This window comes from Scardinius erythrophthalmus (genome assembly GCF_964197995.2).
Source record: "Scardinius erythrophthalmus genome assembly, chromosome: 15".
Taxonomy (NCBI): domain Eukaryota; kingdom Metazoa; phylum Chordata; class Actinopteri; order Cypriniformes; family Leuciscidae; genus Scardinius; species Scardinius erythrophthalmus.
Genome location: NC_138235.1, coordinates 13,857,797 through 13,929,885, shown reverse-complemented (window position 1 = coordinate 13,929,885; position 72,089 = coordinate 13,857,797). Strand labels below are relative to the sequence as shown.

The 72,089-nt window shown below is 39.0% G+C and overlaps 2 protein-coding genes across 2 annotated transcripts in view; one reads left to right on the top strand and one right to left on the bottom strand.

Annotated features, from left to right (window-relative positions):
* LOC308703183 (ankyrin repeat and SAM domain-containing protein 1A) overlaps nt 1-4,844 on the top strand; it is a 109,458-nt gene extending 104,614 nt beyond the window's left edge. The window contains exon 26 of the mRNA XM_081386504.1: nt 4,592-4,844. Within this exon, the coding sequence (XP_081242630.1) occupies nt 4,592-4,702 (111 nt within the window). The 3' untranslated portion in view covers nt 4,703-4,844. The remainder of the gene's footprint in view (nt 1-4,591) is intronic.
* A 7,951-nt stretch (nt 4,845-12,795) lies between these two features.
* LOC308703286 (PDZ domain-containing protein 4) lies at nt 12,796-53,201 on the bottom strand (the record flags this gene model as incomplete). The annotated part of the gene is made up of 8 exons (XM_081386627.1): nt 12,796-14,640; nt 17,852-17,953; nt 19,347-19,409; nt 24,658-24,756; nt 24,879-24,969; nt 25,865-26,130; nt 27,578-27,631; nt 53,142-53,201. The coding sequence occupies 8 exons, from the start codon at nt 53,199-53,201 to the stop codon at nt 12,796-12,798; spliced, it is 2,580 nt and encodes an 859-aa protein (XP_081242753.1).
* Between the last annotated feature and the right edge of the window lie 18,888 nt (nt 53,202-72,089).

Here is a 72,089-nt window from a genome sequence, read left to right as displayed (position 1 = left end):
AGACAAATTATTTCAAATAAATGCTGTTATTTTAAAGTTTCTATGGAAGCTTGTTTCCACCACAGAATAAAAATAAAAAAGGTAATTGCGACTTTTTATCTCACAATTCTGACTTTTTTCTCACAATTGCGAGTTTAAATTTCAGAATTGCGAGATAAAAAGTCAGAATTGCGAGATATAAAGTGAAATTTCGAGATATAAACTCAGAATTGAGTAATTGAGAGATATAAAGTCAGAATTGAGAGATATAAAGTCAGAATTGAGTAATTGAGAGATATAAAGTCAGAATTGTGAGATATAAAGTCAGAATTGCGAGATATAAAGTCAGAATTGCGAGATATAAAGTCAGAATTGAGTAATTGAGAGATATAAAGTCAGAATTGTGAGATATAAACTCAGAATTGCGAGATATAAAGTCAGAATTGCGAGATATAAAGTCAGAATTGAGTAATTGAGAGATATAAAGTCAGAATTGTGAGATATAAACTCAGAATTGCGAGATATAAAGTCAGAATTGCGAGATATAAAGTCAGAATTGCGAGATATAAAGTCAGAATTGAGTAATTGAGAGATATAAAGTCAGAATTGTGAGATATATAGTCAGAATTGCGAGATATAAAGTCAGAATTGAGAGATATAAAGTTAGAATTGCGTGAAATAATTCTGACTTTATATCTCGCAATTCTGACTATTTCACGCAATTCTAACTTTATATCTCTCAATTCTGACTTTATATCTCGCAATTCTGACTGAGTAATTGAGATATAAAGTCAGAATTGTGAGATATATATAGTCAGAATTGAGTAATTGAGAGATATAAAGTCAGAATTGTGAGATATATAGTCAGAATTGAGAGATATAAAGTCAGAATTGCGAGATATAAAGTCAGAATTGATAGATATAAAGTCAGAATTGAGTAATTGAGAGATATAAAGTCAGAATTGCGAGATAAAAAGTCAGAATTGCGAGATATAAAGTCAGAATTGAGTAATTCAGAGATATAAAGTCATAATTGCGAGATATAAAGTCATAATTGCGAGATATAAAGTCAGAATTGAGAGATATAAAGTCAGAATTGAGTAATTGAGAGATATAAAGTCAGAATTGTGAGATATATAGTCAGAATTGCGAGATATAAAGTCAGAATTGAGAGATATAAAGTCAGAATTGAGAGATATAAAGTCAGAATTGCGTGAAATAAAGTCAGAATTGTGAGATATATTGTCAGAATTAAGTAATTGTGAGATATAAAGTCAGAATTGTGAGATATATAGTCAGAATTGAGAGATATAAAGTCAGAATTGTGATATATATATAGTCAGAATTGAGAGATATATAGTCAGAATTGTGAGATATATAGTCAGAATTGCGAGATATAAAGTCAGAATTGCGAGATATAAAGTCAGAATTGAGTAATTGAGAGATATAAAGTCAGAATTGCGAGATATAAAGTCAGAATTGCGAGATAAAAAGTCAGAATTGCGAGATATAAAGTCAGAATTGAGTAATTGAGAGATATAAAGTCAGAATTGTGAGATATATAGTCAGAATTGAGAGATATAAAGTCAGAATTGTGAGATATAAAGTCAGAATTGAGTAATTGCGAGATATAAAGTCAGAATTGCGAGATATAAAGTCAGAATTGCGAGATATAAAGTCAGAATAAAGTCAGAATTGCGAGATATAAAGTCAGAATTGCGAGATATAAAGTCAGAATTGCGAGATATAAAGTCAGAATTGCGAGATATAAAGTCAGAATTGCGAGATATAAAGTTAGAATTGAGTAATTGAGAGATATAAAGTCAGAATTGAGAGATATAAAGTCAGAATTGAGAGATATAAAGTCAGAATTGAGTAATTGAGAGATATAAAGTCAGAATTGAGAGATATAAAGTCAGAATTGAGAGATATAAAGTCAGAATTGAGAGATATAAAGTCAGAATTGAGTAATTGAGAGATATAAAGTCAGAATTGCGAGATATATAGTCAGAATTGCGAGATATAAAGTCAGAATTGAGAGCTATAAAGTCAGAATTGAGAGATATAAAGTCAGAATTGCGTGAAATAAAGTCAGAATTGCGAGATATAAAGTCAGAATTGAGTAATTGAGATATAAAGTCAGAATTGTGAGATATATTGTCAGAATTGAGTAATTGAGAGATATAAAGTCAGAATTGTGAGATATATAGTCAGAATTGAGAGATATAAAGTCAGAATTACGAGATATAAAGTCAGAATTGCAAGATATAAAGTCAGAATTGCGAGATATAAAGTCAGAATTGCAAGATATAAAGTCAGAATTGCGAGATATAAAGTCAGAATTGAGTAATTGAGAGATATAAAGTCATAATTGCGAGATATAAAGTCATAATTGCGAGATATAAAGTCAGAATTGCAAGATATAAAGTCAGAATTGCAAGATATAAAGTCAGAATTGCGAGATATAAAGTCAGAATTGAGTAATTGAGAGATATAAAGTCATAATTGCGAGATATAAAGTCAGAATTGCGAGATATAAAGTCAGAATTGCAAGATATAAAGTCAGAATTGCGAGATATAAAGTCAGAATTGAGTAATTGAGAGATATAAAGTCAGAATTGCGAGATATAAAGTCATAATTGCGAGATATAAAGTCAGAATTGAGAGATTTAAAGTCAGAATTGAGTAATTGAGAGATATAAAGTCAGAATTGAGAGATAAAGTCAGAATTGAGTAATTGAGAGATATAAAGTCAGAATTGTGAGATATATAGTCAGAATTGAGAGATATAAAGTCAGAATTGAGTAATTGAGAGATATAAAGTCAGAATTGATAGATATAAAGTCAGAATTGTGAGATATAAAGTCAGAATTGAGTAATTGCGAGATATAAAGTCAGAATTGCGAGATATAAAGTCAGAATTGCGAGATATAAAGTCAGAATTGCGAGATATAAAGTCAGAATTGCGAGATATAAAGTCAGAATTGAGTAATTGAGAGATATAAAGTCAGAATTGAGAGATATAAAGTCAGAATTGAGTAATTGGGGATATTTAATTAATCAATCAACGATACTATTGATCAGCATTACCAAACGTAGACGTTCCACTAGAAACAAACATTGATGTATTGTTCTAATTTATTACTGTGAAGCTGCTTTGATACAACCTGTGTTGTGAAAAGCGCTATATAAATAAACTTGACTTGACTTGACTTAATTGAGAGATATAAAGTCAGAATTGAGAGATATAAAGTCAGAATTGAGTAATTGAGAGATATAAAGTCAGAATTGTGAGATATATAGTCAGAATTGTGAGATATAAAGTCAGAATTGAGTAATTGCGAGATATAAAGTCAGAATTGCGAGATATAAAGTCAGAATTGCGAGATATAAAGTCAGAATTGAGAGATATAAAGTCAGGATTGCGTGAAATAAAGTCAGAATTGCGAGATATAAAGTCAGAATTGAGTAATTGAGATATAAAGTCAGAATTGTGAAATATATTGTCAGAATTGAGTAATTGAGAGATATAAAGTCAGAATTGAGAGATATAAAGTCAGAATTGTGAGATATATATAGTCAGAATTGAGAGATATAAAGTCAGAATTGTGAGATATAAAGTCAGAATTGTGAGATATAAAGTCAGAATTGAGAGATATAAAGTCAGAATTGCGAGATATAAAGTCAGAATTGCAAGATATAAAGTCAGAATTGCGAGATATAAAGTCAGAATTGAGTAATTGAGAGATATAAAGTCAGAATTGCGAGATATAAAGTCAGAATTGCGAGATAAAAAGTCAGAATTGCGAGATATAAAGTCAGAATTGAGTAATTGTGAGATAAAAAGTCATAATTACTGAATCTTTTAAAATATTTTATTATTCTATAGCTTCTGTAAGTTTCTATTCATCAAAGAATCCTGAAAAAAAGTATCACTGTTTCCAGAGAAATATTAAGCAGCACAACTGTTTTATAATAAATGTTTCTTGAGCATCAAATCATCATATCAGAATGATTTCTGAAGGATCATGTGACACTGAAGACTGGAGTAATGATGCTGAAAATTCAGCTTTACTGTCACAGGAATAAATTACATTTTAACATATATTCACAGTGAAATAGTAATTTTAAAGTGTAAAAAATATTTCACAATATCAGAGTTTTTACTGTATTTTTGGTGAGCAGAAGAGACTGTTTTCAGAAACATTAAAACCCTTACCAAACCCAAACCTTTCAACTGTATTTAGATGCAATATGGGGTTCCTTTACAATTCAATGAATATTCTGGGTTACATACACTTGTCAGAAACACTTTATTTTACAGTGTCCTTGCTTGTAAAAATTAGGTAATAACCCTGAACTCAACCTTAACCCATGTAGTTTCCTTATATTACCAGTACCTTCTTGGGTAATAAAGTGCAAACTTTTAACTAAATCAAATGTTGTTGTTTTTAACCAGTAACTTTAAAAGCTTCAGGTCTCGTTCAGAAGCAGTAATGCTCCTGTGAAGGACACCTGAGGCGAATCTCTCGTACTGTGAGAGGAGTTGGTGTTTTCATAAAGCTCAGTGACGGCCAGGTGTTGACCGCTCTCCGATGCTCTGCTCTTTCAGGTGGAGGCGCTGGATGTGGACGCTCACGGTCAGAGCAGTGCGTCCTGGATCATGGACTCCAAAGATCCCAAGCGCACCGTCAGCACCAAGTACGAGACCACCATATTCTGATTGGACGATCCTCTCCTCCACGTCCCCCTCCCCCCACCCCCCTCACACCTTTTCCTTTTGCTCTGTGCCTTCACTCTCTAGATAGACATGACCGAACTCCTTCCTCCTCGCTCTCCTCCACATGGAAGACACCTTCTCCATTCACCTCTTACTTCTCCGTCTGTCTCGCACAGTCCTGACGCCTTTCCCGAGGCCTCCAGTCTCACTCAAACAAACACATTTCCCGCCGTCCTGACGTAGCCCTGTAGGTTTAGGAGCCTGTAGTCGTATCATAACCGTCCCGAAACCAAAGTATAAGTGCTGAGGACCAGAACATCTCATCAGTGCTGTCATGTAACCTTCCTGTTTCAAACGTCAAGAAACTAACATTTCCAACTCCGTTCTGCTCAAAGGACTCCACCTCCATCTTTCACACTGACCGTTTTTTTTTTCTCTTAACTAGTTTTTCTTTCTTTTCCTCTCTTCTGTGGTGCTTGTCTCTACCAGGCGTCGACCGCAATGAGACACTGATGAAGACTCTCCTCCTCTTCCTCCTCTTCAGTTTCAGCTAAAACGCCTGGACTTCACTAAACATGTAGCGTCGAATTAAAAAAACACCGCCAAGGATTACGTTAAAGGCACTTTCCATGAAAATTGTACATTTTGGTGTCCCGTAATTATTATTTTTTGGAGCAATAAAGGCACAATTCACATAATATTTTGAATTAGAACGGTAAGACTTTACAATAAGGTTCATTAGTTAACCATTAATGTTAGTTAACATGAACTAAGAATTAAATGCATTTATTAAAATTAGTTGATATTAATTTCAACATTTACTGATATATTATTAAAATCAAAGGTTGTATTTGTTAACATTTAATTAATGCACTGTGAACTAACATGAACAAACAATGAACAGCTGGAGTTTTATTAGCTAACACTAACAAAGATTAATAAAAACTGTAACAAATGTATTGCTCATTGTTTGTTAGTTCATGTTAGTTAATACATTAACTAATGTTAACTAATTAACCTTATTGTAAAGTGTGACATTAGAACTAATAAACATGTTAGATGAGCCGTTGTCTAAAAATAACATGATCGCATGTACAGCCAACAGTCAAAACAGCACAGAAGTGTTTTATTTGACTTGAAACAATTACCTTATTGTTAATTAATTGCCAAAAATATATTTTGCTGTGTCCCATAATTTGAGTGCACTGTATTTACTCTTTATTTATTTTATTTAAATAATAGTTTTTCATAAAATTGTTACATCATTTGGACCTTACAAACAACCTCATTTAATTTTGTAATTTCCCAACATTTAGGAATTCATATAAAAGTAATAATATTTGTATAATAATCTTATAATAACTGTATAATATTTAGTTTGACCTCCTGAGGTGATGGACCGAGGTTAAGCACCTCCTTCCCTTTGCTACAAAGAATAAAAGAAATGGCTTGACTTTAAAGCGATGAAATTTCTGTCATTAATTACTCACGCTCATGTCGTTCCAAACCTGTACAGCTTTCCTTAATCTTCAGGACACAAATGAAAACAAAAATGCAAACAAAGCACTTGCGTGTCTTCACAAAATTCGCATGGATTACTTTAATGATGTCTTTACTATCTTTCTGGGGCTTGAAAGCGGTAGTTGCGTAGACTGTCAATGGAGGGACAGAAAACTCTCCGATTTCATCATAAAGATCTTCATTTGTGTTCTGAAGATGAGCGAATGTCTTATGGGTTTGGAACGACACGAGGGAGAGTAATTAATGACAGACATTTCATGTGTGGGTGAACTATGCTTTAAGTTTTAGTCAAGGCCCATCTTGTACCCTTTTTCATGGAAAGTGCGAGTAAATTATCAGATGTTAAGCATTGTTTGCAGTTTGTGTTCTTTTAGCTCACTTACTGACATCTAAAAATATTATGATGGACTGTGAGGGCTAGATGGATTATTATTAGTCCTGTTATGTTACTATGCACATCTAATTGATGCTATACATTCTGTCCATCCTAACATACTGGCAGAAGCTTCTTTGAGTACATTAGAAGTGAACTGAATTGGGATTGAAGTACCTCGCTGTAAATGTGATTTTGTTGCCAGTATATGGATTTGCGTTTAGCACTGTGATATGATGTGTTGTCTTAAGTCTGAGTTAGCAGACCAGGCTGGGCCTAAATGTCTGAACCAAATCACAAAGAGGTGTCTGAGCAGATCGCCAGCTCAAAATGTGTCTGACGTCAAGGAATCAAAGTCTCGTGTAACATCGACTGCTTGTTATCGGCGTGATCAGGTGGTACACGCACAAGCAGACTCGAAACAGTGTTGTAGTAAACATGGGTTCGTACAAGATCAAATGTCATTGTGGTTTAGAAAAGCTGTTTTGTCTTTTGTTTTACTTTGGGATTTAAATGTGGAATTATGTTCATGTATTCTTCACAAGCCTTAACAATTCTCATGCGATCATGTAAAAATATGGGTGCATTCACAAATACATAATCAGGGGAAACAACTAAATGTCTCCGCATTCAGAATATCATGATGATATGGAAGCCCATCCGCCACATAAGAAACAAAAAAACATGCTTTGGTTAGTCATACTTGATATATCTCATAATTTCAGCTTTTATATCATGTTTATGAGGTTGTATGCCATAATTATGAGAAGTCGAAATTGTCATAATTGACTTTTTATGCCAGACTAAGTTGAAAGTGACATACTAAATCATAAATATGATATAAAAAGTTGAAATTGATGACTTTTACTTCTTTTACTTTTATGACTTTTAATTATATTGACTTACTAAATCATAAATGATGTAAAAAGATGAAATTATGAGATTAAAAACTCAAAATTGAGATAAAAAGTAATCGGACAGAAGTCATAATGACTTTTTGTCAAAATTATGACTTTATATCTCAGTTACAACCTTTTTATCTCATAATTTTCTTTTTAACCTCTTAATTATCTTATAATTATGACCTCATAAATTCAACGTTTTATGTCATAATTATGATTTACCCAAGCATTATGTTCTTTGTGTGGCAGAAATTGGCTTTCATATGACGACACACTGGCAGCCAGTTTTATTTGTTGCATCCTTTTACAGTAAGGACAGTTGTACAGTGATGACAGAATTAGTTCAGTATCTAAGGACAAAGTTATGTTTATGGACCTGTGATCAGCATCTCATCCCGTCTAACATCTCTCTGTATTGCCTGCTGCTCTCTCTTCATCCTGAAACGTTTCTAACTGTCCCTTTACGTCAGTCTGCTGCTTCTGTTGTGCTTTATTCAGTTCTCTCCTCAAAGTCCTCTCCCTTTGGACACCGAGGGCTAGCCGTTTGTAATGCCTAATAGTCAACGTGGATATAATATGTGATATAATGATTCATGACCTGGGGAGCTGATTGAGACGCATCCATAAAGCCTGATGTAGGAATGACCATAAATAAATACATAGACATTAAATATTAATTATGTACAATAAACATCTGAGAGAGTGGGCACGGAGACGCATGAAACTAGCAGGAAATATTTTTCCTAAGACGACATCTGTGCAAAAGCTGTGGTCTATTCCAGTCTTAAAGGTCTAATCGGTTAGTGTGCTAACTATAAGCTATAAGAACCATATATACACTATAATTTGTGTAGATATGTCCAGGGCTTGACATTAAAATCTGACAAATGTGTGTGTATTTCAGCAGTGGCGTGTTACGCACTCACTCCCACATATAATATATACATTTTTCAATTGTGTTCTTTTAGAAAGGCATTTGAAATTATAAACTATGCCAATGTAGTGTTGTCAAAAATATAGATTTTTCAATATCGATACTGAAATATCTGAAACACGTCCAATACTAATTTTCCACAGAATAGATAGCGGAGACCAACTGCTCTCTCTCTCTCTCTCTCTCTCTCTCGCTCTCGCTCTCGCTCTCTCTCTCTCTCTCTCTCTCTCTCTCTCTCTCTCTCTCTCTCTCTCTCTCTCTCTCTCTCTCTCTCTCTCTCTCTCTCTCTCTCTCTCTCTCTCTCTCTCTCTCTCTCTCTCTGACAGCGAGTGACACACAAACCCGCCTCTCCTCACTCACTCGTTTCATTTGATACAGATGAATATTGTTGGTGTTACAGGGCTTGAATTTCGCCGTGGGATTCCACATATTGGCCATAATTTTCTCGTTCCCGCAGATTTTGTTCTCACACCCAAACTGTGGCACATAAAGCCGCCTCTCAGCACTAAATTGAGGTTTTTTTTGCTGCTTATTGCGCCTAAACAGTCAAATACACACAAAATAATGTCAAAATGCCAGTCTTTGCGAGTATTCATGTGTAAACAGTCAGTTATGTTTTAAGTGAACATAAAGGAAAGAAAACGCATGTGTCTGTGCGTCAGGTCTTAAAGTGACAGCAGCCTAATAAACCTGCGGATAAATTATGAGATGATATTAAAAATATCTATATGGCAGTTTTCCCCATGGTATCGATGTCAGAATTGTGGCCAGAGGAAATGCTGAGTGGCGAGTAACTTCTAGTCACAGTGGCTGGTGAGCAAAAAAGTTAATGTCAATCCCTGGTTATATCACATGATATTTGATGCGTAATCGAAGTCTCCGTGAAATGTCATTTGTATCCCATTTTAATCAGATGTGTTTCTGAGTGAAACGAGATATTCATCAAGAATATTGTAGATTATTCAGTTGGCTGGGACTAGTGCGTCCTACACACCAGAACATACGTCAACACTGGTAATGTATGATTTCTAGTCAGGCTGCCTAAAATATCAAGACACGTTTTGAGCAATGCTCTCTTTAGTGTCCAAAGGGGAGAAGATTTAGTGGGGGAAATTATTGGTACTACAGCATCTTTCCTTTCCACACCTTCTTTTCTCATATCTGTTGTAAATGGTATTGGCATGTTAACTAGATCCCACACTTTATTTGTTTGATTTGTTTTAATCCCTGTGTGTGTATGTCTCCCTGTAGCTGACCAGTGTGTCGGATGCCAAACAGAAAGGAAAGTTGGGATGCCAGTGACAGCATGACTGTAGATGAAGCATCAGTTGTATTTCGTGTGTGTGTGTGTGTGTTCGCGTGTTTATATAGTTATATGTAAGTGTGTGAAGACTACTCACGCCTGCAGTGATCTCCTCCCCATCCCATTAAACACACGAGCCAAAGACAGACCCGTCCGCTGCTCCGCTTGCACACTATTTTAACTCCCACACTTAACGAAACCTCTCCCTTTGATAAACATCTTGCTTTTATCAGACTTCAGACGTGTTCAAAGACTTAGAAACACGCAGCAGTCGCTGTACTCTCACGCGGCGACAGGAGCCAGCGTTGACGTCGTCTTTGCTTTGATTTCGGTCGAGGTTTGTTTGACTTTCTTTGTGAAGCGACAGTCTACACACTCCTGTTTTATCTGTGATTTTGTCGTCTAAACTGATGGTCTTTCATCTCGCAAAGTGCAGATGCTTTCATTTTGTCTGATAACTTTGAAAATAAAACCAGTAAGTTAAAAACACTGATTCTAGTTCACCAAAACACTGATTAGACAGTTCAGTCTTGTCTTTTGATGTCCAATTCAGATCAATCCATCCGTAAGTTGAGATGTTTGATTCGTACTGTCAGTATTTCAAGTCGGTCAACCGACGGGCTTTAGTACATGCGTCTGTAAAGCTGAACAATATGGGCAAGACCATTCAGACATGAGGAATGTGAACTATGGTACAAGCTTCAATAGGAAAGGTTTGACAGAAACTCAATGGCAGTTTAACGGGAGATACTCTGTGTTGTGACGTCTTATGGTACACTATTATGATTAGTTAATAACTTTATGATGGCATGAGATTGGTACAGTCCAGATCTTGGTACTTGTAGTGACTTTTACACGTATACTGTGATTTCTAATACAAAATGATGACGTTAATGTGACACTACAAACAACAGCAGCGAGTTGTTTTTATGTGTAGAATTTCTTAATGGAACTGTTTGTCTCCTTCCTTTTTAATGATTAAGTTGCAGAAAGCAGGGTATGTCGAAAAAAAATTATAATGAAACCGATGAAAAGGTTTAAATTTGCATATCCATCCGTCTTAGACAAACCTGTGCTTATATTTTGTGTAGATAATAATGCATAAATATGAGGTTTTAGATGGGAAATATTCCTATATGCATTTAGCCCTAGTTTACAAGGATTTTAAGTCTGGTACTTTTTAGTTTGATTATTTTGAATCTTCATTTTTAACATGGTACGTTAAAAATGGGTACAGTGCTAAATACAAGCAGATGCTAATGCTAGCACCTGTAACAGCCGCAGTGTTTGCACAACTAATCACATTAGCGAATACAACGGTGACAGTTCAGATCATACTCATGGCTAAATGATTAAAATATAAACAATACTGGATTGTAAAGTAATCCTGGGTGGTCTGTCTTTTGATACTTGAATGATTATGCTTTTATAGATATCTCTCTCTATATATATGTATATGTATGTACTGTATGTATGTATTTTTTTTTTTTTCTGTTTACTTTTTGGTCATGTTTTTGTCATATCTAGAGAGGAACGTCTTTTTAAAGCTCAACATATCATGGTGTAAGTGAGCATGAGACTGACAATGGTTATCTCTGAGAGACCTTGCCACAGAATCAAAGAGAACGATTGTAAATAATCTTGGGCTTCCAGTCTTTTTTATGATTATTATTTTTCATAATTGTACATCCAATAAATGAAGAGATGATATCCAGTGTCATGTCATTTTTTTTATCCATAGCATTAAGCACCAAATGTGAAGGTTCTTGCACATAAATGTCCATTTGTATTTGAGATCAAAAGCACATTCAGCTCATTTTATTTAGCACAAATATTAACTTTGTTTATGTTTTGAATTTTTTTTTTGTGCAAATAACAGGTGAAAATCAAAGATCTTCAAGTTGTAAAAGTTTTATTCAAAAACATTTAGGGACAGAAATTCCCCCATTTTAGACCTGCAAGGTGTTAAATGAACATTTGGACACAGTATATTAATGATCTGTATTACAGAAAGACACAGCAACAATTTCACTCGACAGTTTCACACAACAATTTAAATATTTCCCAGACAACAACATGCAAAAATTTTACAATATCAGAAAAACTGTTTCAAATGTGATTTTACAAGCTGACAACAAAACAGTTTTCAGAGAGATTATAATGTCAGATTTGTTTCCTTGAGGGTTGACAAATGTACCACAAAAATATACAATCAGATATTTTCTCTTTGGACAATGTCAGTGTTTGACAATGGACATTACCGCTGTGCCGATATTTGCGTGCTGAAACTTTTTTGCTTTTTGTATTTTTGTTGTCAGTTGCTTTGTTAGATGATTCATGTGCTTCTAAAATTGTGAAATCAACTAATTGGCAACAAGTAATGGCTCATTCTTTTTTTGTTGTGCTTTTGCTATTTTCATAATTTTGCCAGTGACGAAAACCACACATATTGTGCTTAAACAACAGCAGCAAATTCTTAACCAATCACCAGGTTAACTTGGTAATTTCATGAGATCTGGGGCCAGTTTCATAAACGCACATGATTTAAGTCTTAAAAACTTTTCTAACCAACTTGAACTTAGCCAAAGGATTGGCGGTCTTTTTGTTTAAAAAATTATTTATGAAACTGATTTTTAAAATAGTTAGTACTAGTCTTGAAAAAAAAAAAAAAGTCATAACATGACTGACTTGTAATACTACTCTAAGGTGATTATGCAACAGGCCCTAATTTTGGTTGCTCTCTCTTTCTCTTATTATTAAACGTTCTTCGATTGAAAAGTGTGAAAAGAAATCTGGCTTGATCTGGCTTGGAAATGCTCGAGACCGCCGCTGCATTGTAACAGTCTGAATGCAAATTAAATTTCAAGCATAAAAACAACTTATGCGTGCTGGTCCCATGTACATTCATTTGACATTTTGCCTTTCTGTCTTGTACTTTTCTTTGTACATTTTATTGTTTCTCAATTAAACTGCTAGGCATCTCTATCAAACAGCCGCAAATCATTGGTAAACTTTGTAATCCAAATACCCTCCTTTTTAAAAGATCTCACTGCACTCCAATTATCAAACAGTGGTCACGGAGAGCAAAGGGTTGTACACTTTCTTCCCATCTACTGAACGGGTCCCATGAGCCAGGAGCTCCTGAATGGTGATCCAGTTGTCCAGGATGCGTCGGCTGCGTTTCTTCATACTCTTTTTCTGGCTAAGCTCGAGTATGGAAGCCTGTCCCTGCGGTCCAGAGTCTTGCTCCTTCTCTTTCTCTCGCAAGAAGTCCAGTCGGCTCTGCATCATGAACTCGCGGCGGCGCCGTTGCTCCCGAGCTCTCAGAAGCTGCTGTTTGCGTTCCTCCTTGCTCCAATAGCGTCCCATCTTCATTTCACTAACCGCATCGTCGTCCGTGGTCATCCCGCTGCGCTCCTCCCGAATCTTCATGGCGCGAGCCTTTAGCAAACGGTCTCTTACTGGACGTTTAGCCACGTATCGTGAGCCGTCGCTGCGGATCTTTACCTTCCACTCCATGCGAGGTGAAGATGGAGGCAGCGTTGGTGGTATAATCAAAGAAGTTGCGGTGGATTCTCTGTTTGCACAAGTTATTGTGCTGGAGTGAGCAGGAACCTGTTCAGGGGTGTCCCGAACTTCTGCACTGTCAATGTCCCTCAACTGCATGCAACTCTGGTAGCGTTGAGGCAGCGTGGTACTGCAGTGGCGTCGGGACAGGTACGGACTGTTTTCTGCACTCCTTCCCCCTTTCACTATCCCGGGAGTGAGAGTCCCATTAGCATGGGACCCCCTTCGTGCTCCATCCAATCCCTTCCTACTGCTGCCGCCATTACGAGAGACTGACCGAAGCCTTGTTGCTGGATTAGAGTCTCTGTTGTCCCCGAGTTCTTCACTCTTTTTCTTGGCATCTGATGAAGAAGGCGTGTTTAGATTCTTCTCCCGGCTTGTGCTCGTCCTGTGACGGGGCGTCCGAGGTCGCATGGTTGCAGAGGCACTGGAATCTCCCGCCGCGGAGGGCGAGGGGTGTCGTTCGCTTGCCAGAGGTGTGCTTCTGCAACTTTCCCCACCCGTATTATAGGCGCTTGTGCTCTCCTTGTCAGAGCGTTCCCTTTCTGGGATCTCGTTGATATCTGACAGTTCATGGTGGATGGCCTCCGCACCGCCACACCTCGCCTTTGCTCCTTTTTCTTCATCGTCCTCTTCGTCAGCTGGCCAGACCTTCAGGCAGCGTTGGCGCAACTGATTCATCTTTTGAGCCCGCAAAACATTGCGCCACTTGAACTCCAGGTGACGTATTTCCTCATCTAGAAGGGAAATCTCGTGCTGCATCAGGCTCTCGTTACAATTCACGTCAATACTGGCGCCATGGTTCCTCCCGTCCAAAAGAAGAAGTGCGTTTCCATTCTTCTCGTAAAGGCACCGGATCTCCAGTAGCTCTCGGTAACGTTCATATTCCTCTTCGGTTAAACCTGGCATGAGCACTCTGCTGGTCCCTGAGCCCAGTGTTTCAGGGACCCCGTGATCCGCCACTCCCACCCCATCCGGCCCTAGCAGCGAGTCGTTGCTGTAGTGAAACTCCCATCCGTGCTGTGCGGCGCGAAACTTACGCAAACTGCCGGGTGTGTTGGTGGCATTGGTGGTGCATGCACTGGTGGGATCATCCGCCAGCTCGGAGGACTCTTCACAGCGCGTGCTTTCATCTGTGCGACCCACCCCGCTGTCCAGCTCCTGGCTGTTATTGAGGGCAGTGTGCCACAAGTTGGGGCGGCCACCTCTGATCCCAGTGATGTCACTCAGCAGTGTGCTCGCTTTCCTCTGGTGTTGAGGGCTGGGTAAGTTAGAGGCGTTTTCCAAGTCCTCTAGATCCAGGCCCACACTCAACTCCAAATCCAGATCATCAGCCTCATTCTTCCAAGATTTGGATTGTTGAAGATAGAAAACAAGAAGAAGAAAAAAATCTAATTAGCAAAATAACTTTATAAATCATGCTGCACTCTAGAAGAAAAGGTTCAATGGGTCTCTATATAGAACCCTACGGTTCTTGACTCAATTTTATGCCAAAAGATTCTATTTAAGAAGTGTCTTAAGTGATTGACTAATAATTTAATTTTTAACAGGTTATTTTAAAAAAAATCTAGTGATAAAGCATGTTTACGAGCTGTTTAATTCATAAAATGATCACATGATGATACCCTTAAAATGTTCTATAAGGCCAATTCACACTGCACAGAAAAATGACAACGAACACCAAAAAACAAGTTAGCTGTTGGGTTTAGAATTTTATTAAAAATAACGGTCATGTTCACATTGACCCAACAGACACCGACAAACACTGATTGACACGTTCATTGAGTGAAAATAAACCATGAGCAACACCAACAGACGGCGACAGGGGTAACACACTGATGAAATTTTTTTTTTTGCGTTTGTCTGCGCGGTGTGAATTGGCCTATTAGTCTAGTCATTTTAAGCCAAAATGGGCGTCAACCTTGAACAAATTGCAACAGAAGCAAACTCAACTGATTTTGTATCCTCAATATGTCCTGAGTAAGGGGGAAAAAAGCCCAGAAGAATCCCATTAGGGGAAAGTTTCAAAAAAGACCCAAATATACCCGATTCATACGCCTACTCATTCTTTTTCTTGAATCTTCGTGACACATAAGAGTAAAATACTTGATGTTAAGGTCTGAATGGAACCCATTTAGGCTACCCATGAGCATTAATACAGTACATAGAGGCAGGAAGAAGTACTTTAGTTTAAAGACATTTTTTAGACATTTTCACCTGGCTGTACCCAATGTTTAGATCTGTTGTGGTATTTATGCAAATTAGCACATAAGTAATTAGATTTTGCACCGTTTGTCCATGTTAACAAAGAATTAAAAAAAAAACTTGCAATACATTTTTTGCTTGTCTTGATGTAAGTAATCAACTCAGTGATTTTCATGGTGATATCTAAAGGTTAAAAATTTTACCCTATTCACGTGAGAAAAAGAATGAATAGGCGTATGAATAGGGTATATTTGGGTCTTTTTCGAAACTTTCCCCTAATGGGATTCTTCAGGGCTTTTTTTCCCCTTACTCAGGACATATTGAGGATACAAAATCAGTTGAGTTTGCTCCTGTTGCAATTTGTTCAACCTTTTTTCATAAAATGACTGGACTATAGGCTATATATATGAAGCGACCAACAGAACCCTTAAGGGTTCTATATAGAACCTTTTCTACTAAAACTGCAGTAGGCACTGTATGCAGAGGAACTTGCTTAAAACACATTCTGATTGGTCAACAGCAGCGTCCCTGTTTGAACAGCAGAGGGCAGTGTTTGCCAATGTAAGCCCAATTTTGGATGCTGGAACTGATTGTGGGGTCTTTTCCCATCTGTTGTAGGAGGCCTTTCAATGTGAGAGGTTTCTCAAATGAGCCACCTGTGCTGGGGAATATACTGGCCCGAGGGCTCACACACACCATCTGGACCTTCCATACTCACACACACACACACTTGTGTACTACTGACCCCAAATCCTAAAACTGTACTACAGTAACTATTTCCCAATTGACCATTCACTGTTCATTTGTTCGTATTCTCATCTCTTGTTTTAATGATTTTCCACAAACTGTTTTTAAAGAATATCAATTAGATTTTTACTTTTTGCCAAACCCTATGGAGACAGCTGACAGATTTCTAGAGAAAAATACTGAAATTCAATTAAAGACGGAGTTTTATTTTAGAACTGGACCCAAATGGGTTTTATTCAGACCAATGGTGTACATAAAGCTTTTTTATCTGTATGTTATATTAAACACAAAAGAATATCTTTCTGGGTTCAAAATCAGCATCCTCGGTTTATCATGATTATTATATGCAAATAAGATGCATTTTTTTGTGATCTTTATTACCTTGTTCTCTTGTACAGCTTTTGTGTCAAATAGCATCATGGTAAATTAACTTCATAAACAGGCCTCAGACTTCAAATGCTGTTTTGGTCTATTTGTATTCATGAACTGGGTGATTCCTTGGGGGGTTTGCATTATGTTTTATTTAAATATTTACCAGTGAGATACGGACTGTTGCTATGGCTTCCACAAGGGCTAAAGATGATAAATCTGGTTGTTAAAGCATGCTGACAGACCATGAGGTTTGGGACCAATCAGTGAAGAGACTCACAAACAGAGAGAAGATATTGAGACATTTTTTAACTGATTCTCACACATTTAAGCTGACCTTCAATTTCAGTGATGAATGAAACTAATTTTGTTTTGTTATTTGATCAAACTGCCAATATTAAGATATTTTATACAAAATTGCAAAATAACAGTTTCCAAAATGATAATTGGATGTAATTCACTTAACCTTCCCTACTTTTCCACATACTCAAAAGAAAGACTAGGCAGTGTATAGTGTATACTAGTGTTCAGTTAGTAGCTACTGTTTCATTCTGAACAAAGCCGATGTCTCAGACTGCAGTGGAAATGTGTTCAAGGAAATAAAATGGATATTGTGACTCACTATTGGAGGATGTGTATTATGGGATGTCCTAAGTGTGTCTCTAAAGTGTGACCTTGAGTAGAACAAAAGACTGCCAAACCATGTGTCCTCATCTCTCCTTGGGTTTTTTTTCTCTCTCTTCCATTTATTTCCTCGTCTGGGTTTTTTGTCCTTCTCTGCCCTTTTCTGTCTGCTTTCATTTGTAAATGGAGAACAGAACGAAGCCATGTGTTCACCTGTACACTATAACACATTTGTCTGTTACTGCTTGAATAAGCAGACCATAATACACTTCACGTAATGTCTGAATATCAAATTAGTTGTCATTAATAGCTTCAGTAATACTTAAACGTTCACCAAATTCGCCCTGTGCTGCTACTAAATCTACAGCCTCACAGCATCAGAAATTATATTTACTGGAGTTATGAGTTTGTGCAAGAGATGTGAATGCGGTGACTGGTGAGATAAAGACTGAATGCTGCAAAACAATTCAAAAGATAATAATTTGACAACATGTTTTTCATTTGCACTTCTCCCGCTTCAATAAGAAAATTCTGTATGAAAGCGATTAACTTAATTGGATCAAGCGATGATATCTGACTGCTGTTTATAAAGCCGAGAGAGTCTCACCTCGATGTCTGGTCGTGCCAGTAGCAGAGAGATGTTGGTGCTGTCCTCTCTGGTCAGGATGGCCACTGCTTCCTCTCGGTTCTGGACATCCACCCCGTTTATCTGAACACAAAGACACATCAACATCATGTCACATCACAGGTGATTGTTGTGCTCATGAGTTTACATAACCCTTGCATCATCTGTATTCTGTATTATTATTATTGTTTTGTTTATTTTCCCCTCAAGAAACTGATGCATGACGAGTTTTATTAAGAACAGTATATAATCTTTTGATAATTATGTAATTTCAGTTTTTTTTTATTTTTTTTATGTGGAATATAAGTAAATATGTGACCCTGGATCACAAAACCAGTCACATGTGGCACGGGTATATTTGTGGCAATAGCCAACAATACATTGTATGGGTCAAAATTATCTTTTTTTTTTTTTTTTCAAAAATCATTAGGATTTTAAGTTCATGTTTCATAAAGGTATTTTGTAAATGTCCTACCATAAATATAAAAAATATTTATTTTTGTGAGTGAATGCAGCACAATCTCAAACATAAATTGACAACTTTAAAGGCGATTTTCTCAATGTTTCTTTTTTTTTAGCACCCTCAGATTCCAGATTTACAAATAGTTGTATCTCGGCCAAATATTGTCCTATCATAACAAACCATACATCAATGGAAAGCTTATCCATTCAGCTTTCGGGTGATGTCAATTTCAAAAAATTGACCCATGGGTCCAGGGTCACATATATGTTATGTCAAATAGGTTCTTCAGGGCAGATGTAAAATGTATGATTCCTCTTATTTTAAAAACAACGATAAACTTCTTATGGAATCTGGAAGGGTTATGCATAAGCAGAAAAGTAGTATAGTAGCTAATTATTAAAACAAATGATTTTTAAGCAGGGATGCACCGATATGAACATTTTGGCCGATACCGATAATTCTTTATGTTTGAAAGCCGATAACCGATATATTGGCCGATAAATCTAAATCCAAATTTTTTTGAGAGCCTGATTACAAAAACAAAAGTCTCATCATTAAAACCCATGTCCCAAACACAATTATAATGATGTTCTTATTATAATTTTATGTAGCCTACAGTATATGACGGACTTGCGCTGCAAATGTTGCACTTTACTGTATTTTCCATTTTTTAAGTGATTCAAATCATATTTCAAGCAATTCAAAACCATCATGGCGAACAGTGCACATCTGAAGTGTCTCACCTGAAGGAAATAATACATTTATCGGCTTTAATATATCGGCCAAATTTTCTTATCAGGCCGATTATGGTAACATTAAAAATGAACAAATTGTCCGATACCGACATGGTGGCCGATATATCGTGCATCCCTATTTTTAAGCCACCAACCTTAAACCATACTCTAAAATTTGATTGGTTGATATCAAGGAAGTTGACCATTATTGGACCACTTGTGAACAGTGTGTCGTTAATCTGTTTTCAGACGGATAATAACACAGTTTGGCTTCGGTTACCTGCAGTATTCGGTCTCCCTCGCGGATTCGGCCATCCTTGGCAGCAATGCTATTAGGGTTGACCTGCAATGATGAAACAGAATCAGTGCCGGCGACGGGATGGTTGCTGCATACAAGAATACTACTTCTGCTGTATAAATATATCTAACACAAATAATCGTTTTAAAACAAAAATTTACATAGTGTAAATTTATAGATCTCCCTCAGATATGCTGTGGGGGCAAGTGCTTCCAAACAGTCAAAACATTAAAAAAATGATACAGTGTATATTAAAATTCTACACACCCCTGTTAAAATAGCGGGTTTTGTGATGTAAAAAATGAAACGAAGATAAATCATATCATTTAATGTGAAACCTACAACCTATGCAATGCCACTGAAAATCAAAGTGACACATTTGGGAGAGTGGATATATCAGAAAAATGTTGATAAGGGTCACTTTAGCTTAAGACAGGTTTGTGTGTACTGTTTTTACATGAGCTTGATGATTAGTTCATTCTGAACACACTCACATACCCAATAATAAAAGGGGGAACACACTTTTGCGGGTTGTTCTAAGCCATTGCATAAGTCACAAAAAGGATTTATCTTTGATTTTTTTTACATTATACATACAAAAAAACTTTTTTAACGAGGAGTGAATTCTCTTAATTGGGTATGTGAGTGTGTTCTTTTTTTATATATCCACTGCATTTTAACATTTTTTCATTTATTCTGATCAGGGCCGGATTAAGAATTCAGAGGCCCCTGGGCACAATGTCTTGTACAGTATGCCCCCATTTAGGCAGGCCAAATGTAGTTTGTCCAAGGAAAGAAATCCCCCGCAAGAAATATTTGTACATTTTAAGGTTAAATGCAACAATCTGGTGCACTTTGAGAGCTCAAAATGAAGAGCTTCAACCGGCTTCAACCCATGAACTGTGCACATTGAACAAATAAAAAGCATTGACTTGTACCTGGATATTAAAGAGGGCTCAAACATCTTTTTAGTTATGATATAGTGAGTCTCAGTCTGCCTTACATTATCACTGGTGTTTTGGGATGCCAAACAATTATTATAATAATATAATAATGATTTATATAATTATTGCTATGACATAAAATCCATATAGCCTATAAATGTAGGCCTACTGTATAAATGAATATTTCAAAAGTAGGCTATATTTTACATTACACTATAGTGTAGGAAAATTACAATACTTTTGTCCTAATTTCTTCACTTGCAAGAAATAAACCCTTGAGCTTTTATTGTGGAGAAAACACCAGATCACCATGCTGATCGTGTGAGCAAAGTGCGCACTTTTCTTTAAATCACGCAGCACAAACAGAATGCCTATATAGGATACTTAATTAAAGTCTTGTGCTGTTTTATAAAGGCACAAAGCCATATCACGGTTTCGATTTTAGTTTGTTGGCAAAATATAACGCTAGAGACTTATGTTAGGCTATACATTTTGTGTTGGGAAAAGGGAGAAGAGCGAGTTCGGCAAAAGGCGGGTCGACGCGTCAAAATCTACTTTCAAGCACCCCACGTCCTACGACCTATGCCACTGTAGATATTTAGTGGCGGGCGTCTTTTTGCCAAAAAGACAGGCACTTAGTGCAAATATACGCTCCGTTATCGGAAATGTAAAAAAAGAAGGATTTTTTTTCTTCCACTCGCTTGGGCCCCATAATGCCCATTGGATAATCCGGCCCTGGGTGCCCCCCTATTGGCTGGTATCGCCCAATCCCATCTATGAATAATCCGGCCCTGATTCTGATGCTACACAATATCCATGTACATTTTTACTGTAAATGCATTACTGTACACATTTTTCACAAACAGAATTGGTTAAAAAATGTATGTGATCATTGACAGCATCTGTGGCACATTTGATATTAAACATTTTCTTTCAAATTTTGCTTGAAAAGGGTAATTTCTGCAATCTAAACATATGCTGTAATGTGACGCGTAATTTCTACAGCTTTATCTTCAAAAGAGAATGTACAAAAATAGTGACAGTTTCCAAACAAGTTTCCTAAACACTCCCGCTACCCTTGGCCGGTCAAGATGCCCGCCTCAAAGCTTGAGCCATTGGGCTGGTTGGGATGCTCAAACAGCAATCTTTTGAATAACCCTATGTTGAAATACCCTATGGCTTGCCTTTGCCTCTGCATATTAAACTAAATACAAAATTGCATGCTTCAAATGTAACATTTCATTAGGCTTCGCGTCAGGTTCTTTGCCTCCACATCGTGCACTAAAATCGTTGAATGCACAGTTAGCCGTAGATTATCCCGATTATACCATGGTCGTTTGCCAGCATTGACAACTTATTGATGTTTGCAGTACAATATTTGACCTGAAAGCATAAAAATTATGGTTATTAGATCTAGCATTCTGCCCGCTTTGAATCTGACAGAGATAAAGAAGTGTGTAAGATTACATTTATTTCAATGAATGAATTATAGCTTTTATTTGAATTGATTATCAAGAGAGAGAGACATTGAGAGAAACAGTGCATTGATATACACTCACCTAAAGGATTATTAGGAACACTATACTAATACTGTGTTTGACCCCCTTCCGCCTTCAGAACTGCCTTAATTCTACGTGGCATTGATTCAACAAGGTGCTGAAAGCATTCGTTAGAAATGTTGGCCCATATTGATAGGATAGCATCTTGCAGTTGATGGAGATTTGTGGGATGCACATCCAGGGCACGAAGCTCCCGTTCCACCACATCCCAAAGATGCTCTATTGGGTTGAGATCTGGTGACTGTGGGGGCCATTTTAGTACAGTGAACTCATTGTCATGTTCAAGAAACCAATTTGAAATGATTCGAGCTTTGTGACATGGTGCATTATCCTGCTGGAAGTAGCCATCAGAGGATGGGTACATGGTGGTCATAAAGGGATGGACATGGTCAGAAACAATGCTCAGGTAGGCCGTGGCATTTAAACGATGCCCAATTGGCACTAAGGGGCCTAAAGTGTGCCAAGAAAACATCCCCCACACCATTACACCACCACCACCAGCCTGCACAGTGGTAACAAGGCATGATGGATCCATGTTCTCATTCTGTTTACGCCAAATTCTGACTCTACCATCTGAATGTCTCAACAGAAATCGAGACTCATCAGACCAGGCAACATTTTTCCAGTCTTCAACTGTCCAATTTTGGTGAGCTCGTGCAAATTGTAGCCTCTTTTTCCTATTTGTAGTGGAGATGAGTGGTACCCGGTGGGGTCTTCTGCTGTTGTAGCCCATCCGCCTCAAGGTTGTGCGTGTTGTGGCTTCACAAATGCTTTGCTGCATACCTCGGTTGTAACGAGTGGTTATTTCAGTCAAAGTTGCTCTTCTATCAGCTTGAATCAGTCGGCCCATTCTCCTCTGACCTCTAGCATCAACAAGGCATTTTCGCCCACAGGACTGCCGCATACTGGATGTTTTTCCCTTTTCACACCATTCTTTGTAAACCCTAGAAATGGTTGTGCGTGAAAATCCCAGTAACTGAGCATGAGAAATTGAACAGGTGTTCCTAATAATCCTTTAGGTGAGTGTAGAGCTGTAATTAAAACTGACTTGGAACTACCTGTGCATTAAACGGTTTTATACTACAGGGCCGTTGAATGCTTGAATCTGATTGGTTGACGAACGTTCTAAGGTGTGCATTATTTTCAGGGAAACGCACAGCTAAAGTAGTTCCAGGCAGGTCTTGACCGCATTACAGTTCCATATCACTTCGCGTAGTTAACGGTAATAACGGAAAATAGGATACAATTCATAACAAGAAAAAACATGCAGCCACATGCGCTTGATCTGCAATTTTCAATGTCTAGCTTCACAATCAATGGAAACATGCAGTTTAATTTGAATAAATAAAGTACTGTATATAGTCCTATCTATAATCAATAAAAAACTAAACTGAATATAGGCTAAATAAATGGATAGTCCTGCAGCACGGATTATTATTGCAGATAATAACAAATAAATAATTATTGATATGCCTACTTGTTAAAAGGGCTTTGTGTTTCATTTATTTGGCTAGTCTGTCATCTGTCAATAATAGAAAAAAAAGAATGAATTCGAATTAATTAAAAGGAATTGAATTAATAAATAAATAATAATATTGACGCACATGCTTTTCCGTCTCATTATTGCAACATTTCTCTCTAATAACTGCATCAATAACTGGGGACACACTTTAAGGCCGGTTATGAATGTAATTTGATACGTATGACTGATCATGCCCAAACGCGTGTTCAGCGCGTTCAGTCTGTGTTCAAAGTCGGTGTTTAAAATCTGCTGCAGTCGATGAAAACAGTCAGAGAATGTGTCAGCTAGTCGTGTGTCCCCAGCATTAGTCTGCTATCAGTGGCTCAAACCTCCGTTACTAACTCTAAAATGACGTTTTGGAATTAGCAACGGAGGCATGGGATTAGAATACATACAAATTAGTCCTACATACAAGAGCGTTTTAATGACAAAAACTTTACAAACGTCTTGAAATACATAATCTGAACAATGTTTCGAGGTGTGGTATAATATATAATGCTTCGTACTGTAGTATAAGCAGAATAATTGACTTCAGGCCGTTGAATTATTAGAAAAATAATGCACACCCGAGGTGAACGGCCACTCCGCTTCGCGTCGTGACCGCATTACCACCTCGGGTGTGCATTATTTTTCTAATAATTCAACGGCCTGTCGTCAATTATTCCTTACATATTGCACACCTTTCAGCCAATCAGAATCGAGTATTCATACATACCATTATATAAAGAATTAATAATATACAGTTTGCAAAATTTAAAGCCTCTGTATTAAAGGTGCACTGCGCAACATTTCATGTTAAAAATACCCGTTTTTCTAACCCATACATGCTTAAACAATTGCCTGATGGGCTGAATGAGCCCTTCTCTGATCACTGTGATTGCCTCTATAATCCTGTACAGTAAAATAAATAAGAGGGATTCGGGTCGGAATTTGAGACTGGGCGTGACGTCATGCACGTTCAGTTGCAGTGTTGCAGTTTCACTTGTCGCCAGAGGAGGCATAGTTCTGCAAAAACTCAGAGACTTGCGCAATGCACCTTTAAGTAACAAGGTGTAATTGCATTGTAATTGTCCCGTTTAAGTATGATTATCTTGTGCACATGCACTAATTCTTGAGCGATGAAATGGTGTTCTGGATTTAATATAGCAATTTATTTAAAATAATGATTTATCTAATGCTGAAGCAGAAGGGCGTAGGTTCACAATCCTCCTTGAGGCTTCATTCATAATTCATCGGTCAGCAGATTCCCATTATTCCCCAATTCTCACCTCTCCCACGTAGATGCCCAGATCCTCTTCATCATCAGTGCGATAACACACCGTTAAACCCAGTTTATCTTGCTGACAAGATTTATACAATTCCACCTCCTGAAGGAAACAGAAAGAGAGAGAGCTAAACAAACAGAGATAAGATGCTCCTCTTCTGCCAGTGTTTCTGGCTAAAATAAGCTTATTTTGTAGTAGAGGAAATTAAAAGAGACAATGTTGACCTCATACTCCAGGTCATCTTGTCTGTCCACCTCATGTTGACTAATGTCAAAGTAGTCCGTTGGGTCATAATACACGTGATCCATGGGAGAGCTGAGGAGAAAAATAAAATACCTATAATTAACACATAGAAAAGCAGTCACAAAAAGCCAGTGTGTTGCAACTGTTATTTAATGCATATATATTATTTAGTCAAATTTTTATAAACTACCAATTCACTAAGTATAATAAATATTTTGGTTACATTTTATTTTAAGGTGTCCTTAACTACATTTATGTACAGAGTAATATTAACTACATGACTATATAATTAGGGTTTGGTTTAGGGTTATGCATAATTTACTGTTATCACTACAGTAACTACAACATGTGTAACAAGGACACTGTAAAATAAAGTGTTACCAATAGTTTTAAACTTTAGAATAAATATATTGTAAGAACAGTCCTAACAAAATAGCCTGTCCATATCCTTTTCATGTGAAAGCATCTGATGTCAAATGTTTATTTTCTGTAAGGTAAAGTAATAGTGTAACATACACAAACGTTTGGGGTCAGCAATATAATTTTTTTTTTAAAGGATGCATTAAATAGATAAAAAAAATGAAAGTAAAGACATTTATAATGTTACAAAAGTTTTATATTTAAGATAAATCCTTAATTTATCAGTTTCCACAAAAATATGAAGCAGCACAGCTGTTTTCAACATCAATAATAACAAATATTTCTTGAGCATCAAATCAGCATATTGGAATGATTTCTGGAGGATCATGTGACCCTGAAGACTGGAGTAATGATACTGGAAATTCAGCTTTGATCACAGGAATAAATTACACTTTAAAATATACTCACGGCTATTTTAAATTGTAATAATATTTCACAATATTACTGTTTACTGTATTTTTACTGTATGTTCCTACTGTACGTACATCATCATGACAGCACTGATTTTAAAACCATGAACCCGTGTGTGTTCTGGAGACCATCTTACAGCTGTCTGAAGAGGTACGGCTCCGGCATGGGTGGCAGTGGAGGGGAAGGAGGAGACGCGGGTCTGTTGTGATGGACGGCTCGGCCTAATGTCACCATGTGCTGGAAGCTGATGTCTGTCTGCGTCCCGCTGTCCACACAGTCCGCCACGAGCACCGTCCCGCCAGCAGCTCCAGGAGCACCGGCTCTCCTCCTCGTGTTCGGCTTACAGCGCAGCGCCTGCAGGCTCTGGTCCTGAGACAGCCGGGACAGGGCTTTACTGTTCACCTGCGTTCAGACACACACATCCATGCTGAGAACATTAACACTTTAACTTATTAGACATGCTAAAGGGGTCGAGTCGTCCATTTTTCCTTGATTTTTTTTAACGAAAGATCTTGAAAACATACAGTAGGCTACTTTTACGTTAACTCAAGTCCAAAAACAAATCTTTTGAAACTATAAGCTGAAAACACCTGTTCAGTGTTCAGCAGCAATATTATTTTTATATTTTCGTTTTTAGCAATTAGCTTTAATTTGCTTTTATTTAGGGTTCAGTTTTAGTAGTAATATAAGTTTTTCTGTTTAGTATTTATGTTTAGTTTTTATAAGATTTAAAGTACTAAAAAAATGTTTTTAATAGTTTTAGTTAACCTTAACAACACTTTTTGGTCCTTTAAGTGTTCATGTTTCCTTTAAACGTACAGTATGGCATTTTTCGCCACTAGGGGTCGCTAACCTATTTACAATAACAAAGGCGTAGATTGATGATGCAACATTTGCTAAGAATTATGGATCTTGTCGTCAACGTCAAGCCGACCGATCTAATAATGTTTATGGATGACTGAATACATTGATGCTTTTATCATGACTGTGATATGAAGCAGTTCGGGATTGCTAAGAGACAGCTATCAGCTCCACACGCGACGCGAGTCCCGCTGATATAAAAGGAATATGGACATTTCATTCTACCGAACTACATGCAGAATTACTACCCACAGGTCAGTTTATTAGACCAATTAAACTTGTGAGGTAACGCAGCGCTGTTTCACTTGGTCTAACATTACACTATCACACTAAACTGCATTTGAATGTGTTGAAATGTATGTGTTAGTCTCAGTATGAGACTAAGTTAGCAGTAAACTAGATCAACATTAGAATAACAGGCGGTTGAAGTCTCGGACGTGGAGCTCTCGTTTATATACTGTCTATGGGAGCTCTCGGCATCTCGAAAACACCGCGCTGATAATGATTCTTGTTTTAGTTCTCCTTTTTTTATCCAAAGTCTGCTTGCCATGGTCCATAATGTTTGAACGAAACAACAACAGCGTGCAGATAGACATTGCGAACTACAAAGTTGTCCGCGTCAGTCGCTTTGGTTACTATCAGACGGCTCTGGTTCATAGCTCTGGTTGCTATGGCACCACGAGCGGAAACCAGGGACAACGCGGATATGACGCCATTGGCGGCGACAAAATGGAAATGAAGAAACGGGACGTTTCTCGAATTAAATTACAAATTTCTCCTGGTTTGAAAGTTGTTGGAAACAGTCGGGATAATGTAAGTACACAACTAAAAAATATATATAACATAGATATAGTGATTTTTGCTATTTTTAAAGCAAAAAAGTTACATATTGTGCCTTTAACACAACATCAAAACATATCTACAATGGTCACTTATCGAAAGCATCACACGACATTTACGTAACACTCAGACATGTAAAAAACAAAACCTTTAATCCAACCTCCCCATTAAAAGAGCTCAGCATGCCGTTTGTCTGCCCCCTCTGTGGGGAGAAAGAGGAAAGTATTAAGATGGGGGGAGCGTATCCAGGGAGAGAGTCCTGTTCATTTAGTGCTGAGGAGACAGTGGAGAAACTGCACTCAGCAGAATACAGTCTCATGGTGATGAATGACCATGATACTCGAGATCTGCAGGGAGGAGGGCTTTAAAGTGTGTGGTTAAGGGTTTAATATGAAGGATATAGTGTTGTAGATTTTATATACACTATGGTATGAAACTCTTAAAGACGGTGTTTGTTTTATGCAAAATGCCTGATTTACATCTTAGATGTTGATTCACATGTCGGCCATGACATTAGTGACTCCTGACAGCTATTATCATGCAAACACAGTTCTTGTCTACCCTTGTGAAAAACAAGTGCACTTGTATTGAATGTGCTCTTACTTTATTTTACAGTACGTGCACTTATGTGTACTAGTGTAGTTAACTAAGAAAGTACTGGTAATATAAGGTAACTACAGGGGTTAAAGGGATAGTTCACTTTGAAAATAAATTTTGGTATGTTTTAGCTTACCTCAAGGGCATCCAAGATGTAGGTGTCTTTTTTTCCGCAGTAGTTTCAATTTGGATATTTTTAGGTCAAACCGCTCTTGTCTGTCAGTCATATAATGCAGGTCGATGGACACTGTATCAAAACACAAGCACAGAGTCCAAATTAAAACAATTCCCCATCGTCCAAATTAAACAATTCCCCATCGTAAGTACACATTGACGGCCTAAGACACGAAACGAGCGGTTTGTGTGTGAAAATGAACAGTATTTATATCGTTTTTACCTCTTGTAACACAGCACACTTCCAAATGATCTGACGGCACGGGCGGATATAGATGTATACATAGATGTCGCCTTGGCTATGGTTTCGTTCCAATGAACTGCAGTAGCAAAGGCGACATCTAGTGTATACATCTATACCCGCTCGCGGGCGGGTATAGATATATACACTAGATGTCTCTTGGCTACGGTTTCGTTCCAATGAACTGCGTAGCCAAGGCGACATCTATGTATATACATCTATACCCGCCCGCGCCGTCACATCATTTAAACGTGTGTTGTTTTCAAGAGATAACAACGATATAAATACTGTTCGTTTTCTCACACAAACCGCTCGTTTCGTGTCTTAGGCCGTCAATGTGTCCTTACGATGGGGAATTGTTTAATTTGGACGATGGGGAATTGTTTTAATTTGGACTCTGTGCTTGTGTTTTGAGACAGTGTCCATCGACCTGCATTATATGACTGACAGACAAGAACGGTTTGACCTAAAAATATCAAAATTGAAACTACTGCGGAAACAAAGACACCTACATCTTGGATGCCCTTGAGGTAAGCTAAAACATATCAAAAATTAATTTCAAAGTGAACTATCCCTTTAAGGTTAGGTTTAGGGGTAGGCTCGGGGGTTATTACCCAGTTATTGCAATTACTATAATTTACAGTATGTACATGGGGAAACTATAAAATAAAGTGCTACCATACTAAGTAGGCTATATTTTTAAAAACCTGTACTTACAGATAACATTAATGAAATTAAAGGCACCTTAAGTGTACTTAAAGAGAGCACACTTTTTTTTAAAAGTGCACTTTGTAATATTAAATTAAAAGTTTTATTCTAAAGTACATTTTATGTCGTCATGTAATTTATATAATTAATAATTTTGTCATGGTTTAAGTACACTTATTTTGTTGTGTTGACTAACATAAAGCACATGTTAAGTAATTGGTTATAATTTAACTGTGGTTTATTTAATATTACATTCATACAATATATTTTAAATGTACTGTATTGCAACATCATCAGAAATATATTTATAGTTTTTCCAGGCCGTTCTCATCCTAGGGCGTCATATATTGACGCTTTTGACATTTCGTCGACATCGAACGCCCATGGCACCCTTTAGCGTCAATATGAGACGCAGATATATATGGGCCAGAAGGCGCCTCCTAGCCGTCTAACCTTAACGCTACCCCAGACCTAAACCTACCCATAACCGAACAAAGCTCTGTGCGTGTCATATTGACGCTAAAGGGTGCCATGTGCGTTCAATGTAGACGAAATGTCAAAAGCGTCCGTATATGATGCCCAAGGATGAGAATGCGTTGGTTTTTCTCAGACGCTTTGCATTTCTCAGATCAGAAATGAAATTCTTAAAACCACTTGTTCAACCTCCACATCATCTAGTCCCTTGTGCACATCATAAAAGCAGTTTCTCATTCTTTTGAACAAGCTGCAATTGCTTTGGGACATTCATGCAATTGATAATGTACAATTGTCTGCGGTTTCCTACATTATCAATTGCTAATGCCATGTTGCTCAAAATGTATTAAATAGTTCTCTGTGCAATAGTCTTACCCATCAAAACATCTAGTCATTAGTTCCTCGTATAAGTCATTGGTTAATCTAGTTGTCATAAACTGTCAAGCATATTTTCTACACATTTCTATTAGACTTTTTGTAAATGTGCCATGAATTGTGCAGGTGAATCTTGACTTCCACCAATGAAGAGAATGTAGATCAACCAATGAGAAACCAGTTCTCTGAAATAGCTCAAAGTTGCATCTCATGAACCTTCAATTGGCGAGTATATATAAACAGAGGACAACACAAGAGCTACAAACTCTGACAATGGATGAACATCCAGGAAACGATCAGGGTCAACAGCCGAGAGGAAGAGGAGTAAGGATGCGTGTTGGAAGGGTACAGAGGAAGAGGAAGAAGAGGCCAAGGGCATAGGCGCATATCGGATGAAATAAGGGCCACTATTGTGGAGCATGTTGTCAATCATGGGCTTACACTGGCTGAGGCGGGTCGAAGGGTGCAGCCAAACATTGGGAGATCGACCGTATCCTCAATAGTTCAAATGTTTCGTAGAGAGAACAGGTAGCCTATGTCAACCAATGTGCAATACTGTTATACTGTATACTTGCTGTAATGATTCATAATACAGTAGTCCATTTGTATTTTGCAGCATACATATACAGCAAATATACTTTATAAAGATACAAACTGCAAATCACAAACACATGTATTTTTTTTCAATATATTTGTGTGTGTGTGTGTGCACATTTTTTCCCTTTATTTTATGTGAAAAATCATGTGTTTAGCATTTCTGCATTTTTCCTCCAAAGGACTGCAAGATTACCTCACGGGTGGCAGAGGACCTCTATTCACACCTCAACAGGAGGAGGCTATTTGCACCATGCTCAGAGCAAACAATGCCATTAGATTAAGGGAGATACAGAGTGCCATTATAGAAGACGACAATGTCTTTGAAAACATCCAATCTGTTAGCATCTCAACAATCGACAGGGTGCTGAAGACACCACATGAGCATGAAACAGCTGTACCGTGTGCTATTCGAAAGGAATAATGACAGAGTAAAGGAGCTACGGTACCAGTATGTACTGGGTGTGTGACTACAGCAACATTTTACAGTGATGTCTAGTACAGTAAGCATGACCGGTACACATTTTCTATGGCTGTAGAAGAACAAAAGCACATGCAATATGTATGAATTTGAGGTAACTGTATCTTGTCCAAAATGAAAATGGATGTAATTCGTGAAACTAATTTTGTGTGTTCTGGGATACAGCGTATAATGGAATTGGAGTCAAGTGAACCATCTCACAACTTCATAAATGTGGACGAGGCTGGCTTCAACCTGACCAAAAGCAGAAGGTGTGGTCGAAATGCCATCGGCCACAGAGCTACTGTTGGCTTGCCAGGCCAACGGGGAGGAAATATCACTATGTGTGGTGCTATTTCAGAGCACGGCGTGCTAACTCACATTCCCCTTACAGGGCCATCCAATGCACAGCATCTCCTCACCTTCTAAGAGACCCTCGACAGGACTCTCATCCCTGATGATGAGAGGGGTCCATTTCGAGACGATTTACCAAAGTATGTGGTAATTTGGGATAATGTGAGATTCCATCACTCAAACGCCATCAGGCAATGGTTTGTGACCCACTATAGGATGCTGATGGAATTCCTCCCACCTTATTCTCCATTCCTTAACCCAATTGAGGAGTTCTTCTCAGCATGGGGGTGGAAGGTCTATGATCGCCAGCCACACACTCAGATGACCCTGCTGGCTGCCATGGATGAAGCCTGTGAGGACATCACAGTAGACGCCTGCAGAGGTTGGTTAAGACATCCCAAAAGATTGTTTCCACGTTGCATTGCAAGGGAAGATATAGACCCCTTTTGCGCCGACGTCACAATTACGTCACAGCGTTAGCTGGAGGAAAAACAAACGGAAAACTGGAGGCGGCAAATACAAACCAGCACAGATTCGGCTACATAATAAGGAGCTTAAATTATTATTATTGTTATTAAATGTCATCTTGTTGTGTTGTTGGGTGCAATAATCGACGGAGTACAGGCTCCAATTTGAAATTTTTTCGCATAAATGTTTTCTAAATGATTGTGATTATTTGTGAATCATCTATGATTGTATACATTGTTTTGATTGATTGTGAATAGACTTTTTGAAGAACCTGGTAAGAAAGTGTAATCAAATACATAGTTAAAAAATGAATATGCTGTATCTGGAATTTTTATTTCTTGAAAATATTCACATCATTAAAATTGCACCGTAATGTCACTCTTTACATTGTCGTCTTCTGGCCTTGGCGCTGGCTAGGCACAACTGTGGATCGTACCACACAAGTCTTGTGACCAGTCAGGCCACTCAACCGGAGGTAGCGTTAACGCTAATCCTGTCAGATCGTCCATCCATTGAATGAGCGTGTAACGTTACGGGTCAGCCAATCTGGGATGTCCGTTAAAATTAACTTTTGCAAATAACAATCGCGGTCTTGGACAGTGAGTGACCTTACACATTAAGATAAAATCGGATTTCTCCAGTCATTGTTAAAAAACAAGCTAACAAAACTTGCACACTAACGTTAGTGAAGCAGCCAGAGGGATCGTTCTGCCTCCACCTAAGCTCCACCCACAAAAAAACGTCACCATGTTTACCTCCATGTTTGTGATGTAGATGGGAATCTGTGGTCCGACAGACTGGCACGTCAAGCGGTGTAGACAGACTGCACTGCAATTCCTCAAACAGTGCTGCATGCAAAAGCAAAGTTCTGCCTAAGGGGTCTTTCCTGACTACTAGTAAAAGTGTAACTGTGAATCCTACCCAGTCTCTTTCAATCAATAACTCACGTGTAGTAGTGTGTAAATTTGTACTTTTGAAATGGATATATGGCATACAGAAGAAGCGCAGCTTTGTACAGTACATTTCAATACAGTAACTGTCATCCAAACTGTTGCCATAGTTTACATCAGGTAATACTAACAGAGTGCAGTGTTTTATTGACAACATGACTAAGCATTTTGACTATCTTGTTTGTGGACAATGACACAAGGACTTTTCATTCTGATGGCACTGATATGTTCATTGATAAAAACGTTTAAGAGATGAACTAAAGATTTTGAGTAAGTTACAGGCTTTTGCAGGAAATCCAATGTGTGGTGCACATTCTTCTTTGCAAATATTAAAGATGATTTGAGAAATGCACCAAAGCGACTGAGAATAACTGTAAATACATGACATACAGGTTTCAACAGAAAAATTACATTCAAGTATATTTTAGTTTACCATAAATGCCTGTCAGTACATTCAGCCGTATCTTTAACCATATTTCAAAAACAATAGAATTGTGAAATGATATATAAAGATGTACTTAAGCAAGTTCAGCTAACTGCATTTAAGATAAATTTAAACTATAATAAGTTTCTATTTAATTGCAATTAACATGCAGTTACATGTATGAAAACATTACATTCAGTTTACATTTAAAGTCCCCCATGTGGTGAAAGTCAAGCTTTTAATGTTGTTTATGTCTATGTGGTGTTTTTAATGTGATTTAAGACAAACCATGTGTAAATTCATAAGTCGACAACATTGCTGAGTGTTTTCTCCTTAAAACTGCAGTGAACCAAAGACAGTCTCAAAAACAGACTTTCTGACGTCTCAAACTACCTTGTAACCAATCAGATCAACATGAGTGGATCTCTGAGCTGCTGTGAGTGAGTGGAGACGGGGCTCATTTGCATATACCGCATATACTAAATGAGGCAAGGGTGTAGAGTTACATTCAAGCTATTTTAAGGCATGAAGAAGGAAAAAACTTTTAAATATGTCATTTTGGTGATCAAAGATGAGTTTTAAGGGATACCATTATTGACTACAAGGTTACTTAAACATTCTTTTATGGTATATTATTTACATTGTAAGTACTCTATAAAAGTATGCTAAAGTGTTTTCACATGAGTGAAAACCAATATTGTTTGCCAAGTTTATGTTTACACTTCTCACTGTTATTGGATGTAACTGGGAGGCTGTAGGGGGGTCATATTTGACCTCTGACCTTTGTGCCCCCCTGACCTCTCCCAGAAGCTTATAGAGGACTAGTACGTGTATGAAAGCGTTCCCACCTAAATTATTCCACTGTGTTTGTGTGGAGGTATGGCTGAGACTGGTAATCCCCACGGCGAGAGAGACTGGTAATTAAGGATTAGTGTGATAATATTCAGCAGGATTCAGATGGAAACAGCGTGAGCTTCAGACTCAGGTCCGAGTGGGAGGCTTCATCAAAGAAACACAGCCAGAACACCCAGAGCTAAGACACGTTTCCTCCCTCGCTTTCCCCCTACAGCGACTCAAATGTAAATTCTGATGGTCTAAATACTATGTGAAGTTAGTATGAAGCTATTCCTCATAGACGCACACACTGCATGTTTCTGAATGCATTGTCATTAATAGGCCAAACTAAACCTGTTCACTAATCTGTAAGTTGCCCAACATACTCATATGAGCACAAATGTGTCTTGCTATGCAAACATGATTTTTGCACAGCATTCATTACAAATACAATGCAAGTATATGCCAAGTGTTGTATTCCCAGGGTTTCCACACTGTAGTGGATCTGCTAATTTGTGTTATAGTGAACATTAGCTAACGTTCTAACTTGGGATGAGCACAATTACACATTTTTATAATAGACAAGTGAAGTCCTATATAATCAGTCTGATTCGTGTCCACAGCCCCTGATCAGATACGCTTGTTTATGGACACGATGGGTATGTTGATCTTGGAAAAATATTCAATCAACCAATCAGATTTGAGGGACAAGTTTACAGTTGATGTCAAGTTTAGGCTTACAGCCAGGGTTAGGTGCTTCTGCATCAGTTATTCACCTATCATTTAATAACTTATGGGTAGTGTTGGGTTTAGGTGTAGAAATATGGCTAGAATTAAAGGGGAACTATGCAGTTTTTTTACCTTAACTGAACAGCTTCGGAGTCATTGGAATGGTTATATGACTTTTTTCGGGTTGAATGGTGGCCGTCTCACTTTCCCCTAGCGCCTGTGAGCCGAAAAAGCACCCTTGCAACTTTGGCCGGCAACTCGCCAGCCTCAGCGTCAGGAAGTATCGCGTGATATCAGGTCTCGCGATGTAACGAATTGCTTTACGGCACTGCACACATACATTTATATGCTAGCCTTCTGTGTATCATGCATACCTCAGTGGACATGGCTCCGTGCGTTCGCCGGCTTCTTTGAAAACAAATGCACATGACCAGAGGGAGTTTTTACGACAGTGCTGTCAAATATCTATTCCGAAGCTGTAGGGGGAGCTCTATAGAGAAACCCCCGAGCAAAAAGCGAAATTGGATAAATTGCATAGCGCTGCTTTAAATTTTCAGACAGGAATGTTGTTCCAGGATCAACAAAATATGTTGACCCAGGAACACGTCAAACTCAACAAAACCAGGAGGTGCTTTAAGGTCTTAGTTTTTCAAAGTAGGCTGTATGCCATAAGAGCACAACACACAAGTACGAATTATGTTCTCTTTCACATTTAATTGCTCTTTTAGTAGCTCTTTTTAATGTCAAGGAATTGCCGCTCTTCATTTGCTCTTTCATCCATGTTTCTTTTTCGCTCTAACGTGTCCATTTTGAATATATTTACAAATATATTTATGTCATCGCCACAATATATATCTTCATATCACCCAGCTCTAATGGACGCTTAATGTTCAAATTGTAAAAGTTGTGCAGTGTTTTCCATCCTTTAGAACTTACATGATTTACCCGAACACATCATTTTTTTTATCATTTTTTGTGTCCTCGTAATTTTTAATCAAAATTACATCCACTCTCTCTTGCAGCAACATCTCTTCTCTTCTCTGATGATGTGTTTACTGGCGTGAGGGCGGGGCAATAACCTGTCACTCACATGAGATCCACCAATAGCAAACCACAACCATCCAATCAATTCCCAATGGACAAAATCAAGTCCCGTACATTTCTTTCTCCTTCGAGAAGCCGTTTCACTCGGATATGCATCACAATAGAGAAGAAAACACTATAATAACTTATTTTTCATGCCGATTTAAAAATTCTACCTCACTAATCAACTAGTCTACAATCCTGGCTTTTCTTAATGCACAATACTGGTCTCGTTCCACCAACATTTTTCTCATTCAATATCCTGTTTCACTTCACTGGAATGCTTTATATTACGGAATTAAAATTATTAGTGAATGGCATTTCAGAGCGACTGAATCCTGTGGAAACCTGCGTACAGTATTATTGTGTGGGCACAGACTCCATGCGGAACATTTGCTGAGAGTGACCTTGTCCGCTGTCTGGTGATTTCTATATAAACTGGTTTGTCCCTCCCAAATCCATTTCAACACAATATTAGTGCTGCTCTGTTGTGCCCAAATATGCCACATTGGGCTTGAAGATTCATCGTCCCTCAGCTTTTAATAGTCTTGCTGTAAAGGCCACTCTTCTCCGCTGTCTTCCCGTCGTATCATTTCCAAGGATACGACCGTCAGAGGCACTGGCTTTCATAAACGCAATCATGCACACAGTTTAACACGCCTTCCCCAGCTAGAGTTATAAACACACACACATACTTGGAGTGTAGTTTGGACGGACGGTTTAATTAATAGTAAGCGATGATTTATTACATAGGAGATGTCCTCATCTCCGGCACGGAGGCATAACCGCGTCCCCAGACACTAATTCAAGCGGGCGTAATGCGGAAAACATCTCAAGCCGCACGTCCGCTCCTGTGTCTGCAGGGTTACAGGTCCAGAGACACATACATGATTGCAGAGGGACACAACTATAGGTGTAGAGAGAAGAAAGTCTTCAGTATTCCTTCAGAAGCTGGACTACGGAGAGCAGACGGGGGATGGAGGGGGACGTTCAAAGAAGGTGACAGACAGAGAGAGACAAAACAGGGGGAAGGGAAAGAGAGCATGATGGGGAGATTCAGAGAGACTATCTCGGCCTCTACTGCTCAGTCGGCAGCAGTGTAACCATGACTGGCACTAAAGCCTATTTACAACCTATAGATCATTACTTTTAGTTATTATTATTGCTTATAATAATTGTACTAATTTATTATAATATATAAATATTATGTTTTGAATTACTTTTTAATTAATCAATATTGCAAATATTTTGTGCATTAATTGAATCAAAATTGATTTCTATAGAGTTTTGGATTTTGGATTAGCATGTTGCTAAGCTAATCGTGTAACACCATGTCCTAACCAAGGGGGTAATCCAGCACTCAGAAAGCGTACCTTCCCTGGGGGCCGCCATTGGCTAACAAGCCAACTCCTGCTGTTGGCATTCCATTGACTCCCATTCATTTTGGCGTCACTTTGACAGCGAATAACTTTACATCTGAGGCGTTTAAAGACTCTATTTATCCATTGTTTATTTATAAAGAAACACGACAATGTATAAAACTCGGTCTCGCAGCAAGTGCACAGCACCAGAGAGTAATCTTGATGGCAATCGCAAGAAAATTGATAAGTAGGCTACATAATCAAATTCACAAATATTAAACCATTTAAACGTTATTAAAAATACATACTGAGTAACTAAAACAATCTTTGTCACGAATACACTTGTTTGTTCACAGTTTGGACGTTCTTGTTTCCATTTGTTTAATTTCAAGATCTGAGGTGAATTATCCATTGTTGCTTTTACAGCTACAAAGCTGGAGCACTAAATGATATTCAAAGTCACATTGCATGCTTTTAACATTAAATAAAGCACATAAACAGTACCTGAGATTATCACTGCCACACTTTGTGTTTGTTGTTTTCGTTTCATAAAAAAAAGCTACATTTTGAGCAAAAAGAATATCAGAAAGCAGAGTCTGGATCAGATTCAGAACGATGATCAAAACACAGATGGAGTTGATCAAGTCCATCAACACCCCTAAAGCTTCACAGTCCTGTAGCTCGTCCTGGGTCGACATTTCATTCAGTAACATTAGGCCGTTTTGATTTATATCTTGTTTAATGTTGATGATCGCGTTATTTTACCGTCTAACAGTGAAAACATGGAAAGCCAGAAATTTCTGTCATTGGTGGGGAATGAGTTAAGTAGGACATTAGCACATTTTTGTAATGTAATTTCATAATTAAGTCTATTGTCTTTGAAACCTGGTTAAAGTTACTGCTGAATGTGCTGACAAGCATTTATGGTAAACTAAAATATACTTTAATGTCATTTTGTACATTATAATTACATTTATAATGATGAAGCTGCAATTGAGTGCATTTGAAATAATTTAACTGTAAATGTAAAATCAAATAACGCACTAGTTAAAATTATAATAAAGTTTACATGTGCTTAATTTCTTTAACACATCAAAATAAGTGTACTTTACACTTACACTTATAAGTGTCGATTTCAGCCATAATCATGATAGTGTGCTCTCTGTAGGTGCACTTGGTTACCTTTTATTTGATTAATGTCATGTTATCTGCAAGTACAGGTTTTTTTTTTTTTTTTATATATATACTTTTAAGATTTAAAGTACACTAAGTGTTCAAGGTACAAGTGTTGGGTCTGTGACTGTTCCGAATGTGCAAAAATGGTTTATGGTTCATTGAACAAACATGAAAAACATTGTTTAAACACTTTCCAATTATGATTTGTAAAGTGTATTTGGGTTTGACAAAATTATCTTTAAAATACAGTATCCTGAAAAAGGGTTTGTTTCTTTTTTTGCTGAATTAATTTGCAGTTCTGCCTTATTGTTAGACCCAAACAAAATATAATTATGCTACCTGTGCCTACAGTACCTTGTAAAACAGCCTGTTCATCAGAAGCCTATGATGCTTTAAATAGACGCAGTTCGAACAGAGCGAAACAGAGGCGAGATCGAGGATGAAGTGGTTCAAGGGATGAGTAATAATGGTGAGATGGCTGGTTTGCCTCTTATCTTGTTCCATCGTGCTCTCGGATGGGTTTTAGAAATGATCTTGGGTGTGTATTGGCGCTGGTGTGTGTCTCCAGGAGCACAGCGGTCCAGGAGGACAGATTGTAGGAATATATTTCTGTCAGGACCAATATCGTCAAAGATGATCGACAATTAGCATACAGTTTGGATTGGCGGTATATTTCTGTTCTGGGCAAGAACTCCCTGCCCATCCATGCATTATAACTTATGTAAAAGCATACAGTAGCTTTCTTGGTAAGGGCCACCCGTAGCTATATATATTATTAAACTGTCTGCCAGGTTTACGGATCAATGAAATCCATTTTTTATTGTTTCAAAAGTCCTATATTGCAAAGCAATGTTAATAAATAGGTATATAATGTATTTCCTGTTGAGTTTGTGTAAAGTGTGACTCCTACTCTGCTCTGATTGGTCAGGTGACTCAGTCTGTTGTGATTGGTCTACCCTGCTCTGATTGGTCAGATGACTCAGTCTTTTGTTATTGGTCTACTCTGCTCTGATTGGTCAGATGACTCAGTCAGTTGTGATTGGTCTACTCTGCTCTGATTGGTCAGATGACTCAGTCAGTTGTGATTGGTCTACTCTGCTCTGATTGGTCAGATGACTCAGTCTGTTGTTATTGGTATACTCTGCTCTGATTGGTCAGATGACTCAGTCTGTTGTGATTGGTCTACCCTGCTCTGATTGGTCAGATGACTCAGTCTGTTGTGATTGGTCTACCCTGCTCTGATTGGTCAGATGACTCAGTCTGTTGTTATTGGTCTACCCTACATCCTTATTCATCGCTTTCTGCCAGGACTTTTACGTGCTTTTCCCAAACCACTGCCGTGACCTCGACGTGCGGGTTAGCAGTAGCATAAGCCATCAGACAAGTGTTATTTAAATAAACTCCTGATGTACTCACAAACTTTCCAATGCCTCGTTTTATGAGTACAGAACCTATGTGTACTACTGTAGAAGTTTGGTACCATTCTGGGCATTATTAGTGGGGTAATTTTGAGATACAATCTAGGATCCATTAGCGTTTGCACTAAGCCATCCGGCTGATGTCTCTAAATAAGCTCTAACTTTAATAATGTTCGACCAAGGGAAAAAAAGGCTTCTGGGGGGTGTTTGGCTCGAGGTCATGGTGCAAAGGACCCTAGGTTGATTTTACTCCGAACCATCCCTTTAACTTGCTTTTCTACAGATGCCATATTGAGCATTGTGATATATCTCCAGTTCATTTTCCAAAAAGTGGCCTTGTCTGTCTCCTCATCTACAGTATAACTTCTGTTTTGATTAAACCAGTGTTGTGCGCGACACACGGTTTATGGGTTTATTTGGTATCTAATGGTAGCTCATGTGTGTTACTAAGACACATTGACACCTGTTCTATGGCGCACACACAGTGCATGTGAGAGAGCGCGGGCGGTGAGAAGCATACTAATGTTCCCGCTCGCTCTCTCGGGACTCCCCGTCTGACAGCGGCTCAGAGTAAACGCTCTCCAGATAAAACCGCTCAGAGCTGGGAGCACCACCACATTCTCACATGTACCTCTCAATAGTTTTGTTGAATTATTTAACCTGTAGCTGCAGTAACACTTCTCTTTGTCTCTGAGATAATACTAGAGCGGTAGTTAATTTCCCTTTTGTAGAATTCTTCCCAAATCATCTGCATATTCTGACAGTTTCTAGACATCTGGACATTAAAAATGCATGCATGCTTTCTGTCTCTTTATTTTCCATTCTAAAGTATAAAGTGGCTGGCGAATTATTTGAGCTTAATGATTTAATGTTCTCATTTTTTATTACCCATGCAGCATGTACTTTGAAAGCTGTGGCTGTTTTGTATGTAGAAATTAACTATGCATAACTCATATCATACCCTGCAGACAGTTTGTCAAGGGAATACATATCTGTTGAAATGCCGTGAAGCGGAGCGATCCTTTCCTACTGTGGGCCTGCTGCAACGGATTTATTCAAATTAAATACAAATATGTTCGAAAGCCTCTTGAAAAACAAACCAATTGGATGGTTTTACAGCAGGCATTGTTTGTGCAATCAGGTTTTGTTTGAACAAAGATTGATTGTTTCATTTTGTAGTCTCTCAGCACAGACAGCATAAGGGAGTCTTAACATCTCCAGTGTTTAGGCTGCATCTCTCCTCTCTCCGTATTTCGAACTATTTCTTTCTCTTTGATGTCTGAAACATTACTTTGTACGAAAACCAGATTAGTTTTGGAATGCTCTAAATAGGCAGTGACTTTCTTAACAGTTACTGATATGCTTTACACAAATACAGAGTGCTGACTACATAGTAACCCTCATTCTGTGAAGTCTCTTGGGATTCTCATGTGACTGTTTATTTGGAGTCTCCCTGAAACCCTAACCTTGTTTGCAGCAAATACAACATTTGACTAAAACGGTTGATTCCAATAGTGTTTAGCAATCTAGGCTCAATGGAAAACACACAGTAGCTCTACCTAACAATGCACCAATGCATACAATCAGGGCTTGACATTAACACTCACCAAAAGCGTGTGTATTTCAGCAGTGGCGTGTAACGCAGTCACTTCAACCAGCCACTTTGGCTGCTTGAATTTTATAAATAATATATACATTATTCAATTGCAGTCTTTTAAAAATGCATCTGAAATAATAAACTAAGTGCAATGTAGTGTTGTCAAAAATATAGATTTTTCAATATCAATACTGAAAAATCGGTATACTGTACCTATCGCCTCTCAGCACTGAATTGAGTTCTTTGTCGCTGCTTATTGCACTTAGACAGTCAAATACACACAAAATAATGTCAAAATGCCGATCTTCTCGAGTATTCGCGTAAACACAGTGAGTTATATTTTAAGTGAATGTAAACAGTTGAGAAAGAACAGTTGTCACAGTGTAATGGATCCGTGTGTCAGGTCTTAAAGTGACAGCAGCCTAATAAACCTGCTGACAAATTATGAGATCATATTAAAAATATCTATATGGCAGTTTTCCCCCATGGTATCGATGTCAGAATTGGGGCCAGTGAAAAAAAAAATAGTTGCCACAGTGGCTGGTGAGCAAAAAAGTTAGCAGAGGATCTTTCCGAATTTTAGATAAGACCCGCCCTCTCCACTTTTTGAAAAGTTTGATTGATTCACCAGAATGATTGACAATTAGGAGGACCAATAGTATAGGTGATCCACCCGGAAGTAAAAAGCCTCCGCTATACCTTTAATTATAAAAACCTGCATAAAATTCACTGCAGTTTCCAGCTGAAACACTAGTGGCAATAAAACACCAACATATTTCTTTCCTTTTCAATCAAATGTTGATTTCAGGGCAGATTATTCTTTAATAAAGACTTATTTTTGCACAATTCCTTTACTATACTATCATATGACCTCAGAATTTTACCATAGTGCACAATAAAAGGGCTCAAAGGCTTGCAGAAGCAAGCTAAAAGGGCATTGTTGCTTCATCAATGCATTTTTATCTCACGTTTGCTTTAGACTGTCGGTTAGGTTTAGGGTTTAGTGTAGGTGGTACATTATTTTCAAATGCAATAGAAGATTAACCTTTTAGAGTCACTCACCGGACATTTCATGTTTGAGCTGCCATGTGACATTCAACAAACAATGAATTGTTAATAATAAAACTGCGCCAGATTCATTTTGAATAAAACTGAACTCACCTTTAGCGCTACTCACTGGACATTTGAAAGCGTTGTGAAACATGCAGGAAGAAAACATAACATCATTTTGCACAAATGTCACCACAGGGATGTTTTTCCAATGAGCCTGGGTTGGTTTTTGGCATTAGCATGTTGCTAAGCTAACAATGTGATGCTGTTAAAAGTACAAAAAATATTTTTGTCCATTTTTTTTTTTTTTGCTATTGTGCGAATATATTTAGCAATGACATTCATGCTCATCCACCATATTGGATGATTATCTTTCTCTGTTTTGTAACAGAGCTATTATCTGAGCATAATTCAGTGCACATAGATCATCTGTATTGCAGCCCTTTGACTTGACCTCTGACCATCTCATTAATCCTGTACATACCAACATGTCTCAGATACATATAGGCTACCTGTTGGTGTACATACTGATGAGGTGAAGGATGAACTCACTGTTGACACTCATTTCCATACTGAGTAGATCTTGATCCCTCCCTTGACGATTAATTCCGCTGGGATTAATTAGACACACATAGTGCTGAACCCTCATTAACACGCTCCTGTGATATTATCTGATACAAATGTGCGTCTGCACACCGGTGTGTGTGTATTTGTTTTCAGGGGTCTGGGTGATCCTTTACACTTAAATTATGCAAATTTACATTTTCAGAAGGAAATATGAGTGGTGCTTGGCAATGCAAAAGTGACACCACAATGAAAGAGTGTTGTGGATGATTGCTATGCAGTGCTAAGGATTTCTGAGTGTTTTTAGCATGTTTCTCTACAGTTTCTAGAATTCTGGGTGGTTTCTTGGTGCTTAGTGTCCTAAATCAAAAGAGCCCTATCCTGGACTTTATAAATGGCATAAATGTAATTTCACCTCTAATCTGAAATCTTAAAGCCCAAAGTATACTTTGGTTTTTATGTGCTACTGTATTGCCTATAGTATGCAACGTAATTTGGTTATCACTAGGAGTATATAGTATGAGAGCACAGATTAAATCTAACCATTTGCTATGTACAGTATAGCCATGGCCAAACGTTTGGCAGTGATATAAATGTTGCTTCGCAAAGTTATGCATTTTACAAATTTGCAAAAAGCTTCATTGGCCAAAAAACCTTTATTGCAAAAATGAAAATGTCACTGTTTTTTGTCCCTGGTTCAAAATTACCAGCAAACAAAATTTCACTAAACATATCATCAGCACCATGGAAAAGTGTGAATGAATACTAGTCAGGTGAAATCACTCTATTATTCTGATTGGATTATAAGAGTAGACTGATGAATGAAGAAGACCGTCCAATCATTGTGTTCTTGTGTTAGCAATGGTTACCTCCAAAGAAAGATGCACAGCCATGATTGCTTTGCATCAAAATGCCTCACATGGAAGGAAATTGCTGCAAAGTATTGCACCTGAAATAACCATTTACCGGATCATCAAGAACTTCAAGGAGAGAGATTCAACTGCAGTGAATGCAGCTTCAGGACGTCCCAGAGTGTCCATAAGCGCCAGAACGGTCTCCTTCTGAGGAGTCGCTGCAGAATCGTGTCTCACCAGTGCAGAGCTGCTCAATATTGGCAGCGGGTGTTTGTGATGCTTCTGTACTCTTTCTCTGTTTGGGACAGCTGGAAATCAATTGTCTGGAGAAAGAGTCTTGTGTCGTTCCAACAGTGAAGCATCCATGTGTGGGGTTGCTTTTCATCCAGGGAGTGGACGCTCTCACGATTCTGCCAAAAAACACTGGCATGAATAAAGAAAAGCAACTTTTCTCAACAATCCAGAAGCATTTTGGTGATGATCCGAGATTTTCCAGCATGATTGAGCACCAAGTCACAAGGCAAGATTAATAATGAAGTGCCTCGGAGATCATTATATTGAAACTTTGGATCCGTGGCCAGGCAACTATCCGGATCTTAATCCCATTGAGAACATGTGGTCAGTCCTCAAACGGCGAGTGGACAAGCAGAAGCTCATAAACTGTGATCAACTCAGAGCACTAATAAGGCAAGAATGGATCGCCATCAGTCCGGATTTGGCCCAGAAGCTGATATCCAACATGCCAGAGCAAATTGTAGAGGTTATGAAGAAGAAGGGACATCACTGTAAATACTGACTCTTTGCATATATTGCATATCAGTCAATATCAGGAACAATTTCCTCACCAGTCGTTCCCAGACTGTGAAAATGGGCCCTTACGTGTCATCCGCCCGTACACTTAGTACCAGTTCTCCACAAGGGTGTGTGCTGAGCCCTTTACTGTACTCCCTCAACACCTATGACTGCAGCGGAGCCCACCACAGTAATACCATCTTCAAATTTGCGGATGACACAACAGTGATTGGACTTATCGAAGGTGGTGATGAGGTCCAGAAAATGACATCATGGAGTTCAGCCAACAACCTGACTCTAAACATATCAAGAACGAAGGAGCTCATCACAGACATCAGGAACCAGAAGGAGGATCAGTTTCCCCTTAAAATCAACGAGGACTGTATTGAGAAGGTTAAAAAAAATTAATTTCTGGGCACTTTTTTCTCTGCTGAACTCTCCTGGACTGCAAATACTACAGCGATCATCAAGGAGAGGCAACGACTACACTTCCTGAGACTTCTCAGGAAAAAACAACATGGGTGAAAAGCTGCTGGTGAATTTCTATTGTTCTTACATTGAGAGTGTGCTGACCTCGAAGCTAGTTGCTCTGAGGCAGATAAGAGGACCATTAACACCGCACAGAGGATCATTGGATGACCCCTCCCATCACTGAAGGACATGTACAACTCTCGATGCCTCAGTAGGGTTAAAAACATTTTAAAGGACTCCTCACACCCCGGGTTTAAATAGTTTGACCTGCTGCCATCAGGCAGGCGTTACAGGTCCATAAAAATGAAGACAAAAAGATTCAAGGACAGTTTCTTCCCCAGAGCCATAACCTTCATGAACTCTAATATGCACGGATCCCTCTCTGCTACACACATACATAAACATATACAGTCTCAGGGTGTTATTTTTCTTTTTTTCCCTTTTTTCATTTTGCAATTCACAGTTTTAGTGCGATAGTGCTGATTACAAATTGATTATTTTTGTATTATATGTTTAATATTTGTGCTGTGTGTATCATTGTTTGTGTTGTTGTGTAATCCGACACTAAGGGAAGCACTTCCTAATTTCGTTATACATGTTTATGATGACAATAAAGGTAATCTAATCTAATACGTTCCAAGATCTCTGAGGAAAGTTTCCAGCACCTTGTTGAATTTGTGACAAGGCAATCTGGAGGCAAAAGGAGGTCCTACCCGCGGTACTAGCAAAGTGTATCTAATAAAGTGGTCGGTGAGTGTATATTGGCATTTTTATCATGTTACAAAAAGTAATTACTTCTGGAGAGAAATAGCATAGACACTGAACAAGATGAACGAGATGAAGAATGAACAGGTGTGACGTCATTTCAAACAAAATCTGGCCAAAAGTAAGGTGTTTTTCAGTGGTCTGAAACAGTTCGCCATTGTGAACTTCCCAGAAACTTCAAACTACCCTTGATGATTAATCCATGATGATTATGTAATAGGTGGGTGTGCTCTGGGGCTTCATCTTCTTTCAGCCAAACACAATCGGAGTATTAAAAAGGATCCTGGCTCTTCCAAGCTTTACAATGGGAGTGAGTAGAGTTTTTGAAGGCCAAAAAAGTGCATCCCTCCATCATAAAAGTAATCCATATGAATCCAGGGGTTAATAAAGGCCTTCTGAAGTGAAACGATGTGTTTCTGTAAGAAAAATATTCATATTTATAACTTTATAAACTATAATCACTGGCTTCCGGTAACGTCCGTACGCGAGTCTAGTTTCGGTGGAAGAGTGACCTCTGACCCGACGCATGACGTAGGATGTAGGAGTAGCGTAAGCTCAGGTGAGAGTCGACGCCTCTCGCGATTCAAATTAATAGAGCTGGGCAACAAACTCAAGCTCCTCCCACATTTATATTAAAAAAATTCTCATTTTAGACTTCTAATTCATGTTTTGTTTTGCTCTATCCTCTGTGCTTCACTGTTCGTCAATACATCATGCATCGGGTCAGAGGTCACTCTGCCACCGGAACTAGACTCACGTACGGCCGTCACCGGAAGCAGTGATTATAGTCTATAAAGTTATAAATATGGATATTGAGGAATTGATGAGGAGTTGATTGGATGGTAGTGTTTTGCTATTGGTGGATCTCATGTGAGTGTTGCCCTGCCCTTGTTCCAGTAAACACATCATTAGAGAAGAGATGTTGCTGCAAGAGGGGGAGGGGGGGTTATTTTGATCAAAGATTACGAGGGTGCAATAATAATAAAAAAAAACAATTATGTGCACGCATAAATCATTTACAATAAATACTGCAATATTCCATTTAAAAAAAAAGAAGTGTACACATTGTTAGAATTTTTTTTACTGCGAGCGTACAGTATGTGTGTATTATGCTGCTGATGAAATACAGATAAATAGCAGATTTTAAATCACATTTTTCTGGGAGGTCCTGCAACGGTTGAGAAACTGCCTGGGATGAATGGGAATGCTAACGGCTAGCTTTCTCCTGCTGTTCTACACCTCATTGAGCACCACTAACTAGAAGTGAACATCATGCTGTTAAAAAATTAATGTAACTTTAAAGAAAATCCTTTTGAGGCTTAGTAAAAGAGAGAGAGAGACAGAGCAAGATGTGATTATACGTCTGGCATGACGAGACAGACAGACAGAAAGAAAGGGTGTGGCCGAGCAGAGGCGTGAGGCTGTGTGTGTGTGTGTGTGAGGGAGGCAGAGTGATTCTTTGATCACGTTAAGCACTTATTTGTGCCATATGTTCATTAATACCAATGTAACCAGGCAAAAATCAGTGTAAGACGACTCATTTTGCTTGCTTAATGAGTCTGGTTGCCATAGTTACAGCATCCCATTGCAATGCAGCTCAGAGAGAGAGAGAGAGAGAGAGAGAGAGAGAGGAGGGGGCGCTCAGGATGATTGATGGGGTGCTGGATACTGCTGGTGTGCTGGGCAGATTGATGGTGTTTATTCTGCGGTTGGTTTTGCCAGTGGAAAGGAAACTACACATTGAGAAACACTGAACACCCACATCAGATAAACACACTTTCCTGCTTTGAGAGTGTTTGTGTGTGAATCTTTTGTATGGCGTCTCTGATGCTCATTTTCACCTTATCATATCTGCAATGTGGAAATGGATTTGCAGCACATATTGAAAAAAAGCAATACTGTCACATTTGGAGAGTCAAAATGGATTTTGTAAGATGAGTTCAAGATATGATTTGAATTAAAATTATGATCGGTTTAAAAATAAATAAAAAGTAAATACATTTTATTTTATCACAGTTTCTAGTCCCATAATTCTCTGCACACTTAAAGATATAGATCAACCCGAATTGAATATTGTGTCATCATTTCATGTCATTTAAACCGGGATGAGTTTCTTTCTGTGGAAGACTAAATGAGAAGTTTTGAGGAATGTTCATGCTGCTCTTTTCCAAAGCATACGGAGATCACTTTTTAAAAAAAAAAAATGAATTAAACACTGTGATGTCAAATTATTTCACTCTCTAGCTAATCTGAAACAATAAGCTTGAGTTAACCACAGGGTCAAATTAGTGTGCAGTCTGAGCCATAGGCATATTAAAGAGATTCACAAACCAACATCCACTACCAACGTCATACTGTGTCCAATTTGTTTACAAAATGTGTAAAATTAATAGAAATGATTTCTTATCCTAACCTCTAACCCTAATTAACTGCCCCTAAAATAATTAATTACAGGACTGTCGAAAACTTGAACAAGAGTTATTTATGCTCACCAAGGCTGCATTTATTTAATAAAAAATACAGTAAAAGCAGTTATATTGTGAAATATTATTTTTTTAAAAATGTCTACTTTCTATTTAAATATATTTTAAAATGTAATTTATTCCTGTGATGCAAAGATGTGATTTCAGCATCATTACTTCGATTTCACAGACAAATTAAATTTTTTTATAGGTGACAATTTCATATCAATTTGTACAATATGAATGGTATGAATTTTTTTTTGAAAAAAGGACGTTGACGTCATGCGCATGCGTATTACGTGTTCAGTCTATAGGCGTGCAGCGTTTCTTTACAAAGTCACATCGCCAACCACTGGCCTGGCATGAACAATGCAGTGCGTTTTTACTCGTTTTCATGGATCCGTGAAATCTGTCAGGTTGATAAGAATGAAGTTCCAGGGTCAGCCAAAATGTTGATAAGAAACATAAAAAAGGATAATTGATTTAATTAACATTAGCTTGGTTAAGGTTAAAGAGCACAAGTCATGATGGATCAAATCATTATAGTTACTGTTCCACTCCACATGTACAGCACAACTCGCAATGTCTCTAATTGGAAGGATTAAAGAGAATAAAATCTCCTAATTAAGTTTAATTAGCGGGGTCTTTTAGCAACATGGATCCCAGGAGAGGCTGTTAAAGTCAGTGAACGCAGAAAGAGACTTGGACGGCATGTTTTGTTGTGAACTGCTTGGATGGTTTTATTTCTGAGAACATGAATCATGTGTGTGTGTGTGTGTGTGTGTGTGTGTGTGTGTGTGTGTGTGTGTGTGTGTGTGTGTTTGACTGAATTTTAAATGATTTTAGTGCTTAAAAGGAAGCACTATATTGAACTTCCTCTTTTTTCTTCCTCTTCTCCAAATGCAATTAATTAAATCACTTAACATTTGCAAGATAACATTTTATACCATTCATAATATAACATCAGTAAAGTCACTGTAATACTGCTTCTTTCAGTCTTCTTTCTTGCATTTATTTCAAAATGAATTGTTTTTTTCCTTTCTTTCTTTCTTGTTTTTTCTCTCTAATATATAGCTGCCTTTAAAGGTGCTCTAAGCGATGTCACACGTTTTTTAGGCCAAAACATTTTTTGTCACATACAGCAAACATCTCCTCACTACCCGCTAGCTGCCTGTCCCCTGAACACACTGTAAAAAAAAACGCGGCCTCTGTAGACAGCACAGGCTCCACAAACGGCAACAAAAACAAACTGGCCCAGCCTGGACCACGAAACATAACAAACAGTGTTCCAGCCAGTAACCGACAAGAATGATTTGGGGTGGGGGTTGGGGGGTTAGTGCGCGTGCACATGAAGGGGGGTGTGGGGAGTGGAGGAGAGAGAAGCATAAAGAGGGAAGTTAGCTAGAGGAGAGATGTCCTAGACAATGACAACGACTAATGTCAAAATTGTATATTCTTGAGAATTTTGATATGGCCGACACATGACCAAAGAGACGACGTTCCGATGAACAAATAACAAAGATGAGGGAAAAGGAGAAGGAATGCGCAAAGTCCTGAATTTACATCGGAAAAGCGTTCAAAAGGTGGCGAGAACTCCGCCGGCAGAAGGGCTTCCAATCCAACATTTAGGTGGCTCTGTTTTTGCCGGACAGGGTAAATCTAGTTTGTTTTTTTCTAAATGGTTCATGACTGTTTCAGGAAGCACGGAAGGGAGGGGGAGGAGACGGGATGAGGAGGAGGGAGGGTCGAGCTAGCCTCCGTTTTGTTTGACAATACTTTGAATGTCAACAAGAAGTGACGTCACCCAACATCGCTTAGAGCACCTTTAAAACAGTATTGGATTGTGTTGATTGTCGCTACTATTATGTTGCTGCATTACAAGCACTGGTAGGTCATTCATTAAATGAAAATCCGGACACACAGTTAAATCTGTTCTATCAGTTTTTCAAGATGTTGAGAGTTGTCACTGTGGCCTTTGATCATGTCTCTTCTTTAAGATAAGAATAAGTCCAGCAAATGATGGATCTGTGGATGGACTGTAGTGAGATGAAGCCGAGATTAAACTGGAAGGAGACTGTGAGTTAGTCAGGCACGGCCCTGGACAGCCCCGCCGGGTCCTGAGGAGCCACTAAGGTCCACCGATTCATTTCTGCTCTGTGATGCGTAGAAATCAATTACTGTCGTTATATGATGGCAAACAGCTGAAGAAAAAAAAGCTATCTATCCATTCTTCATCTCTCTATCCTCCAGCTCACCTTTCCATCACGCTTCTCTCCACCTGGTTCCAACAGTAATGGAGTCCATACACGTCTTTGCTGTAATGGAATGTACAGATCTTTAACATCTTTTGTTCTTCTTATCATATCGTCGCCAATCTTTTTTTAGGCTTCGGTGGTTTAAGAAGAAGCCTGAGTAATAAGTGACCTGGAAAATGTGTCTTTTGTTGCACTTTTTAGGGTACTTTTAAATGTGCAATGAAATGGAAATTCACCCAGTCTTTTCTAAATGCATTGGTTTGATTGTGAACGATTCATTTTTTAAAATGTCCAATTTCATAGTATTCAAAAATGAATAGGCAAAAGTACCCGGATGACCTACGACTTCCACTGAGATCCTGGAGTGAGCATCTAATGGACACTTTACAATCCCATGAGGCCACGGGAGAGGATCTGTGAATGGAGGTGAAGAGACGCAACTGATGCTAAAACCAAATGTACTTTGTATGCCTTTGTATGTCTATTTTACTCTGATGTAAAGAAACAATATGGAAGAAAAGATCTGTCACTACTTTTGGTTCATTGCAACTTTAACCTATAATAAATATCCGATAATACTTATCTTAGGCTAGACTTTCAGGTGAGCTGTTGTGTTTCTGGGTGATGGGAAGTTAAGACCGACCAACAGTATTGTGAAAATGTAATATTGAATGGGAAAAATTTATTTTAATGTGCCTCCTGAGGTCATCAGAACAGGAACCTCCTTCCAGAGGAGAAGCACATTTTGTGATTTCGATTAAACAACAAAATTTCTTTTAAATTGCCTGTATGAACTGGTCACCACAAGACTAGTAATGTGCGCTAACAAAATGGCTCATGATTTTTTGTGGCCTCACTTGTCACCCCAAGTCCATCATGGCAAAGATTTATTGCTGTAAGTTTGCAGTACGTGATGAGCGAGAGAAAAGTTTTATTCAGACAGGACTATGTTGCTCTATGAAGGTCAGATAAATGTGTGTTTCACAAATTTGTGATTTCAATCTTGTCCAAATTGAGCATGTCTGTGTTTTTCTCACACACCTCTGATAACATTACAAAGCAAATGAATTACCCACTGCTTTCCTCAACTCCGCTAACCTCTGAGAAGAATGTGTGTTATTATGGTATTGCATTTTTCACAACACTCCTCATTTATTTTGACCTTTGTCGAATGCCAAGTTTCTAAGAAGTTGGTGGTTCTTGATCAGTTCTAGGTTCCTCTGCTAGATGCGTCAGACCACGTTATTGCTCAAAACTGCCACAATAATTGCAGTATAATTCATACTTTCCCCTAAATTATCTTCCCTAAATATGTCATTTTTAAATAATATAGCATTTTAAGTGCCATTTTAAGTTTTCCTAGTTAGCATTGTGTCACTCCTGCTCATGTGATATTGCTCATATATATTTTACAGTGTTTACATTTTCAAGGTGAATCAGCCTAGAAATAGCTTACTTATAATGGTCTTTGCTGGGACAGGAGAAAGTTTTTTTGTAACATCAAATAAACACATGATTATATTTTCTACAACCTAGTTCTACAACTACTCTCTCTCTCTCTACACACACACATACACACACATGCCACCATGTTATATGAAAACAAAGCTTAGCACTCTGTACATTTTACACAAAATTTTGTTCTACTCTGGTTCCAATTAATAATTTGAATGCTTGAATAATGATTATGTTGGTAATTACACAGTTGCACCCCTCTCTCTCTCTCTGTAACAGCTTGTTAGCGCTAAAAGTCAGACTGTTCTGCTAATTGGCTTTATTAGTATTGGTGGCCACTTATCGACAAGACTTTCTATCAAAGATACATGCACAGTCTGGTTGCAATTTGCAAGCTTGTAAACATATATACAAGTATTCACTTCAGTACTACCCAACATGATAATGTAAAACAATGCTCATGAATCACAATCATAAAACGTCAGGTATCAATGGCTTTCCTCAAAAGTCACCCTATGGTTTCAGACACCAGCTATGATTCAGAAGTTCATTACCAGTCTTTCTTGTGCATTTTTATTAGCCAAGTAAAATATTTAACAGCCCAGAACAGTTGTTAATAAAAGCCACAGTGGAATTTTTGCTACTTCCAAGAAGTTGATTGAAAATGAAATGATTTGAATGGCTTGGATGTTTTCTTCCTTGTAGTAAGCAGGGCTAATAAAGCTCATTAAAACACAACAAAGAAAGCAGAGGAAAGCAAGCAGTTTACTGCAACCACTAAGACCAATGTTGGGTGAGATTCAGCCCTTTTTTTACCTACTTTAGTAGACTTAAGTACATCTCTGTGTATTTTCATAATTACTTCTATTGTCTTTAAAACTAAGGACTAAGTGCACTGCTGAATGTACTGACCAAGTCAAGGGCTGGTGGTCTATTCAGATCTCTATGTATCAAGCCATTCAGAGCAAGTTTCTACCTTTCTACAAGTGGGATTATGGACAGAAACAACTTTGATTTGTATTCTTACCTGGAACATGACCCTGTATTGCTCCTCGGGCTTCTGCACCACGCACATGTTGCACCCCATCCTGAGTCCTGACGTCTGACCACGGACACCGCCAGGCCACGAACCCGCTCAGATCACCTTCTCAGAGGAACCGCTGTGCTAGTTCAGACACAACTGCATGTCCCAGATGCCCACAGACAGTTTGCTTATCTTTCGCAGTCCAACAACGAGTTCTGCGAATGTACTACGGGGAGAGCCGTTGAGTTTAAACCATTTCCAGTTCAGAGACACATGCAAGTACAAAAGTCTTTAAAGAAGTAAGTTATGAAGCTTTTTGTCAGTGCATGTCATCCTAACTTGCTCAAAAAAACAATGTCATATCTCAAGTCTGTTGTGGAGTGTGAAATCCAATGAATTCCAGCATGTAGAAAAGTCCATTTGTGCTTTAAGTGAAATGTTGTAGTATGGCACTTCTTCTGTTCCTGTCCCCATTGATGTGCTTAATTCAGGGAAATCAGCATGAAATTACGCGCCTGTGCTTGCTCTCACGCTTTTATCCAGGCCACTTCCACCAGCGCTTTTTCCGGGACTACATCCAAATGACTCCTAAATCAGTAAATGCTGCATGTAAGTCCAATGTTTTATTCCAAAGTGAAGGAGGGATGATTGGATAGATTGAATGTTTTGTCAAGAGAGACCTTCAATGAAACGCGTTCCAAGAAGGAAAATTACTTTTGCGAAATCTGTGGCTTCATTTCAAGTTTTTGCTTCCAAAAAGTGTCATTTAAATTCCAAGGCCTTTTTTGCCAATGTTTTCAAATGAAAACTGAACAGCAATAATTGCAGTGCAATGGTCAAAGCAGTGTATTTTATTGTAGCTTTTAACTGCAGAAGCCCTCATGAATATCAGGTCTTTTCTTTTCGAATCGAATCAGTTCTTGACTGTAGCTACAGGTTTTTAGCCACAATTCATCTCCTCACTCACTACTTTTCACAGTTTACAAATCGATGGATTCTTTCCCAGTTTCGTTCGACTGCTGTGGATATCAAAGAAGAGTTTGAATGCTTAACGCCTTCACGTATCCATACAGGATGATTTCAAGTGCCTCACTTTGGCTTTGTGCTTCTGTCTCTCCACCTGTTCCACTTTCACAGCAGCTTTTTCTTGAATCTCCCTCTTGTGAACTTCTGCATTCATGGAGGTGTTTCTTGTCAGTCCCTCAAAGACTCTGAACCGTGTAGTGAGAGTCGCATTCAGTTGAACAAAAATGCATGTTGCAAGCTGGGTGAATTGGTAAAAAATTGGTTGCACATAAAAGCGTGAGGTGAGAGAGTCAGTGTGCTTGAGGAAAATTCAGTCCCACGCACTCCTACATAAACATGCTTTAACAGTTCTGCTTAGGTGCGAACAACAGCAAACTTCGCTCGCTCGACTGGCTGCCCATCTGTACACATAACCGCCATAAACACTTAACACACACTCGCGACACAAACCCGACCAGATACAGGTGTGCAAGTCTGGATAAGCACACACATGTAAATCAACAGCATTTGATGGAGCAGCTTCGCATAAATTGAGGTTGTTTCCAAAAAAGGACTGTTAAGCTGTGTAAAATAAAGCTCTGTACTTAACAGTCAATCTTAACCCAATTCCTCAACAGTGAAAATCTAGCATTATTCAGAAAAAGAAAATTCAATTAAATGACACAAGCCCTTAATAGTGATCATTGGCACTCTGTCATGGAGAAATCAATATCTTTTTTAATAAGATAGCAGTTGGGTGCCTTTGGTGCTCAGTGGTTTGTGAAATGTAATTATCAGACGTTCGGTTTAACAAATGCTTCGTCGTTCTGCTAGCACACTTTGCTGCAGAGGTGGGACATTAGAAAACTGAGCTGTCCGAAGGTGCGTATAAATCTTTGTCCAAACGCAGACTCAAATCTGAGGCAGCAGTCTTTCTAGCATTCAGGAGAAACAGATATGCAACTTGTTCGAAGCAAGTTCGTTAATTTGCTCGTTTTCTTTGTTTAGCTTTTCTGTCTGTCTACCTTCTTCACACTTTCTCATCACTTCACTCTTAGTTTCTGAGGAAAAAGTCAAAAACTAAAATTGCTGTCATAGCATTTCTACTCTATCCAAATGTCGGCTCTCAAACCATCCGGTTTCTGATATGAACATGCTTCACGACGGCGGAAAGCTTTAACCTCATTACACTGTCAAAGGACTCGTGTTGTTTCACGCACCCTGCTGTTTGAGATTGCAGGCTAGCCATTCATGCTGCAGTAACGTGCCAGACAGACTCCGCGCGCCCAGAGAACCTAACAGGCGTCGCCCTCGTACACCCACACACACAGACGGGTCAAATGTTACCACACACTCATGCAAGCGCAGAAGACTGGTGTATTTCACCTGAAACAACCTCAGATAGTTAATCAGGACAGCTAGCAAAGAATTAAATAGAGAGAAAAAAATAACGCAACAGTCTCAAAAGTATTCCTCAGACTCAACTAGACGCCATCAAACATCAGCACACCCTTCAAGTGGGACGTGAAAGAGCATCTTTCAAAGAACTCTCAAAGAAACAAAGTCAGGTATGAGGGAGAGGCGTGTCATCCCTCCTTCTCTCTCTTCTTCCTCCCAAGTGTGCTGTGTCCTTTTGTTTGGGGAGGACTTGAGTAATCCATAATGGCATGTTTCTTTTCCCCAAAAATCCTTGAAAAGAGGCAGAAAACTGGATCAGTTCCTCCAGCTGAGGGATGGTATTCTGGTCCAGTTCAGAGCAGAACGCCTGTGATGGAGGAGGACAGAGGACGGGAGAGGGGCGAGCAGGCAGGTGAGGTGAGGTTGCTGCTGTCTCGTCCCCTCATGCGAGCCGCTGAATAAACTCCCCCACTGCAGCGGAGAGAGAGAGAGAGAGAGAGAGAGAGAGAGAGAGAGAGGCACACAAAGACATTAACGCCCTGTGAAGCCACACACACACACTAGTGCCCGTGCTCACTGGCGGAATAGTTCAGGATGCAACAGAAATCATCCTCCAGCTTGCACACACACACACACACACACACACACACACACACACACACACACACACACACACACACACACACACACACACTTACTTTCTCTCCCCTCTGCTCTCATTGTTTCTCTGCTTTACTGTCTGCCCCTTTTTTGATATTATAAAAAAAATAAAAAAATGTAATATAAGGAAAATTATAATAGAATTTGAACAGCTGGTTATTCCACTTGACTTTTTTTTACTTCCTCGTCCACCTATCTTTCTCTATGGACAGGTTTACAGTTTTCAGATTTTGTTGTGATTTATTGGTGTGATTGGGCTGCTAATATCGATAAAACACAACAGACGGGTTACGGGTTGTGGCTGTTGTGATAATTTTTGCACAAAGATGAATCAAATCATGAATCATTTTGATCTTTAATCAAAATCCAACTAGGAAACACGCGGGTGAATCACATGTATACACAACTACGTAAACATCAACCAGACTGAGGAAAGAGCCAAGGGAACTATAGGGGCCGTTCACACGACACCATTTCAACTAAAAACACAACAATGGCGTTTTGGTAGCCTGGGTGCCAGCCCGAACCCCGCCCACAACATTTTTTGGTCGGGAAGTTCGGTCTGGACTCGATCGGTTGAGAAGTAATTATGCTCGGCTCCCAGAAGGCCGAGCCAATCAAATTGCAAGGGCGGGCTTTAATCGATGATGGACAGATGATCTGCGGTTACGTAATCACCCACGTCACCAAAGAGCGGTTGGGTTGAATTAGTTTACAACAAAGATGACTTCCGCTGTAGAATTGAGATTTCACGAGTTCACACTTACAAATAAGTCAGATAGAATAAATGCATATATGAGATTTAACGAGTTCACACAAATAAGTCAGATAGAATAAATGCGTATATGACGTGCTGTCCGAGGAGAGGGCCGTGGGTTCGGTAGCCATACTCCCCCCGTGTTCCTGGTTGTAAAAGAACAAGCCAAGACAAGAGTGAGGATTCGGGGTGGTGGAGGGATGCTGAAAAACTGTCAAGGAGTGTTAGGTAAGTTGACAGAGTGAATATGCTTCCTCAGTAACGTTAGACATGGTGTTTGATGACAAGTTGATATTGGATTGATTATTTGAACGTGCTCCTCCCGAACTTTGTTTATGAAACATCATGTGTAGATTCCGCCATCGCGTCTGTTATAGAAGATATCCACAGCACATTCATTTTAAAAGAGGAACAGAGAGCCGCGACATTTTGTTGGTTGAAAATATGAATGAAGAACATGCCTCATTTACTCCGTTGCTCTGATTGGTTGGTAGGTCTATCCAATTGAGTGCAGAGTTTTGTTTTTTTCCTGGTTCGGTTGAGACGCGCCCCATAATCAAAGCCCTATGAAGCAGTATCAGACTCACATTCTGACTAGAATATGAGTACGACGAAGTCAGGCTAGCGTTTTGGGGGCCTGAAAACAAACTTTTGAAAACGGGTTTCAAAGTGCAAGTTTTTTTAAAAACGATACTGTTATCGTCTCCTTGTAAACTATGAAAATGTGAATTTGTAAAAGCGGTGACGTCGTGCGCATGTGTATTAAGTGTTCAGTCTATACTAGAGTAGTGTTTCTTTAGACAATGACATCGCCACCTACTGGCCTGGCATTAATAATACAGTGTTTTAGACGTTTTCACAGATTCGTGTGAACGGGGAACGTCGTTGTGTGTTCACGGAAAACATTTTTAGTACATCGTTGTCGTGTAAACGTATCCTAAGGGCTATATATGCACAAGGCAAACAAAGGGAGCCAAAATGAAACGCAGGTGAAGCTAATTAGTAACTATGGAAACAAGCTGGCACACAATCGGAAACTAGGTCAACTTAATATGACAAGGAACTGGAACAGAACAGAACTAAATCTAAATAGAGCTATAAAGATCATAAGGTGGTGACTTTGTATTAATTTGTAAGATCTCATGCAAATATTTTCAAACGATCTTCTTACACTCCAGTGACGGATATGTTTAAGGATAGAAATTCATGCTTTGTTTTTATCTAGAAATCTTTTTTTTTTTTTTTGTCAGCCCGATCTCACGGAAAAATGTTCTATGAATTTCTACAATTTGAATCATACGAAGTTGCACGATTTTCAGGATAAGGTCCACCCCTAAACATATCCGTCACTGGGGCATAAGCAGATTGTATGAAAACGTACAGATGAGATTGTACAAATTCATTTGAATTAGCCACTAATTCACCAAAATATATAATTGCCATGAGATTGTAGTTTTTGAATACTAATTTGCCAAAATGTAAAATAGTAAGGTTTTCTCATGAAAGCGGGTTGCAAAGCATCAATATGCACAATAAAAAAAAAAAAAAAAAGCTTGCTAGTAATGGTAATACAAATAAATAAAAACAAATAACCGAATATAATTTTAATTAACTTGACAAAAACAGACATATGTTTTTATTTGAAATAAAACAAATAAAATATCACTCTCATTCACGTTCTTCCTTTAATGCCCCACCTCTCTCACTCTGCCACTCTTTCCCTTTCATTCCTTCTGCTGCATAATGCATTTTAAAACTCCTGTGTACTAATGGATGGATGTGATATTCATAAGGTCATGGATTCATTTCTATTGTTCGTAATTCAGGTTTGAAATCTTTTGAAAAAATGAATCATTCATCTTCTGTATGGATCAAAGCTTCATGGTGAGAGAGATGAAACCCGCAGATCCACACCCTAATATCAGCGGCTGTGTTCAGATGTGCTGGTGTCATCATGTCATTTCAAATGGACCATTTATTTTATGCTGATGAAATAGCATCTGAAAGACAGCAGAAGGAAAATAAGAGAATGAATGGACGAGAATGAGACACCGAAGAGAAACTAGGTAACAGGTGTGAGACCATGATGAAAGCTGAGAAACAGCCAAGAACTGTAATGTAATTAGTGTGTGTGTGTGTGTGTGTGTGTGTGTGTGGCATCAGAGAGGGCTTAGGCAAGACAGGGAAACCTTAAAGGGATAGTTCACCCAAAAATGAAAATTACCCCATGATTTACTCACATTCAAGCCATCTTAGGTGTATATGACTTTCTTCTTTCAGAAGAATACAATCGGAGTTATATAAAAAAAAAATGTCCTGGCTGATCCAAGCTTTATAATGGCAGTGAATGGGAGCCCAATTGTGAAGCCCAAAAAAGTGCATCCATCCAGGGGGTTTATAAAGGCCTTCTGAAGCAAAGTGATGCATTTGTGTAAGAATAATATCTATATTTATAACTTTATCGACTAAAATAACTAGCTTCCAGCAGACGGCCATACGCAAGTCGACTTACGCCAAAAGAGTAACACTTGACGATGTATGACGTAGAATGTAGGAATAGCGTAAGCTTTGACACCTCTCGCGGTGACACCTCTCAAACAAACAGGGCTGGGCAACAAACTCAAGCTCCTCCCACATTTCTCTTAAAAAATTCTCATTTTAGACTTCTGATTCATTAATGGTGTTGTTTTGTTTTGCTCTATTCTCTACGATTCCGCGTTTGTCAATGCGTCATGTGTAAGGTCAGATGTATGGTCGTTTGTCGTAAGCTAGTTAATTTAGTTGATAAAGTTTTAAATATTGATTTTTTTTTACAAAAACGCATTGCTGAACTTCAGCGAACCGGCTGCTCCCTCATCTCCTTCCCCTCTCGAGCCGTGTCGAAAGAAGATGCGGAGCCGCGAGGCAGAAGCGAGCTCACGTCGGCCTAGCGCCCGCGTGCCTCACTCTCCCCCCAACGCGACGAGTCCTCTGTACTTAACCCGCGGGGATCAGCGACCCTCTTCTGGCCCAAGTGGCATGGTCTCGTTCGGCGGGTCTGACGAAGAGTTAGCCTTGATGTCTCTGGCCGCCTATAAGTGCAAAGACTGGGCGAACTCCAGAAATGACTCCGCCCCTCTGCCGCCTAAACAATCTGATGACGGACGGCCTCATATGGACACAGAGCTTTTTGCGAGTCCTTACAAAAGCTTTAAAAAAGACTTCCTGCTCAGCTACTGTTCGGACGCTCTTGCTCACTGCTCCGCGCTTTGCTCTATCGCTTTTACATTTTATCTCCTATATTTTTAGATTTTATTTCCTTTTATCACCTAATTTTAACTTCAGCAAACAGCACAGTGCTCAGACAACAAAGTTTGGATTACTACAAAAACGCAGAATTCTTTTACCCGACCAGCTTACATTCCGGGAAAGGAAAACACAACTGCCTACATTCATACGGATAAGAGAGAAAATGCCTCTTCAGGTTCAAGAATCTACTTGCTGCACTAACTGCCACAGACTTTTACAAAGGATTGCAGTTCTTGAAACAAAGTTACTTACGGGACCACCAAACCAGACGGAGCACACAACAGAGCTTCGTCATGAACACCCTCAGCATACAGCCGGTGAGTCCCATGAAACTAGTGCTCCTCGACAGGTAGAGAAACAAGCCGATCGACTTACTAATCGATGGCACAAACAGGGAGCGAGACCCAAAGGCACTCGAGACATCAGATTGTCACGAGCATCACATATTCCTGCAGTAGCATCCTCTACCCCAGATACAGCTCTGACAAGGATTGCAAACACCGGTCTTCTACCACCCCCTATACATCTTGAGAACAGATTTGAAATGCTAATGAATGTAAATGAGGAATCCCCAAATGTGATGAATGTGATCGAACACAGACTGAATGGGCCAGTAGCTAACACTGATGCTAACTGGCGCTCAAGGTCGAGCAGACAGCGGCACTCAGCTCAGAGCACAGCCGAGCCCAGGACTCTGATAGTGGGGGACTCCATAATTAGAAACATTAGCGGCAGGGATACAACTACGTGCTGCCTTCCTCAAGCAACAACTTCTGATGTAAACAGGGAACTTCAGAACATTCTGATGAAACATAAGACTGCAAATCGATTCATCATTCATGTGGGGAAGAATGATATTCATAAAGAGCAGTCAGAACTCCTTAAGAAGGATTTCAATGAACTTTTTGAAACACTTAAAAGACTGAAAGTTCAAACATTCATCAGTGGACCTCTCCCAGCAAGAGGAACAAACAGGTTTTCACGGTTGCTTGGGCTAAACACATGGCTGCAAAAAACCTGCAATATAAAAGGAGTAAACTTCATTGACAATTTCAATCTTTTCTGGAGTCAGAGACAACTGTTTCATCGGGATGGCCATCACCCAAACAAATTTGGTTCAAGAGTGTTAAAGGACAATATCTACTTCTCCCTTAATCATCCTTCTGCAGTTTGTGCCAATCCACTCAATCTGAACGGCACACACACACCTGGACACAGTATGAATGACCACGGGACTTCACTTCAGCAGCAAAATGGACATGTGGTTGACATATCACACAAGGACAATGATAACACCACTCCGCCATAACAACCTCTGCTCACGGACACAATCTCAGCTGAGCCCTGCCCACAGAGAGACATATCAGAACTGCTTGAAGATTCAGCACCCAAGGACGACTTCCTGGAAAACAGCCAGGGAAGCCAGGACAGCATATCACAACCTCCTATAACACCAGAGCAACAGCCCCTTTCACCAGACACGCTATCCCTCTCTCCAGCCTCGCCTCTTCTGTGTTTCTCACAGAAAATGGAAGAACTGGTGTATGCTGGAACCAGACTATCCCACTCTTTTGCTGCAAGCCCCCAGATACCAACCAAAAAACGACAGGCACCATTACCACCCGCACCAAAGCCTGCGGGCCCAGCTCGCCCTCCCTCTCCTGTGAGAGCTCTTCGGCCTCTGCCACAACGCCAGGGCCCACACCCTCCTCCATCTGCTCGAGGTGAACCAAAAACAACTGATACCAGCTCTCAGTGATGTGTTTTGGGTCCCCGCTCTGATAACAGTAACTTTCTCAAATGTTTACAGAACAAGCGGGAACCCAGTGTGCCGGTATCTTTCTCTATTGCTGTTCTATTACAAGATAGAAAGTCTAAGGCCTTCAATAGCCGTGCAGCAAACCTAACTAATCTGGTGCCTATTACACGTCAAAGTAAGATTGATGTGGGGACAAAAAGTAAGACTGTTAAGTTAGCACTTTTAAACATTCGTTCACTTAAAAATAAATCACTTCTAGTCAACGATTTAATAACCACAAACAACCTGGATTTTATGCTTCTAAATGAAATCTGGCTAGAAGACAGCTGCAGTGCAACAATCCTCAATGAAACAGCCCCTCCTAACTTTACTTTTATGAGTGTCTGCAGAGCTGTTAAGAGAGGTGGGGGTCTAGCTGCTCTTTTTAAAGATATCTATCAATGTAAGCAAATATCATTTGGGAATTACCCTTCTTTCGAATATCTGGGTATTGTGTTAAAAGGTGCTCCACGCATTTCACTTATCATTATTTACAGGCCTCCAAAATACTCTCCAGCCTTTGCTGAGGACTTTACAGAACTGTTATCAGCAATTACCTCAGAGTTTGACTGTTTTGCCATTGCTGGAGATTTTAACATCCACATAGATAATGCAGAAAACAATATGGCAAAAGAAATCAAAAGTGTTTTAAAAACTTTTGATCTGACTCAGCATGTACATGGACCCACACACAATCGTGGACACACTCTAGATTTACTTATCAGTAAGGGTCTAAACATTTCATCGATTGTTATTAAGGATGTAGCACTGTCTGATCATTTCTGTATTTTCTTTGATATATTGATCTCTCCTGCCACTGAAGCTAGATCTGTGTCTGTCAAGAAGAGATGCTTAAATGAGAACACTAGTGTACTATTTATGAAGGCTATATCCTTAACACCAAGTATATCTGCTGACTCTGTTGATTTTCTCCTTGATTCTTTTAACTCAAAAGTTAAAGGTATAATTGATGATATTGCTCCTGTGAAAGTCAGGAAGAAGAGTGGCAGACAAAAAGCACCTTGGAGAAACTCAACAGCTGTGCAAACTATGAAAAGACAATGCAGAAAAGCAGAGCGCATGTGGCGGAAGACTAAACTTGTAGTCCATTATAACATCTACAAAGACAGCCTTCATGCTTTCAATATGGAACTAGGCAAAGCTAGACAGACTTTCTTCTCAAATATTATAAACAGCAATTTAAACAACACACGCACTCTTTTTGCTACTGTAGAGAGACTGACAAACCCCCCAAGCCAGATTCCCAGTGAAATGCTCTCAGAGAACAAGTGCAGTGAGTTTGCTTCTGTCTTCTCTGAGAAAATCAGTAATATCAGAAAGGTGATCAGCACATGCTTGAGTTGCTCTGGGGTCAGACAGATCAAACCACCTGAGAAAGTAGTTACCATGTCTGATTTCAAAGAAATTGATGGCAAAATTTTGGAAGAAACTGTACAGCACCTTAAAACATCAACATGCGCTCTTGACACACTTCCCACATCATTTTTCAAAAGTGTGTTAAACAGTTTAGAAGCAGATCTTCTAGAAGTGGTAAATGTCTCACTTCGCTCTGGGAGTTTACCAAACTACCTGAAAACTGCAGTTGTCAAGCCCCTCCTGAAAAAGAGCAATCTGGATAAGACCATATTAAGCAACTATAGGCCGATCTCAAATCTTCCTTTCATAGGCAAGATCATTGAAAAAGTTGTCTTCAATCAGCTGAACAAATTCTTAAGCTCGAATGGATACTTTGACAATTTTCAGTCTGGTTTCCGACCGCACCACAGCACAGAGACAGCGCTCATAAAGATAAACGATATTCGCTTAAATACTGATTCAGGCAAACTATCAGTGCTGGTGTTACTCGACCTCAGTGCTGCATTTGACACTGTCGATCATAACATACTTCTGGACAGGCTGGAAAACTGGGTGGGGCTTTCTGGGATAGTCCTAAAATGGTTCAGGTCATACTTAGATGGGAGAGGTTATTATGTGAGTATAGGAGACCATAAGTCTGAGTGGACATCCATGACATGCGGAGTACCTCAAGGCTCAATTCTTGCGCCACTCCTGTTCAACCTGTATATGCTCCCAATGAGCCAAATAATGAGAAAGAACCAAATTGCTTACCACAGCTATGCAGACGACACACAGCTCTACTTAGCCCTATCGCCTAACGATTACAGCCCCATTGACTCCCTGTGCCAATGCATTGATGAAGTCAAAAGTTGGATGTGTCAAAACTTTCTTCAGTTAAACATAGACAAAACTGAAGTCATTGCATTTGGAAACAAAGATGAAGTTCTCAAGGTGAATGCATACCTTCACTCTAGGGGTCAAACAACTAAAAATCAAGTCAGGAATCTTGGTGTGACACTAGAGTCAGACCTTAGTTTCAGTAGTCATGTCAAAGCAATAACTAAATCAGCATACTATCATCTGAAAAATATTGCAAGAATTAGATGCTTTGTTTCCAGACAAGACTTAGAAAAACTAGTGCATGCTTTCATCACCAGCAGGGTGGATTATTGTAATGGACTCCTCACTGGCCTTCCCAAAAAGACCATAAGACAGTTGCAGCTCATACAGAACGCTGCCGCCAGGATTCTGAGCAGAACTAGAAAATATGAACATATCACACCAGTCCTCAGGTCTTTACACTGGCTCCCAGTTAGATTTAGGATTGATTTTAAAGTATTATTGCTGGTATATAAATCATTCAATGGCCTAGGACCTCAATACATTGCAGATATGCTCACTGAATATAAACCCAACAGATCACTCAGATCACTAGGATCATATCAGCTAGGAATACCAAGGGTTCACTCAAAGCATGGTGAATCTGCTTTTAGCTATTATGCCAGCCGCAGCTGGAACCAGCTTCCAGAGGAGATCAGACGTGCTCCTACAATAGTCACATTCAAATCTAGACTCAAAACACTTCTGTTTAGCTATGCATTTACTGAATGAGCACTGTGCCAATGTTCGTCCGACTGTTTGTACTGTACTGTATTTTATTTTTTTATTTTTCTTAACTGTTTTAATTATTCTTATTTCTTTTTATTATTTTAATTTCTTTTATGTAAAGCACTTTGAATTGCCATTGTGTATGAAATGTGCTATATAAATAAACTTGCCTTGCCTTGCCTTGCCTTAAAAGAGCTCGGCTTGGACCGGTCAGCCCCAGAAGAGTCCACCCACAGCCGAAACGGTTATTGCAGCCAAAGCGCCACCAGCAGGGCCCTCGCCAACGTCCAGCCCCGTTCTTACCAGAAGTCCACCAAGAGCTCACCAAGATGTGGTGCGCCCCCTATTCGGCATACGTCCTATCTTCTTCTTCGGCCACTCTCTCCACGGTGGACGGCGCCAAAGAAAAAGCCTACACGAAGTAGCTGTGGAGGAATCTGTCGCTGCGCACCTCTGCCTGCCGACGGCTATCAGCTGGAAGACTAATGCTGCGTTCACACCAAACGCGAAAATGCGTCTGGCGCGAGTGATTTCAATGTTAAGTCAATGGTAAGACGCGTTTACGCGCGTCTGGAGGCCTTGCCGCGCGAATGACGCGAATTGAGCGTCTGGCGCGCGAATTGTGCTTTTTGTGCATCACGCGTTTGACGCGAATTCGCGTCTGCCGCCCGAGTTGAAAAATCTGAACTTCTGCGTCAATTCACGCCGCGTTAACCAATCAGGAGCCTGCCTGCTTGCTGCTGTCACGTGGTGAACTGACAGTTTAATGTTATTTTATGTTTGGCCTCAACAAATTATTTTGTAATATGACTAAAATGCACAACAAAGCAAATCTTTCACATAAAAACTCGATTTCAATATGAGAGATAGCCTACTCATTTGTATTGAATGCTATTTATTCCATATCTATTCTAGATTAGCCTATATGAAACTATTAATCTAATGTAAAGACACCAAACACAATTAAGTGTATAAAAACTTTTCAAAAAAAAATCACAGGACAGGTTTCACTTTTGGAGGCTGGCTCCATTTATTATCAAAACAAAAATAAATGACAGATTAGGTGCGGGAGAGGGTGAACCTCGCGCCGGGCTGTACAGCGCGGGCTCGTCATGCAGAGACCACTCGAGGCCGAGGCTTTATACGGCCTACGCTGTCCTCGTCAGCGTCCTCACCGTTAGGTCCACCAAACCTACCTCCTGGAGCAAATTGTGAAACTCCTGAAACCCTCCGGAGGTTTTGGTGGACCCGAGTACAGCGATGATGTCCACTACGCAGCTGTTTCTGCTCTCCAGAGCATATAAGAGCGGTGACTCTCTCGATTAATGCTAATGCAAATGCTCGATAAACATCTAAAAAAGATGGCCGCCAACAGCTTTCGAAACTTTCGCCCCCGGACTTCGCCTTTGCCGCGCGTGACGCGCGTAAATTTCGCTTCAAACTTTTGATTTTACGCGCGTCAATTTCGCTCTTGACGCGCGAATGCACACAAAGTGGTCACGCGTATAACTAGACGCGGCAGGCGCGAATTTTGACGCATTTTCGCGTTTGGTGTGAACGCAGCATAAGACTAGTCACCCCTCCAAGCCCTGCAGGACCACGTCAGTGTTTGTCTCCAGAGCGTTCGCCGCTGACCGCTAGGCCGCCTCCGCACTGCATACAATGGCGGTGCTTCAAGTTTATCAGGCCAAGCTTCTCCATCACATGATAATTAAGGAGCTGCACAGTGCAACGGACTTGGCCCTGCGTGCTACAAAAAGCCACCGCCCAAGCCATTGGCCGTGCTATGGCCAGCCTTGTGGTGCTAGAGCACCACTTGTGGCTTAATCTCACAGAGTTTAAAGACGCTGACAGGACGGCTCTTCTCAACTCCCCCATCTCCCTGTCGGGCCTGTTTGGCTCTAGGGTGGTCCATGGTTTGGTTCTCCATGCTACATCGCGGTCCAGAAGTCATCGCAGGCTATGTGTCACTTTTTGCCCAAAAGAGCCAGCTCCTCCACTGCCTCCAGTCGCTCGAAGACGGCCCAGGCCAGCCTCAGTGCCTGTCCAAGCTGAAAGCAGAGCCTGAAGTCAAGCCACGCCTCCGCCTAGCCAGATGCTACCCATTTCCGAAGTGACAAGGGCCTCGCCCCAAGATAGAGCTGGACCCTGTGCAGCCGGAGCAGTCCGGTCATCTCAGGACGGAGGAGGAAATGGATAAGTCCCGCAAATGTGCCTGAAAAAATGTGCTCGTCTTCCAGTTCCCTCTTCAGTTCAGGATGGTGGAAATGATATGTTTGTTGCCGGGTTCTGGGCCCGCCACACCGGTTTGCGCACCCAAACCTCTTCTTGGTGTTATAGCGAACCAAATAAATTTTTTACATTCTCACAAAAAGAGCATTCCTCCTCATCTTAATACTGTGGCAGGTGCCATTCTCCTGCCTCAGCCCCAGACACAGCCTTTAATACTTCAACCTTTTGCCACCCAACTGTCGGGCAGGATTTGGGGGATAATAGAACGAGGTGAGAACATGAGAACTGTCGTCTGAGACCAAAGTGTGATTCACGCCCATGAAGCGGGTGGTCTGCGAGTGAATTGAAGCGAGTCAGTTCACTCGCAGACCACACGCTTCATGGGCGTGATTCACACTTTGGTCTCAGACGACAGTTCTCATGTCTTCAGAGCCGAAGGATGGCGGCCTCAGGCCCATACTCGATCTGAGATGTCTAAATCACGCCCTCATGAGACGGCCTTTCAGAAAGTTAAACTATAAAACAAATCCTTGTGCAAATTCACAGCGGGGACTGGTTTATATCAGTGATTTTGAAAGATGCCTTAGAGGTTAGGGCCAACTCCACTAGAGGTATGGCTTGGGTGTGGTCCAGTGGAATATCTATCACAGATATCTGTGCGGCAGCCGGCTGGTCCTCGCCGTCCACTTTCATCAGATTTTACAACCTGGACATCCTGCTCTTCAAGCACAGGTGTTGTCAGTCTAAATGCTTGTGTACTATATAGTCAGGCTCTGGCTGCAGTCTGAGCCTCTCATTATGCAGCTGATCACGGGGCCCTCAAACGAGCACCCCCAAGCTGTCGGCTTGTAGCATGGCGCTATTGGATTAAGTTCCCCATAAGAGCCAGCTAAAAACTGACGCAATGTGAGTGAACCATATTGAAAGGCAACATTCTCACGTAACCCCAGTTCCTTGAGATAAACAGGAATGAGCATTGCGTAGCTTGCTGTGCTACTACACTGTGCAGCGAGTCATGCTAGCCGCTCCACGGTCAAAAGATAGACGAATGGTAATTTCTGCATGGCTTATATAGGCAGCCAACCTCGCCCCTTTCGGCGGTCCCAGGTCTTGTTTATATAGAGAAAACACTCAGTAAAAGAAAATTCATTGAAATGTGATCCATGTGCATGATCATACACACACACACACACACACACGGTTTGGTATTGGGTTGTAGCAGGATAAGAGCAGTGCAGAATGTATGTGATGAGCGCTCATACTCTTGTCCTGAGGGAACCACAGACTCACAGACCAAATATATCATCACATAAAGATGATTTATTTATCCTGTTTTGGGCAGACACCTCCATTTAAGGATTAAACGTGCACCATACACTACCAATCACTTCAAAAAACTTCAGACACACGTAATCATTATTTATTTTTACTATGACTATGATTTCACATTTTGAATGGTAGTGAAATCATAAAAACTAAAAAAACAAATCATACTTTATGTTAGTTTTAATAAAAAAAAAAAACTCTGGCATTTCTTCACAAGTTCTTTTAAATGTCACTTTGTATTTAAGAAACACGTGCCCTTTAGTCATTATTTGGGTAGCAACCATTTTAATCTAATTCCAAGATTACAGTGAGATTGATCTAGATTAAAAAAAATAATCTATGCCTACCACTAATATATATATATATATATATATATATATATATATATATATATATATATATATATATATATATATATATATATATTAAACTCAATATAAAACAGCTTTGCCATCAAATTACATTTAAAAATATATTCAAATAGAAAACAGTTATTTTCTTAAATATAATATTATGAACTGCACCTTATCAATGAAGAGATTTTAAGTGGAATTAACTTTTTTTTCTATAAATAGAAATGATTCTGTATGTATGTGTGTGCGTGTAGTAGCATGACTGTCTGGGATTGAATTGACCCTATATGTAGTTTGCTCCATAATTCATGAGACGAGAGATCATGTCCATTTAGTCTTTGCAAGCTGTCAGTCATCTGCTAATGAGCAGTAATGGCAATCCAGAGCTTGATAGAGTATCTTAAAGTAAGTAGGCCACGCCCACTCCTTTCTGCAGCCAATCAACAGTAATCAGAATGATCATATCCCACAGCTGCAGAGCTGGATGATTCATCACTGTGATATTTATCAACACAGAGACACACTGGGAAATGTGAACTGAAATATCAACTGCACATATTTTTCACAGCCAGATAGAGACGCCGTTTGTAGTTTGATGACGAATGTTTTAGCTGTAAATTATAATATGATTTGGGTCATTTGTTTTTGCTCATATCATATTTTTAATAATTTTCCCCAAACTTTTAATGTTAGTAAGCTTTTTAAGCGCCAACACTATTTTATTTATGACTATTTGCATCGTCTCCCTGACCCTTACAGTTAAACAGCTGCTGTGCCTTTACGGCTTCTAAATAAATTCCCTCTTTGTAAGTAAGGGATAATGTACATCCAGCCTGTGGTTCTCTCAAAATAACCCCCGACAGGATGACGAGGACCTCGACCCGAAGCGGAGGTCTGGATCAGCCTAAAGGGGGTTGGTTTGAGAGAACCACCAACTGGATGTACATTATCCCGCTTATTACACGGCTACTTGCCACATAAGTAAATAATTAGACACAAAATATTGATCTGAGTTGAAATATTTTATTAGGTCTTTAAACGCAAAGTACTACTGGATGGCATAATTAAATAACTGTACACAAAATATTGATTCGACTGAGTTTTAATATTTTATTAGCTCACCAAACGCAAAACTTCCACGAAGAAAAACCGTTCCTATCAAGCGTATAGCGCTGCTGACTTCATTGACCCGGATGAGCCTGTGTTTCTGTTTTCAGCGGTTGTCATCTGGGATTATTGACCGCTATTGGCGCTATTGACCAATCAGAATCAAGTATTCCACAGAGCCGTGTAATAAGTAAAATTAGCGCTCACACATGGTTTGCGATCAGTTCTAATATAATTTGCCCTTCAATGCTCCGAGGCTCTTTTATAAAGCCTGCATTACATGTGACAAATTCAATAACAATCAAAAACATTTGCAAGAGACTTTTTGTTAATGCGAAATCAATTATACATGACAAAAAAGCCTTAAAAGAATAGATGAAGACAAGCAAAAAAGGAGCATAAAAATTGAGGAATAATAGAAATAAAAAGGTATGAGAGAATGAGTATAGCGATTAAACAATTGTAAAAATGTATTTTTCATGCAAAATATTGCTTGATTCATTTAAAAGATGAGGCAGTTCCCAAAGTCTTTTGTGAGGTTAAAATTCTGTGGTGAGATTGTGAAGTTGCAGCACCTGTCTGTGCAACAGACGAGACATGAAGAGAGAAAGCTGGAAGGAATATGAGCAGAATTTTAACAATGTTCTCATCATTTATTTAGTGCTTAAGGGTATGAGTGAGGCAATCATTAAATAACCCTCCTGACACTGCTGCAGAGATGTGTGCATGTGTACATCTGTCTGTCTTCTGCTTTTCTCTGAGTGAGTGAGTTTACTCGACAATCCATAATCAAATCATATTCTGAATATTCATGTTGAAATATCTGATTGTTATGCAGCAACAATGAAACTGGGCTTGGAATGACATTATGGTGGAAAATCTAATAAGCAAATAAGCTTTTGGTTGACCAGTGAAATATGCACTCCACACTTATGTTAAACATTAAATATGTTCTGACTGTTCTGCATATTGATAGTTGAATGAGGTTACTCAGATTTCTTGACGCTGGAATTTTATTGTATCATGTCCATTTCATGGCTTTGTTAAATGCTAGAAAAGCTATATGGTAAAAGACACCAATAGGTTCAATAAAGCGGAAGATTTAAACTGAATTATTATTATTTTTTGTGGAAGCCGTGATACATTTTGTCAGGATTCTTTAAATGAAAAGAATGTTCACACAAACAGTATTTATTAAAATAGAAATATTTTAAGTAATTTTTTTCTTTCTTTCTTTTTAAAATCTTACTTAACCCACACTTCTGAATGGTAGTGTATAACGTTTTCCTCAAAAATATAAAGCAGCATAACTGTTTTCAACATTGATAATAATAAGAAATGTTTCTTTCAGACCAAAATTAGGATGATTTCTGAAGGATCATGTGACACTGAAGACTGGAGTAATGATGCTGAAAATTCAGCTTTAAATCACAGGAATAAATTACATTTTACGATATTTTACAATTTAACTTGTAATAATATTTAATAATATAACTGTTTCTACTGTATTTTTGATCAAATAAGTGTAAGAGTATAAGAGATTTCTTTCAAAAAACATTAAAAATGTTTATATTCCAAAATTTTGACTGGTATAGTTATGAAAATTCAATGAACTAATGCTATGAACTATAACTTCAGGATCCTAAATGATTTGACGATGTCACATGCTAAAGGAGAGAAGGACGGCTGTGACGATATCTATTGAGTCTATACAGTAATATCTGTTTCTTAGCTCTCCTCAAACTGAGAGATTATCATGACAGCAAATCTGTTGGGTCAATAGCAAACGTCTGTTTCTCTCTCTTTCCTCAGAGGAATTCCCCCTTAATGAGCCTCATTAGTGAAGACAACAACAGAATGTTTTGAGCAACTGTGTGCAAACATTGTAAATTAAAAGTGTGACATTTTTCTTAGTGATACAGTCCAGCTTGCTGAAAACAAATTGCTAAATGAAGTTCTAGAATGAATGAAGATTAAGATGCAGCGGTTTCCCTCAAGCTTGAAATCAAATCTGAAATAACACCAAAGCCTGATCACCTTACTAAAACATGTCTATTTCT